Genomic DNA, 72,089 nt, shown 5'->3' on the forward strand with positions numbered 1-72,089 from the left:
GGTTCTCCAAGTCCCAGCTTGCTGGCACTTGTAGTGCCACAGTAAAAAACAATAGTTTAATCTTTTTTTTACACTTGAATCAGCCCGATGCCCACCGCCCAGGGGCATCGGGGACAGCACCAGGCTTCAGCCTGGTCAGGTAAGTCCTGGAGGGGGGGGGACCCCTTTATTGGGGGGGTCCCCACTCCCCCAGGCCAGGCTGACTAGTCGGTAGGGATGAATGCTTTGGCTGGGGGGACTTGCATAAAAAGGCTCCCCCTGGCTGTGGCATTACCCTGCTGGCTGGTTTTGCCTGGGGCTGGTTCTTAAAATACGGGGGACCCCTACTCATTTTGTCCCCCGTATTTTGGGAACCAGCCCCAGAGCAGGAGCCTGGGGCTGGTTGTTAAAAATCGGGGAACCCCTATTTGTCGGGTTCCCTGATTTTTAATTACCGGCCCCGGCTCCTTCAGCCTTGTGCTGGTTACAGCTGTGGGGGGGACCCCACACTGTTTTTTTTATTTATTTAATTTTTCTATTTTTTTTACACCTTGCAGCCTGCACGGATCTGACTGATCCGTGCAGACTGACTGTACGAATTCGTATTAGCGGCCGTATATATGGCCAGCTAATACGAATTCCTACGACATCGGTGGGTTACAAAGCAGTCGTATATGACTGCTTTGTACATTCCCCTCCGGAACACGACTTTGCATACGACTGAAACAGTCGTATGCAGTCGTAGGGGAAATACCAATACGAAAAACTAGGTTTTTCATATTGGTAAATTTCCCCCTATTTATCTAATTTCCTCGTCACAGAGAGTGCTGGGCCCCTTCCTCCAGAAATGTGCAAAGTGCATTGTAAGTGTAGAATGCATTCCTCAATATTCAATACAATATACACAATATATGATGCAGTCCTAGCTCAGTGCTAAACATACAGAATATTTCATTAATACATATACTTTGTGCCTTGTGCCCAGCAGCAGGCTTCATCTCACACTGCAGCAGGGGTCCTGTCCCAGCTCAGTGCTGCTCATACAGTTTAAACATGTCAAGTGGCCTTGTCCAAAAAGGCTTAACCCCTTCAGTGCCGTGGCAGCCATTACACATGTGCGCCAGGGTCTTTGGCCACAACCCCCTTTGTCTCTTACTGAACCAATGGGGCTGATTCAGAGTCGGACACAATATCCACCCTCCTTGAGTGCCTTTGACTTTATGCTTATGCCCCTACAATGCCCTTCCATGGTGTACCCTGAATAACAAAGGACTGCGGTGCCCGCGTCTGAGCATGCTAAGATCGCTTGGTGCATCACTACCACCATCGGCTGCACCGTCAGAACTTACGCAAGACACTGACAGTGAGCACAAGCGCATTCCTGCGACAAGCCTGCGAAGCTCCCATGAGACGCACGATCTACGCACAATGGTGACGCAGTATGTCCGTGTGACCACAACTGTAACCTGGGAGTCAGCAGCTGTGCGCACCATCCACGCACAATGCAGACGCAGTACAGTATGTCCGTGTGATCGCAACTGTAACCTGGCAGTCAGCGGCTGTGCGCACAATTGAGATGCAGTATGTCCATGTGACCGCCACTGTAACCTCGCAGTCAGCGGCTGTACGCAGAATGGAGATGCACTGCGACTAATGCTGTGTGCAATAGGCCTGTTTCAGACACGTTTGCTGGATTGCAAATTTGCAACAAGAGCGATTATGGGACTACCGTCAATGTGAAAAACTATCCAATAATTACTATATCCTCTGATCAGCGATCCCGGATGAATTAGGCTCAATTCATCACAATACTGATACAAAGATTAGGTGTCCCAATTCTACTGGTCACGTGTCCCCTGTGTGTGTAATGCGTGGCAGCGTCCCACTGCTGCTGATGACGCGTCCCCTGTGTGTGTAATGCGTGGTAGCGTCCCACTGCTGCTGATGACGCGTCCCCTGTGTGTGTAATGCGTGGTAGCGTCCCACTGCTGCTGATGACGCGTCCCCTGTGTGTGTAATGCGTGGTAGCGTCCCACTGCTGCTGATGACGTGTCCCCTGAGTGTGCAATGCGTGGCAGCGTCCCGCTGCTAATGACGTGTCCCCTGAGTGTGTAATGCATGGCAGCGTCCCACTGCTACTGATGACGTGTCCCCTGAGTGTAATGCGTGGCAGCGTCCCACTGCTGCTGATGACGCGTCCCTTGTGTGTGTAATATGTGGCAGTGTCCCACTGCTGCTGATGACGCGTCCCCTGTGTGTGTAATGCGTGGTAGCGTCCCACTGCTGCTGATGACGTGTCCCCTGAGTGTGCAATGCGTGGCAGCGTCCCGCTGCTAATGACGTGTCCCCTGAGTGTGTAATGCATGGCAGCGTCCCACTGCTGCTGATGACATGTCCCCTAAGTGTAATGCGTGGCAGCGTCCCACTGCTGCTGATGACGCGTCCCCTGTGCGTGTAATGCGTGGCAGTATCCCACTGCTGCTGATGACGTGTCCCCTGAGTGTGCAATGCGTGGCAGCATCCCGCTGCTGATGACGTGTCCCCTGAGTTTGTAATGCGTGGCAGCGTCCCACTGCTGCTGATGTTATGCCCCCTGAGTGTAATGCGTGGCAATGTCCCACTGCTACTGATGACATGTCCCCTGAGTGTAATGCGTGGCAGCGCCCCACTGCTACTGATGATGCGTCCCCTGTGTGTGTAATGCGTGGCAGCGTCCCACTGCTGCCGATGACGTGTCCCCTGTGTGTGTAATGCGTGGCAGCGTCCCACTGCTGCTGATGACGTGTCCCCTGAGTGTGTAATGCGTGGCAGCGTCCCACTGCTACTGATGACATGTCCCCTGAGTGTAATGCGTGGCAGCGTCCCGCTGCTGCTGATGACGTGTCCCCTGAGTGTGCAATGCGTGGCAGCATCCCACTGCTACTGATGACATGTCCCCTGTGTGTGTAATGCGTGGCAGCATCCCACTGCTACTGATGACGTGTCCCCTGAGTGTAATGCGTGTCAGCGTCCCACTGCTGATGATGACATGTCCCCTGAGTGTGTAATGCGTGGCAGCGTCCCACTGCTGCTGATGATGTGTCCCCTGTGTGTGTAATGCGTGGCAGCATCCCACTGCTACTGATGACGTGTCCCCTGAGTGTAATGCGTGGCAGCGTCCCACTGCTGCTGATGACGTAATCCCCTATGTGTGTAATGCGTGGCAGCCTCCCACTGCTGCTGATGATGTGTCTCGTGTGTGTAATTCATGTCAGCGTCCCACTGCTGCTTATGACATGTCCCCTGAGTGTGCAATGCGTGGCAGCGTCCCACTGCTGCTGATGACATTTCCCCTGAGTGTAATGCGTGGCAGCGTCCCACTGCTGCTGATGACGCGTCCCCTGTGCGTGTAATGCGTGGCAGCCTCCCACTGCTGCTGATGACGTGTCTCGTGTGTGTAATTCATGTCAGCGTCCCACTGCTGCTTATGACATGTCCCCTGAGTGTGCAATGCGTGGCAGCGTCCCACTGCTGCTGATGACGTGTCCCCTGTGTGTGTAATGCGTGGCAGCGTCCCACTGCTGCTGATGAGGTGTCCCCTGAGTGTAATGCGTGGCAGCGTCCCACTGCTGCTAATGACGTGTCCCCTGTGTGTAATGCGTGGCAGCGTCCCACTGCTGCTGATGACGTGTCCCCTGTGTGTGCAATGCGTGGCAGCGTCCCACTGCTGCTGCTGACATGTCTCCTGAGTGTAATGCGTGGCAGCGTCCCACTGCTGCTGATGACGTGTCTCGTGTGTGTAATTCATGTCAGCGTCCCACTGCTGCTTATGACATGTCCCCTGAGTGTGCAATGCGTGGCAGCGTCCCACTGCTGCTGATGACATTTCCCCTGAGTGTAATGCGTGGCAGCATCCCACTGCTGCTGATGACGCGTCCCCTGTGTGTGTAATGCGTGGCAGCCTCCCACTGCTGCTGATGACGTGTCTCGTGTGTGTAATTCATGTCAGCGTCCCACTGCTGCTTATGACATGTCCCCTGAGTGTGTAATGCGTGGCAGCGTCCCACTGCTGCTGATGAGGTGTCCCCTGAGTGTAATGCGTGGCAGCGTCCCACTGCTGCTGATGACGTGTCCCCTGTGTGTAATGCGTGGCAGCGTCCCACTGCTGCTGATGACGTGTCCCCTGAGTGTGCAATGCGTGGCAGCGTCCCACTGCTGCTGCTGACATGTCTCCTGAGTGTAATGCGTGGCAGCGTCCCACTGCTGCTGATGACGTGTCTCGTGTGTGTAAAGCGTGGCAGCGTCCCACTGCTACTGATGACATGTCCCCTGAGTGTAATGCGTGGCAGCGTCCCACTGCTGCTGATGACATGTCCCCTGTGTGTGTAATGCGTGGCAGCATCCCACTGCTGCTGATGACGTGTCCCCTGTGTGTGTAATTTGTGGCAGCGTCCCACTGCTACTGATGACATGCCCCCTGTGTGTAATGCGTGGCAGCGTCCCACTGCTACTGATGACGTGTCCCCTGTGTGTAATGCGTGGCAGCGTCCCACTGCTGCTGATGACGTGTCCCCTGAGTGTGCAATGCGTGGCAGCGTCCCACTGCTGCTGCTGACATGTCTCCTGAGTGTTATGCGTGGCAGCGTCCCACTGCTGCTGATGAGGTGTCTCGTGTGTGTAAAGCGTGGCAGCGTCCCACTGCTACTGATGACATGTCCCCTGAGTGTAATGCGTGGCAGCGTCCCACTGCTGCTGATGACGTGTCCCCTGTGTGTGTAATTCGTGGCAGCGTCCCACTGCTACTGATGACATGCCCCCTGTGTGTGTAATGCGTGGCAGCGTCCCACTGCTACTGATGACGTGTCCCCTGAGTGTGTAATGCGTGGCAGCATCCCACTGCTACTGATGACATGTCCCCTGAGTGTAATGCGTGGCAGCATCCCACTGCTGCTGATGACATGTCCCCTGAGTGTGTAATGCGTGGCAGTGTCCCACTGCTGATGATGATGTGTCCCTTGTGTGTGTAATGCGTGGCAGCATCCCACTGCTACTGATGACGTGTCCCCTGAGTGTAATGCGTGGCAGCATCCCACTGCTGCTGATGACGTGTCCCCTATGTGTGTAATGTGTGGCAGCCTCCCACTGCTGCTGATGATGTGTCTCGTGTGTGTAAAGCGTGGCAGCGTCCCACTGCTACTGATGACATGTCCCCTGAGTGTAATGCGTGGCAGCGTCCCACTGCTGCTGATGACGTGTCCCCTGTGTGTGTAATGCGTGGCAGCGTCCCACTGCTGCTGATGACGTGTCCCCTGTGTGTGTGTGTAATGCGTGGCAGCGTCCCACTGCTACTGATGATGTGTCCCCTGTGTGTAATGCGTGGCAGCGTCCCACTGCTGCTGATGACGTGTCCCCTGAGTGTGCAATGCGTGGCAGCGTCCCACTGCTGCTGCTGACATGTCTCCTGAGTGTAATGCGTGGCAGCGTCCCACTGCTGCTGCTGACATGTCTCGTGTGTGTAAAGCGTGGCAGCGTCCCACTGCTACTGATGACATGTCCCCTGAGTGTAATGCGTGGCAGCGTCCCACTGCTGCTGATGACGTGTCCCCTGTGTGTGTAATGCGTGGAAGCGTCCCACTGCTGCTGATGACGTGTCCCCTGTTTGTGTAATTCGTGGCAGCGTCCCACTGCTACTGATGACGTGTCCCCTGAGTGTTAATGCGTGGCAGCGTCCCACTGCTACCGATGACATGTCCCCTGAGTGTAATGCGTGGCAGCGTCCACTGCTGCTGATGACATGTCCCCTGAGTGTGTAATGCGTGGCAGTGTCCCACTGCTGATGATGATGTGTCTTCTGTGTTAGTAATGCGTGGCAGCATCCCACTGCTACTGATGACTGTCCCCTGAGTGTAATGCGTGGCAGCGTCCCACTGCTGCTGATGACGTGTCCCCTATGTGTGTAATGTGTGGCAGCCTCCCACTGCTGCTGATGACGTGTCTCGTGTGCGTAAAGCGTGGAAGCGTCCCACTGCTGCTGCTGACATGTCTCCTGAGTGTAATGCGTGGCAGCGTCCCACTGCTGCTGATGACGTGTCTCGTGTGTGTAAAGCGTGGCAGCGTCCCACTGCTGCTGATGACGTGTCCCCTGTGTGTGTAACTTGTGGCAGCGTCCCACTGCTACTGATGACATGCCCCCTGTGTGTGTAATGCATGGCAGCGTCCCACTGCTACTGATGACGTGTCCCCTGTGTGTAATGCGTGGCAGCGTCCCACTGCTGCTGATGACGTGTCCCCTGAGTGTGCAATGCGTGGCAGCGTCCCACTGCTGCTGCTGACATGTCTCCTGAGTGTAATGCGTGGCAGCGTCCCACTGCTGCTGATGACGTGTCTCGTGTGTGTAAAGCGTGGCAGCGTCCCACTGCTACTGATAACATGTCCCCTGAGTGTAATGCGTGGCAGCGTCCCACTGCTGCTGATGACGTGTCCCCTGTGTGTGTAATGCGTTGAAGCGTCCCACTGCTGCTGATGACGTGTCCCCTGTTTGTGTAATTCGTGGCAGCGTCCCACTGCTACTGATGACATGCCCCCTGTGTGTGTAATGCGTGGCAGCGTCCCACTGCTACTGAGGATGTGTCCCCTGAGTGTGTAATGTGTGGCAGCGTCCCACTGCTACTGATGACATGTCCTCTGACTGTAATGCGTGGCAGCGTCCCACTGCTGCTGATGACGCGTCCCCTGTGTGTGTAATGCGTGGCAGCGTCCCACTGCTGCTGCTGACATGTCTCGTGTGTGTAAAGCGTGGCAGCGTCCCACTGCTACTGATGACATGTCCCCTGAGTGTAATGCGTGGCAGCGTCCCACTGTTGCTGATGACGTGTCCCCTGTGTGTGTAATGCGTGGAAGCGTCCCACTGCTGCTGATGACGTGTCCCCTGTTTGTGTTATTCGTGGCAGCGTCCCACTGCTACTGATGACATGCCCCCTGTGTGTGTAATGCGTGGCAGCGTCCCACTGCTACTGATGACGTGTCCCCTGAGTGTGTAATGCGTGGCAGCGTCCCACTGCTACCGATGACATGTCCCCTGAGTGTAATGCGTGGCAGCGTCCACTGCTGCTGATGACATGTCCCCTGAGTGTGTAATGCGTGGCAGTGTCCCACTGCTGATGATGATGTGTCCCCTGTGTTAGTAATGCGTGGCAGCATCCCACTGCTACTGATGACTGTCCCCTGAGTGTAATGCGTGGCAGCGTCCCACTGCTGCTGATGACGTGTCCCCTATGTGTGTAATGTGTGGCAGCCTCCCACTGCTGCTGATGACGTGTCTCGTGTGCGTAAAGCGTGGCAGCGTCCCACTGCTGCTGCTGACATGTCTCCTGAGTGTAATGCGTGGCAGCGTCCCACTGCTGCTGATGACGTGTCTCGTGTGTGTAAAGCGTGGCAGCGTCCCACTGCTGCTGATGACGTGTCCCCTGTGTGTGTAACTTGTGGCAGCGTCCCACTGCTACTGATGACATGCCCCCTGTGTGTGTAATGCGTGGCAGCGTCCCACTGCTACTGATGACGTGTCCCCTGTGTGTAATGCGTGGCAGCGTCCCACTGCTGCTGATGACGTGTCCCCTGAGTGTGCAATGCGTGGCAGCGTCCCACTGCTGCTGCTGACATGTCTCCTGAGTGTAATGCGTGGCAGCGTCCCACTGCTGCTGATGACGTGTCTCGTGTGTGTAAAGCGTGGCAGCGTCCCACTGCTACTGATAACATGTCCCCTTAGTGTAATGCGTGGCAGCGTCCCACTGCTGCTGATGACGTGTCCCCTGTGTGTGTAATGCGTTGAAGCGTCCCACTGCTGCTGATGACGTGTCCCCTGTTTGTGTAATTCGTGGCAGCGTCCCACTGCTACTGATGACATGCCCCCTGTGTGTGTAATGCGTGGCAGCGTCCCACTGCTACTGATGATGTGTCCCCTGAGTGTGTAATGCGTGGCAGCGTCCCACTGCTACTGATGACATGTCCTCTGACTGTAATGCGTGGCAGCGTCCCACTGCTGCTGATGACGCGTCCCCTGTGTGTGTAATGCGTGGCAGCGTCCGACTGCTACTGATGACATGTCCTCTGAGTGTAATGCGTGGCAGCGTCCCACTGCTGCTGATGACGCGTCCCCTGAGTGTGTAATGCGTGGCAGTGTCCCACTGCTGCTGATGATGTGTCCCCTGTGTGTGTAATGCGTGGCAGCATCCCACTGCTACTGATGACTGGTCCCCTGAGTGTAATGCGTGGCAGCGTCCTACTGCTGCTGATGACGTCTCCCCTATGTGTGTAATGTGTGGCAGCCTCCCACTGCTGCTGATGACGTGACTCGTGTGTGTAATTCATGTCAGCGTCCCACTGCTGCTTATGACATGTCCCCTGAGTGTGCAATGCGTGGCAGCGTCCCACTGATGCTGATGACGTGTCCCCTGTGTGTGTAATGTGTGGCAGCGTCCCACTGCTGCTGATGAGGTGTCCCCTGAATGTGCAATGCGTGGCAGCGTCCCACTGCTGCTGGTGACATGTCCCCTGAGTGTAATGCGTGGCAGCGTCCCACTGCTGCTGATGACGTGTCTCGTGTGTGTAATGCGTGGCAGCGTCCCACTGCTACTGATGACATGTCCCCTGAGTGTAATGCGTGGCAGCGTCCCACTGCTGCTGATGACGTGTCCCCTGTGCGTGTAATGCGTGGCAGCGTCCCACTGCTGCTGATGATGTGTCCCATGTGTGTGTAATGCGTGGCAGCATCCCACTGCTGCTAATGATGTGTCCCCTGAGTGTAATGCGTGGCAGCATCCCACTGCTGCTGATGATGTGTCCCCTGAGTGTAATGCGTGGCAGCGTCCCACTGCTGCTGATGACGTGTCCCCTGAGTGTAATGCGTGGCAGCGTCCCAATGCTGCTGATGACGTGTCACCTGTGTGTGTAATGAGTGGCAGCGTCCCACTGCTGCTGATGACGTGTCCCCTGTGTGTGTAATTCGTGGCATCGTCCCACTGCTGCTGATGACGTGTCCCCTGTGTGTGTAATTCGTGGCAGCGTCCCACTGCTACTGATGACATGCCCCCTGTGTGTGTAATTCATGGCAGCGTCCCACTGCTACTGATGACGTGTCCCCTGTGTGTAGTGCATGGCAGCGTCCTACTGCTGCTGATGACGTGTCTCGTGTGTGTAATGCGTGGCAGCATCCCACTGCTGCTGATGAAATGTTGTGTGTGTGTAATGCGTGGCAGCGTCCCGCTGCTGCTGATGACGTGTCCCCTGAGTTTGTAATGTGTGGCAGCATCCCACTGCTACTGATGTCGTGTCCCCTGAGTGTAATGCGTGGCAGCGTCCCACTGCTGCTGATGACATGTCCCCTGTGTGTGTAATGCGTGGCAGCCTCCCACTGCTGCTGATGACGTGTCCCCTGAGTGTGTAATGCGTGGCAGCGTCCCACTGTGCTGATGACATGTCCCCTGAGTGTAAAGCATGGCAGCGTCCCACTGCTGCTGATGACATGTCCCCTGAGTGTAATGCGTGGTAGCGTCCCAATGTTGCTGATGACGTGTCCCCTGTGTGTAATGCATGGCAGCGTCCAACTGCTGCTGATGACGTGTCCCCTGAGTGTGCAATGCGTGGCAGCGTCCCACTGCTGCTGATGACGTGTCCCCTGTGTGTGTAATGCGTGGCAGCGTCCCACTGCTGCTGATGACGTGTCCCCTGAGTGTGCAATGCGTGGCAGCGTCCCACTGCTGCTGCTGACATGTCTCCTGAGTGTAATTCGTGGCAGCGTCCCACTGCTACTGATGACATGCCCCCTGTGTGTGTAATTCATGGCAGCGTCCCACTGCTACTGATGACGTGTCCCCTGAGTGTAATGCGTGGCAGCGTCCCACTGTGCTGATGACATGTCCCCTGAGTGTAAAGCGTGGCAGCGTCCCACTGCTGCTGATGACATGTCCCCTGAGTGTAATGCGTGGTAGCGTCCCAATGTTGCTGATGACGTGTCCCCTGTGTGTGTGTAATGCGTGGCAGCGTCCCACTGCTGCTGATGACGTGTCCCATGTGTGTGTAATGCGTGGCAGCATCCCACTGCTGCTGATGATGTGTCCCCTGAGTGAAATGCGTGGCAGCGTCCCACTGCTGCTGATGACGCGTCCCCTGTGTGTGTAATGCGTGGCAGCGTCCCACTGCTGCTGATGACGTGTCTCGTGTGTGTAATTCATGTCAGCGTCCCACTGCTGCTGATGACATGTCCCCTGAGTGTAATGCGTGGCAGTGTCCCACTGCTGCTGATGATGTGTCCCCTGTGTGTGTAATGCGTGGCAGCGTCCCACTGCTGCTGATGACATGTCCCCTATGTGTGTAATGCGTGGCAGCCTCCCACTGCTGCTGATGACGTGTCTCGTGTGTGTAATTCATGTCAGCGTCCCACTGCTGCTGATGACATTTCCCCTGAGTGTGCAATGCGTGGCAGCGTCCCACTGCTGCTGATGACGTGTCTCATGTGTGTAACGCGTGGCAGCGTCCCACTGCTGCTGATGACGTGTCCCCTGAGTGTGTAATGCGTGGCAGCGTCCCACTACTGCTGATGACGTGTCCCCTGTGTGTAATGCGTGGCAGCGTCCAACTGCTGCTGATGACGTGTCTTCTGAGTGTGCAATGCGTGGCAGCGTCCCACTGCTGCTGATGACGTGTCCCCTGTGTGTGTAATGCGTGGCAGCGTCCAACTGCTGCTGATGACCTGTCCCCTGAGTGTGCAATGCGTGGCAGCGTCCCACTGCTGCTGCTGACATGTCTCCTGAGTGTAATGCGTGGCAGCATCCCACTGCTGCTGATGACGTGTCCCCTTTGTGTGTAATGCGTGGCAGCGTCCCACTGCTACTGATTACATGCCCCCTGTGTGTGTAATTCGTGGCAGCGTCTCACTGCTACTGATGACGTGTCCCCTGAGTGTAATGCGTGGCAGCGTCCCACTGCTGCTGATGACATGTCCCCTGAGTGTAAAGCGTGGCAGTGTCCCACTGCTGCTGATGACATGTCCCCTGAGTGTAATGCGTGGTAGCGTCCCACTGTTGCTGATGACGTGTCCCCTGTGTGTGTAATGCGTGGCAGCGTCCCACTGCTGATGATGACGTGTCCCCTGTGTGTGTAATGCGTGGCTGCGTCCCACTGCTGCTGCTGATGTGTCCCCTGAGTGTAATGCGTGGCAGCGTCCTGCTGCTGCTGATGATGTGTCCCCTGAGTGTGCAATGCGTGGCAGCATCCCACTGCTATTGATGACATGTCCCCTGTGTGTGTAATGCGTTGCAGCGTCCCATTGCTACTGATGACATGCCCCCTGTGTGTGTAATGCGTGGCAGCGTTCCACTGCTGCTGATGACATGTCCCCTGAGTGTAATGCGTGGCAGCGTTCCACTGCTGCTGATGATGTGTCCCCTGTGTGTGTAATGCGTGGCAGCATCCCACTGCTGCTGATGATGTGTCTCGTGTGTGTAATGCGTGGCAGCGTCCCACTGCTGCTGATGAAGTGTCGTGTGTGTGTAATGCGTGGCAGCGTCCCACTGCTGCTGATGACGTGTCCCCTGAGTGTGTAATGTGTGGCAGCGTCCCACTGCTGCTGATGAAGTGTCGTGTGTGTGTAATGCGTGGCAGCGTCCCACTGCTGCTAATGACGTGTGCCCTGTGAGCGTAATGCGTGGCAGCATCCCACTGCTACTGATGACATGCACCCTGTGTGTGTAATGCGTGGCAGCGTCCCACTGCTACTGATGACGTGTCCCCTGTGTGTGTAATGCGTGGCAGTATCCCACTGCTGATGATGAAATGTTGTGTGTGTGTAATGCGTGGCAGCGTCCCGCTGCTGCTGATGACGTGTCCCCTGAGTTTGTAAAGTGTGGCAGCGTCCCACTGCTACTGATGTCGTGTCCCCTGAGTGTAATGCGTGGCAGCGTCCCACTGCTGCTGATGACATGTCCCCTGTGTGTGTAATGCGTGGCAGCCTCCCACTGCTGCTGATGACGTGTCCCCTGAGTGTGCAATGCGTGGCAGCATCCCACTGCTGCTGATGACGTGTCTCATGTGTGTAATGCGTGGCAGCGTCCCACTGCTGCTGATGACGTGTCCCCTGAGTGTGTAATGCGTGGCAGCGTCCCACTACTGCTGATGACGTGTCTCATGTGTGTAATGCGTGGCAGCGTCCCACTGCTGCTGATGACGTGTCCCCTGAGTGTGCAATGCGTGGAAGCGTCCCACTGCTGCTGATGACGTGTCCCCTGTGTGTGTAATGCGTGGCAGCGTCCCACTGCTGCTGATGACATGTCCCCTAAGTGTGCAATGCGTGGGAGCGACCCACTGCTGCTGCGGACATGTCCCCTGAGTGTAATGCGTGGCAGCGTCCCACTGCTGCTGATGACATGTCCCCTGTGTGTGTAATGCATGGCAGCCTCCCACTGCTGCTGATGACGTGTCCCCTGAGTGTGCAATGTGTGGCAGCATCCCACTGCTGCTGATGACGTGTCTCATGTGTGTAATGCGTGGCAGCGTCCCACTGCTGCTGATAACGTGTCCCCTGAGTGTGTAATGCGTGGCAGCGTCCCACTGCTGCTGATGACATGTCCCCTGAGTGTGCAATGCGTGGGAGCGTCCCACTGCTGTTGCTGACATGTCCCCTGAGTGTAATGCGTGGCAGCGTCCCACTACTGCTGATGACGTGTCTCGTGTGTGTAATGCGTGGCAGCGTCCCACTGCTGCTGATGACGTGTCCCCTGTGTGTAATGCGTGGCTGCGTTTCACTGCTGCTGATGACGTGTCCCCTGTGTGTGTAATGCGTGGCAGCGTCCCACTGCTGCTGATGACGTGTCCCCTGTGTGTAATGCGTGGCAGCGTCCCACTGCTGCTGATGACGTGTCCCCTGAGTGTGCAATGCGTGGCAGCGTCCCACTGCTACTGATGACGTGTCCCCTGTGTGTAATGCGTGGCAGCGTCCCACTGCTGCTGATGACGTGTCCCCTGTGTGTAATGCGTGGCAGCGTCCCACTGCTGCTGATGACGTGTCCCCTGTGTGCAATGCGTGGCAGCGTCCCACTGCTGCTGCTGACATGTCCCCTGAGTGTAATGCGTTGCAGCGTCACACTGCTGCTGATGACGTGTCCCCTGTGTGTGTAATGCGTGGCAGCGTCCCACTTCTGCTGATGACGTGTCCCCTGTGTGTGTAATGCGTGGCAGCGTCCCACTGCTGCTGATGACGTGTCCCCTGTGTGTAATGCGTGGCAGCGTCCCACTTCTGCTGATGACGTGTCCCCTGTGTGTGTAGTGCGTGGCAGCGTCCCACTGCTGCTGATGACGTGTCCCGTGTGTAATGCGTGGCAGCGTCCCACTGCTGCTGATGATGTGTCTCGTGTGTGTAATGCGTGACTGCGGCTGATGACGTGTCTCGTGTGTGTAATGCGTGGCAGCGTCCCACTGCTGCTGATGACATGTCCCCTGAGTGTGTAATGCGTGGCAGCGTCCCACTGCTGCTGATGACGTGTCCCCTGTGTGTAATGCGTGGCAGCGTCCCACTGCTGCTGATGAAGTGTCGTGTGTGTAATGCGTGGCAGCGTCCCACTGCTGCTGATGACGTGTCCCCTGAGTGTGTAATGCGTGGCAGCGTCCCACTGCTGCTGATGACGTGTCTCGTGTGTGTAATGCGTGGCAGCGTCCCACTGCTACTGATGACGTTTCTCGTGTGTGTAATGCGTGGCAGCGTCCCACTGCTGCTGATGACGTGTCCCCTGAGTGTAATGCGTGGCAGCGTCCTACTGCTGCTAATGACGTGTCCCCTGAGTGTAATGCGTGGCAGCATCCCACTGCTGCTGACATGTCCCCTGAGTGTAATGCGTGGCAGCGTCCCACTGCTGCTGATGACGTGTCTCGTGTGTGTAATGCGTAGCAGCGTCAAACTGCTGCTGATGACGTGTCCCCTGAGTGTAATGCGTGGCAGCGTCCCACTGCTGCTGATGACGTGTCCTGTGTGTAATGCGTGGCAGCGTCCCACTGCTGCTGATGACGTGTCCCCTGTGTGTGTAATGCGTGGCAGCGTCCCACTGCTGCTGATGACGTGTCCCCTGTGTGTGTAATGCGTGGCAGCGTCCCACTGCTGCTGATGACGTGTCCCCTGTGTGTGTAATTCGTGGCAGCGTCCCCCCGGGATTATTCCTGTCTCCGCTTTCCATGGTCTCTCATCTCTTCCTCATAAGGGGTCAGGCTCAGGATGAGCCGGGCATGTTGGGGCCAGTCCCTGGAATGTCCCCTCCCAGCCTCGTTAGCTCCCTGTTGATTAATAATCTCCTAATAACATTAATTAAGGATCAGTGACTATAGAGCTGGCAGTGCCAGCCAGGATCAGCCGTGCGTATGTCAGTCAGAGTAAGCCTGTAATAAGCGTGAGACATGCGTTGTACATATGTCAGGGAATGTGCCCGCTGAGATGCCACCCCTGGGGACGTCCACACTGTGTGACTGGGAATACGCACCTCACGCCTAAATATTTATATGCTAAGCCAATCCCCTGTGGAATCCCTCAGCTTCTGCATGTGTGTGTGTCTGCGTGGGGAGGGGGGATGGGGGGCAATGCGCTTATCCTGGGGATAACCACAGATGGAATTCCTATGTAGCTGCCACGTTTCTCTGTACAGCCAGACACACAGGAACCACGTGGCTGGTGGTTATTGCGCTGTGAGGAATGGATGCTGGTTGCAGGCGGCATTACCCAGATGCAGCTGCAATGGCGCAGGTGAAAGATGGCGGAATAGAGGCACAACCGTCGGGATCTCTGGGGGCATAGCACATATATACTCATCACAGCTATACACAGCTATATACATCTGACAGAGGGCATAGAGTACGGTCCCTAATATAATCCAGGGGATCCCCATGTTCTGGATGTTGGGGTTACACGATCCATACACAATTTTGCACAGAACATTTTTTCTTTCAGACTGGGCAGCGGCTTTCTCCCTGCAGTGCAAATCCATCCTCACACAGCCCCATACAGCCCTATACAGCCTCATATAGCCCCATACAGCCTCATATAGCCCCATACAGCCCCATACACCCTCATATAGCCCCATACACCCTCATATAGCCCCATACACCCTCATATAGCCTCATATAGCCCCATACACCCTCATATAGCCCCATACACCCTCATATAGCCCCATACACCCTCATATAGCCTCATATAGCCCCATACACCCTCATATAGCCCCATACACCCTCATATAGCCCCACACAGCCCCATACACCCTCATATAGCCCCATACACCCTCATATAGCCCCACACAGCCCCATACAGCCCTATACAGCCTCATATTGCCCCATACAGCCCCATACACCCTCATATAGCCCCATACAGCCCCATACACCCTCATATAGCCCCATACACCCTCATATAGCCCCATACACCCTCATATAGCCCCATACACCCTCATATAGCCCCACACAGCCCCATACAGCCCTATACAGCCTCATATTGCCCCATACAGCCCCATACACCCTCATATAGCCCCATACAGCCCCATACACCCTCATATAGCCCCATACACCCTCATATAGCCCCATACACCCTCATATAGCCCCACACAGCCCTATACAGCCTCATATAGCCCCATACAGCCCCATACACCCTCATATAGCCCCATACACCCTCATATAGCCCCACACAGCCCCATACACCCTCATATAGCCCCATACAGCACTGCAAACATTCACATTAGTGATCCATCCTCATACAGCCCCATACAGCTCCATACACCCTCATATAGCATGGATCGTATACAGCACTGCAGATGCCCCCTGCCTGCGTACCACCCCCTGCCTGCACACCACCCCCTGCCTGCACACCACCCCCTGCCTGCACACCACCCCCTGCCTGCACACCACCCCCTGCCTGCACACCTACCCCTGCCTGCACACCACCCCCTGCCTGCACACCACCCATGCCTGCACACCACCCCCTACCTGCACACCACCCCCTGCCTGCACACCACCCGCTGCCTGCGCACCACCCCCTGCCTGCACACCACCCATGCCTGCGTACCACCCCCTGCCTGCGCACCACCCCCTGCCTGCACACCACCCCCTGCCTGCACACCACCCATGCCTGCGTACCACCCCTTGCCTGCGCACCACCCCCTGCCTGCACACCACCCCCTGCCTGCACACCACCTCCTGCCTGCACACCACCCGCTGCCTGCACACCTCCCCCTGCCTGCACACCTACCCCTGCCTGCACACCACCCCCTGCCTGCACACCACCCCCTGCCTGCACACCACCCGCTGCCTGCGTGCCAACCCCTGCCTGCGTAACACCTCCTGCCTGCACACCACCCCCTGCCTGCGTACCACCCCTTGCCTATGTACCACCCCCTGCCTGCGTACTACCCCCTGCCTGCACACCACCCCCTGCCTGCACACCACCCCCTGCCTGCGTGCCACCCCCTGCCTGCGTGTCACCCACCTGCCTGCGCACCACCCACTGCCTGCACACCAACTGCTGCCTACGTGCCACCCGCGTACAACCCCCTGCCTGCACACCACCCGCTGCCTACGTTCCACCTGCTGACTGCACACCACCCGCTGCCTACGTACCACCCGCTGCCTATGTACCACCCGCTGCCTGCATGCCACCCGCTGCCTACGTACTACCCGCTGCCTGCGTGCCACCTGATGCCTGTGTGCCACCCCCTGCCTGCACACCACCCCCTACCTGCACACCACCCCTTGCCTGCGCACCACCCGCTGCCTGCGCACCACCCCCTGCCTGCACACCACCCATGCCTGCGTACCACCCCTTGCCTGCGCACCACCCCCTGCCTGCACACCACCCCCTGCCTGCACACCACCCATGCCTGCGTACCACCCCTTGCCTGCGCACCACCCCCTACCTGCACACCACCCCCTGCCTGCACACCACCTCCTGCCTGCACACCACCCGCTGCCTGCACACCTCCCCCTGCCTGCACACCTACCCCTGCCTGCACACCACCCCCTGCCTGCACACCACCCCCTGCCTGCACACCACCCGCTGCCTGCGTGCCAACCCCTGCCTGCGTAACACCTCCTGCCTGCACACCACCCCCTGCCTGCGTACCACCCCTTGCCTATGTACCACCCCCTGCCTGCGTACTACCCCCTGCCTGCACACCACCCCCTGCCTGCACACCACCCCCTGCCTGCGTGTCACCCACCTGCCTGCGCACCACCCACTGCCTGCACACCAACTGCTGCCTACGTGCCACCCGCGTACCACCCCCTGCCTGCACACCACCCGCTGCCTACGTTCCACCTGCTGACTGCACACCACCCGCTGCCTACGTACCACCCGCTGCCTATGTACCACCCGCTGCCTGCATGCCACCCGCTGCCTACGTACTACCCGCTGCCTGCGTGCCACCTGATGCCTGTGTGCCACCCCCTGCCTGCACGCCACCCGCTGCCTACATACCACCCGCTGCCTACGTACCACCCACTGCCTGCACACCACCCGCTGCCTACATACCACCCACTACCTATGTACCACCCGCTGCCTGCACACCTCCCCCTGCCTGCACACCTACCCCTGCCTGCACACCACCCCCTGCCTGCACACCACCCCCTGCCTGCACACCACCCGCTGCCTGCGTGCCAACCCCTGCCTGCGTAACACCTCCTGCCTGCACACCACCCCCTGCCTGCGTACCACCCCTTGCCTATGTACCACCCCCTGCCTGCGTACTACCCCCTGCCTGCACACCACCCACTGCCTGCACACCACCCCCTGCCTGCGTGCCACCCCCTGCCTGCGTGTCACCCACCTGCCTGCGCACCACCCACTGCCTGCACACCAACTGCTGCCTACGTGCCACCCGCGTACCACCCCCTGCCTGCACACCACCCGCTGCCTACGTTCCACCTGCTGACTGCACACCACCCGCTGCCTACGTACCACCCGCTGCCTATGTACCACCCGCTGCCTGCATGCCACCCGCTGCCTACGTACTACCCGCTGCCTGCGTGCCACCTGATGCCTGTGTGCCACCCCCTGCCTGCACGCCACCCGCTGCCTACATACCACCCGCTGCCTAGTACCACCCACTGCCTGCACACCACCCGCTGCCTACATACCACCCACTACCTATGTACCACCCGCTGCCTGCATGCCACCCGCTGCCTACGTTCCACCCACTGCCTACATACCACCCACTACCTATGTACCACTCGCTGCCTGCACGCCACCCGCTGCCTACGTACCACTCGCTGCCTACGTTCCACCCGCTGCCTACGTTCCACCCGCAGCCTGCACACCACCCGCTGCCTACATACCACCCACTACCTATGTACCACCCGCTGCCTGCATGCCACCCGCTGCCTACGTACCACCCGCTGCCTACATACCACCCACTGCCTGCACACCCCCCGCTGCCTACATACCACCCACTACCTATGTACCACTCACTGCCTGCACGCCACCCGCTGCCTACGTACCACCCGCTGCCTACGTTCCACCCGCTGCCTACATTCCACCCGCAGCCTGCACACCACCCGCTGCCTACATACCACCCGCTGACTGCATGCCACCCGCTGCCTGTGTGCCACCTGCTACCTGTGTGCCACCCCCTGTCTGCATGCCACCCACTGCCTATGTACCACCCTCTGCCTGCACACCACCCGCTGCCTACATACCACCCACTACCTATGTACCACCCGCTGCTTGCAAGCCACCCGCTGCCTACGTACCACCCGCTGCCTGCACACCACCCGCTGCCTACGTACCACCCGCTGCTTGCACACCGCCCGCTGCCTACATACCACCCGCTGCCTACATACCACCCGCTGCCTGCACATCACCCGCTGCCTATGTACCACCCGCTGCCTGCACACCACTCGCTGCCTGCACACCACCCGCTGCCTACGTACCACCCACTGCCTACGTACTACCCGCTGCCTGCATATCACCTCCTACCCACATACCTCCTCCTGCCTGCACACCACCTCCTACCCGCATATCCCCTGTTGCCTGAATACCCACATACCTCCTCCTGCTTGCACACCACCCCCTGCCTACGTACTACCCGCTGCCTACGTACTACCCCCTGCCAGCATATCACCTCCTACCCACATACCTCCTCCTGCCTGCACACCACCTCCTTCCCGCATACCCCCTGTTGCCTGAATACCCACATACATGCTCCTGCTTGCACACCACCCCCTGCCTGCATATCACCTCCTACCCACATACCCCCTCCTGCCTGAATACCCCCCCTGCCCAAATACCCACATACCCCCTCCTGCCTGCACACCACCCCCTTCCCTTTTATATTCCTTGGTTCCAGTCCATAGTACAGTCCTGTCCAAAGTTTGGTTCTGCTCCATAAGTCCAGCCTTGAGCTGCTGGGCATGCCCCCACAGCAGTGAAAACAGGGCATTTTCACCACACCCCCCAAAATTTTGGCATGCTCTGTCCCTCATCCAAGCACTCAATGTTGGGAGGTATGCATAGCTGTAATGGCAGGAAAATTAGGTAATTTGGAGGATTAATTACCAGCTTGTTTTGTGGGGGTCCAAACAAATCAATCATTTCAGCCACAAGTGTGTCAGTCCCCGTCGCTGAAGTGATTGGTTTGTTAAAGTGTGCTATGTCCTATTGACACAACATAAAGGTGGGTGGGAGGGCCCAAGGACAATTCCATCTTGCACCTCTTTTTTTTTGGAATAGTGATATATATATCGCTACCAGGAATCTGTAACTTCCAGGTAGCAATATACCCAGTAGAACCTCTAGCATCTATCCATCTGTCCAGTAGGACCTCTAGCATCTGTCTCCTCCAAGGTGAATAGGTTGCAGATAGAAGCGAAACGCGTAGGTGTTTCTTCTTGACAAACAGATGGCAGCTTCTTTTTCATCCATATCATCTTGACTGGAGACTTTCCAAGAACAGCCTTACACCCTAAAAGGACCAAGTGAGATACTACCAAACGGGAGGCTTCTCCATTTATTTGGAATACAACTCTGTCTAAGGATCTGGTCCCCTACACCTCTGTGGCAAAATATTCTTTTTTAACCTTACCATCTACACAACTGACCACTTATTGCATAATTTTTATAATAATTTCTATATTATGCATTATCATTATTAGAATTGTGTATGTCCTTGTAGCGCAGTCTATCCCTTCCTGTTTTTTCCACAACCTAGGAGGCCCAATTCATACAGCCAAGGGCCAATGGGGCCCAACTGCTATACCCACAGGCTGAGAGGGCCTGACTCTTTTCCTTGGGCCTAATGCCTGATCACCCAGTGGTCTAGGGAGGGGGTAGGTGGCCCAAGGCCTGCCTACTGGAGCTGGGAAAGGCTCTTTTGCATCCCACCCTACTGGCCTATTTCAGGTGGTGCCGCTACTGGGTCTGCTGGCATCTTCTGTCTTCCATGCTCCCTTTCCTCCAAAGGGCCAAGTGCAGTGCACGCTGATTGGCTCACCGTGGCTGTTTCTGATTGGCCGCCAGTTGCCAGTTTTCAAATGCCACTGATGGCATTTCTTATTGGTGGCCGTACTGGCGCCAAGTTTAAAATGTCATCCTGTCCATCCCACCTGCATCGCCACATACTCAGCTGCCACATTGCCAGCGCTGGGATTGGACCTGCTCACTCTCCTGCTGGCGCTGCTTCTGCCCTGGTGCTGGGAGCAGGGAAGCCGTCTCAGCACCAGGTCACACCTTTACATCCCCAACCACCGCTTGGGGTGCAGTGCCCTTGTTACCCAACTGCCCAGGAGGTGCCCACACATACTCAGGTGCCAATAGTTAGAGCATATGTAGAACAAGCAGCGCTGCCAAAGGTGACAAATTGCTGCTGGTGCTCAGCCCTCCTCATCCACCTTGCAGCAAACCTACATACACTAAAGTTCAAGTTTGGGGTCATCCTGACAATTTAGTGTTTTACATGAAAACTGACTTTTATTTATCAAACTAGTTACACAATGACTAGAACATACAGTCCCGACATTGGAAATATTAATGATTTTTATCTGAAATAATGATTTTGTCCTTCACACTTCGTCACAGAATGCTCCTTTTGCAGCAGTTACAGCATTGCAGACCTTTGGTGTTCTAGCTGGTGATTTGTTGAGGTAATCTGATGAATTTCACCCCACGCTTCCTGAAGCTCCTCCCACAGGTTGGATTGGCCTGATGGGCACTTCTTCCGTACCGTACGGTCACGCTGCTCCCACAACAGCTCAATGGGGGTGAGATCTGGTGACTGCACTCCCCACTCCATTCCAGACAGAATACCAGCTGCTTGTATAATTTGGAGGTTTGCGCAGGGTCATTGTCCTGTTGGAGGAGGAAATTGGTTCCAATCAAGCGATGGCCGCAGGGTATGCTATTGCGTTGCAAAATGGAGTCATAGCCTGCCTTATTCCAAATCCCTTTTCACTTTTACAAATCTCCCACTATACCAGCACCAAAGCAGCCCCAGACCATCACATTACCTCCACCATGCTGACAGATGGCGTCAGGTGCTCTTCCAGCTTCTTATCACTTTTTATTTGCCACTCTGCTTAGAAGGCCAGCATTCCAGAGCCGCCTGTTCACTGTAGATGTTGACACTGGCGTTTTGCGGGTACCATTTAATGAAGCTCAGAGGACCTGTGAGGCATCTATTTCTCAAACTTGAGACTCTAATGTACTTGTCTTCTTGCTCAGTTGTGCTACGGGCCCTCCCACTTCTCTTTCAACTCTGGTTAGAGCCTGTTTGTGCTGTTCTCTGAAGGGAGTAGTACACATTGTTGTAGGAAATGTCCAGTTTCTTGCCAATTTCTTACATGGAACTCCTTCATTTTGAAGAATAAGATTAGACTGTTGAGTGTCGCACCATTTTTGGAGTATAATTGAAACCAAAAATGTGATACTCCAGATAATGAACTAGCTCAAAAGGACGGCCAGTTGGTACTTATCTGTTAGCCGGGTGCCCGGCTACGCTACGCTGACAACGTAGCTTTGTGTACGTTGCTGACAACGTAGCTTTATAGGTGCGGGGGCAGGCGGAGGGTAGGTGCTGCGGGCTGGCGGAGGGTAGGTGCGGCCGGGCGAAGGGGGGAGATGGCAGCCACCCTGCTTTTACTTACGGGCAGAGCGGCCGCCACGGCGGTCTTGGCTGAAGGTCTGCACGGCGGGGGCTGCGTATTGGCGGCAGAGGAGGGAGATCCCGGCAGCCGCTGGGGGAGCATCACATGGTTTCCCTGCTCCCCCAGCGGCACTATGCTAATGACGTAGTAAACTTCAAGTGTCATGACGGCCGCGATGCAGGGATCCGAGTCCTGGAGGCGGCGGGGCCAGCTGGCTGGTAAGTATAATCACACACACACATACACACACACACATACACACTAGACACCCACACACAACACCTACTATGCCCACTATCCACGTCCTAACCCCAGTGTCCACGTGGGATTGGAGTTAATTTTATAAAGTGTGGCGAGCGCAGCGTGGACACTGGGGTTACGATGTGGATAGTGGCCATATGACCCTTTATAGCAGGGCTCCAGTTATGTAATTTGCGTCATTTTCGTAAGTTACATAGTTTACGTAGCCAGCATAGTGGTGTATTGGTATTCTCAATACACCCCTACGCAAACTACGTAATGGGCGCCCAACTAACATATAAGTACCGGCCAGTTTTATAGCTTCTCTAACAAGCAATCCTCTTTTCAGCTGTGCTAGCCAGGATCCGACACCCCCGCACCTGCTCCACACACACCAGCCGGGATCCGACACCCCCGCACCTGCTCCACACACACCAGCTGGGATCCAACACCCCCGCACCTGCTCCACACACACCAGCCAGGATCCGACACCCCCGCACCTGCTCCACACACACCAGCCAGGATCCGACACCCCCACACCTACTCCACACACACCAGCCGGGATCCGACACCCCCGCACCTGCTCCACACACACCAGCTGGGATCCGACACACCAGCACCTGCTCCACACACACCAGCCAGGATCCGACACCCCCGCACCTGCTCCACACACACCAGCTGGGATCCAACACCCCCGCACCTGCTCCACACACACCAGCTGGGATCCGACACCCCTGCACCTGCTCCACACACACCAGCCAGGATCCGACACCCCCGCACCTGCTCCACACACACCAGCTGGGATCCGACACACCTGCACCTGCTCCACACACACCAGCTGGGATTCAACACCCCCGCACCTGCTCCACACACACCAGCCAGGATCCGACACCCCCACACCTGCTCCACACCCCCGCACCTGCTCCACACACACCAGCTGGGATCCAACACCCCCGCACCTGCTCCACACACACCAGCCGGGATCCGACACCCCCGCACCTGCTCCACACACACCAGCCGGGATCCGACACCCCCACACCTGCTCCACACACACTATCCGGGATCCGACACCCCAACACCTGCTCCACACACACTAGCCGGGATCCGACACACCAGCATCTGCTCCACACACACCAGCCGGGATCCGACACACCAGCATCTGCTCCACACACACCAGCCGGGATCCGACACCCCCCGCACCTGCTCCACACCAGCCGGGATCCGCCAGCCCTGCACCTGCTCCACACAACAGCCGAGATCCAACACCCCAGCACCAGTTCCACACACACCAGCGGGATCTGACACCCCCGCACCTGCTCCACACACCAGCCAGGATCCTGCAACCCCGAACCTACTTACTACCCAAATCAGGGATCCTGGAGAGTGAGAGCCACGTTATGTGCCCCATATTACATGGATATAGTGACGTGGATTCACCTATGGGGGGAACGCCTTCCCCAAATCAGGGACCTGGGAGGGTGAGAGCCACGTTATGTGCCCCATATTACATGGATATAGTGACGTGGATTCACCTATGGGGGGAACGCCTTCCCCAAATCAGGGACCTGGGAGGGTGAGAGCCACGTTATGTGCCCCATATTACATGGATATAGTGACGTGGATTCACCTATGGGGGGAACGCCTTCCCCAAATCAGGGACCCGGGAGGGTGAGAGCCACGTTATGTGCCCCATATTACATAGATATAGTGACGTGGATTCTCCTATGGGGGGAACGCCTTCCCCAAATCAGGGACCCGGGAGGGTGAGAGCCACGTTCTGCATCTTCATTTGTGTCATTTAAGAGATTTGGGGGGAAATCACATATCAGGAAAATATCGGAAACGACGTTCCGACCTCGGTTACAGCTCTTGGGTGCAATAATACGAGAATATCATTTTATTCTGCAAATTGGCATTTAAAAAAGTACCTGAAAAATGCTAAAAACAGATGTGACTTGTGCAGGTCTCCCGTATTTATCTGCATGAGACAGACAATGATTGTGGTAACCAGGGAATTCTGCAGATTACTGAGATCCAGCACGCGGCTGGCAGGGGCTGCTGCACCCAGCGCACATAACATGGGGGACAGTCCGGGGCTGACATTCCTGCTCGCTGTGTTGTGTTATCAGAACCTGGGAATGTGACTTCGGGAGAGAACAATACGTGTTGTGTTTGTAATGGTTAATACGATCTCGTTGCACAGACACACCCTGCGGATTATACCCAATCTGATTAACAAGAAGGGGGGAGCCGGGGTGTGTGTGCTCGGCGGGTCAGACACACATACTAACATAGGAACATGTGTATCTATTCTCGTACCTCCCACCTGTCCCCATCCCTGGGTCGTCCTGCCCGGGGCCACTGCTACCCACTGGCCTGCCCAGCAGAACAGTGCATGCGCACACCATCTATTCCCAGAGACAAAAAGGCTGGGGGGCTCTCAGAGCGCTGGCCATGCCCCCTCAGTAGTCAAATTGGGGGTGTGGACTCGTGGGAGTGACACAACTTATAGACCACGCCAGGTGGTCGCAGGTGTAGGGAGGTATCTACAGAGGACACAGATACACAGACAGACATAGATACAGACAGGATTAGCATCCAAGCAATCCTGTAACATAACCTCTCAACTTTTCACGGCACCGAAGAGGGAAATTTGCGTGCTACTTGGATTTGGATACCCAATGGGATCCAAGGCTGGTCTGGTGATGGAGTGATGTGGGTATAAAAACCCCCCAGCCACATCACTCCATCACCTTTGATAAAGCCGCTGAGTCTGCGAAACGCGTCAGGTGTCTCTTTATTTCTCATCTTTGGACTGTTCCAGACCAGCCTTGGACCCCATTGGATTGACCTAACCGTGGACATCATAACATCACTAAGGACCCCAGAACCATCTTTGGGAGTGCCATTTCCGGGTGTCTCCCCTACTCTGGACGGTGACTCAGCCCTAACACCAACTCGGGCCTTGAGTCCCAGGGAGCACAAGTCATACCCCGGTTTGTCTACAGGTGGACGGTAACCCCTATCCAATTATTTTTGCATTTGCACAATATATGGTCTTCGGCATAATAGGAATGGACAGCCCTGCATTGTGATTTTACTATTTTCCCTTCCCCCCGTACTTTTTATCGTACCAGCATCACTTGGTCACCTTACTAATAAAATCTATTATTGTTTTTAATTGTACAATCAGTCCAATCCTTTATTTTATTGTATTTTATTTATAAAACATTTAATTAGTGTACAGCGCTGCTTTAAATCCTAAAAGTAGCTGGTATTGTTCTGCATCCCAGCAATCCTGTAATAGCTGGAAATGCTGCACATCTCAGCAGTCCTGCAGAAGGTACTTCTCAGCATCCCAGCAGTACTGCAATAGCTGGTAATGCTCTGAATCCCAGAAATCTTGCAATAGATGGTACTGCTTTGCATCCCGGTAATTATGTGATAGCTGGTAATTTTCTGCATCCCAGCAATCCTGTAATAGCTGGTACTTCTCTGGATCCAAGCAATCCTGTAATATCTGGTACCTCTCTGCATCCCAGCAATCCTGTAATAGCCGGTACTTCTCTGGATCCAAGCAATCCTGTAATATCTGGTACCTCTCTGCATCACAGCAGTCCAGTAATAGCTGGTACTTCTCTGGATCCAAGCAATCGTGTAATATCTGGTACCTCTCTGCATCCCAACAGTCCAGTAATAGCTGGTACTTCTCAACATCCCAGCAATTCGGTGATAGCTGGTACTTCTTAGTTTCCAAGAAATCCTAAAAGTAGCTGGTATTGTTCTGCATCCCAGCAATCCTGTAATAGCTGGAACTGCTCCACATCTCAGCAGTTCTGTAGCAGGTATTTCTCAGCATCCCAGCAATACTGTAATAGCTGGTAATGCTCTGAATCCCAGAAATCTTGCAATAGATGGTACTGCTTTGCATCCCGGTAATTATGTGATAGCTGGTAATTTTCTGCATCCCAGCAATCCTGTAATAGCTGGTACTTCTCTGGATCCAAGCAATCCTGTAATATCTGGTACCTCTCTGCATCCCAGAAATCCTGTAATAGCTGGTACTTCTCTGTATCCAAGCAATCCTGTAATATCTGGTACCTCTCTGCATCACAGCAGTCCAGTAATAGCTGGTACTTCTCAACATCCCAGCAATTCGGTGATAGCTGGTACTTCTTAGTTTCCAAGAAATCCTAAAAGTAGCTGGTATTGTTCTGCATCCCAGCAATCCTGTAATAGCTGGAACTGCTCCACATCTCAGCAGTCCTGTAGCAGGTACTTCTCAGCATCCCAGCAATACTGTAATAGCTGGTAATGCTCTGAATCCCAGAAATCTTGCAATAGATGGTACTGCTTTGCATCCCGGTAATTATGTGATAGCTGGTAATTTTCTGCATCCCAGCAATCCTGTAATAGCTGGTACTTCTCTGGATCCAAGCAATCCGGTAATATCTGGTACCTCTCTGCATCCCAGCAATCCTGTAATAGCTGGTACTTCTCTGGATCCAAGCAATCCTGTAATATCTGGTACCTCTCTGCATCACAGCAGTCCAGTAATAGCTGGTACTTCTCTGGATCCAAGCAATCGTGTAATATCTGGTACCTCTCTGCATCCCAACAGTCCAGTAATAGCTGGTACTTCTCAACATCCCAGCAATTCGGTGATAGCTGGTACTTCTTAGTTTCCAAGAAATCCTAAAAGTAGCTGGTATTGTTCTGCATCCCAGCAATCCTGTAATAGCTGGAAATGCTCCACATCTCAGCAGTCCTGCAGCAGGTACTTCTCAGCATCCCAGCAGTACTGTAATAGCTGGTAATGCTCTGAATCCCAGAAATCTTGCAATAGATGGTACTGCTTTGCATCCTGGTAATTATGTGATAGCTGGTTATTTTCTGCATCCCAGCAATCCTGTAATAGCTGGTACTTCTCTGGATCCAAGCAATCCTGTAATATCTGGTACCTCTCTGCATCCCAGCAATCCTGTAATAGCTGGTACTTCTCTGGATCCAAGCAATCCTGTAATATCTGGTACCTCTCTGCATCCCAACAGTCCAGTAATAGCTGGTACTTCTCAACATCCCAGCAATTCGGTGATAGCTGGTACTTCTTAGTTTCCAAGAAATCCTAAAAGTAGCTGGTATTGTTCTGCATCCCAGCAATCCTGTAATAGCTGGAACTGCTCCACATCTCAGCAGTCCTGTAGCAGGTACTTCTCAGCATCCCAGCAATACTGTAATAGCTGGTAATGCTCTGAATCCCAGAAATCTTGCAATAGATGGTACTGCTTTGCATCCCGGTAATTATGTGATAGCTGGTAATTTTCTGCATCCCAGCAATCCTGTAATAGCTGGTACTTCTCTGGATCCAAGCAATCCGGTAATATCTGGTACCTCTCTGCATCCCAGCAATCCTGTAATAGCTGTTACTTCTCTGGATCCAAGCAATCCTGTAATATCTGGTACATCTCTGCATCTCAGCAGTCCAGTAATAGCTGGTACTTCTCTGGATCCAAGCAATCGTGTAATATCTGGTACCTCTCTGCATCCCAACAGTCCAGTAATAGCTGGTACTTCTCAACATCCCAGCAATTCGGTGATAGCTGGTACTTCTTAGTTTCCAAGAAATCCTAAAAGTAGCTGGTATTGTTCTGCATCCCAGCAATCCTGTAATAGCTGGAACTGCTCCACATCTCAGCAGTCCTGTAGCAGGTACTTCTCAGCATCCCAGCAATACTGTAATAGCTGGTAATGCTCTGAATCCCAGAAATCTTGCAATAGATGGTACTGCTTTGCATCCCGGTAATTATGTGATAGCTGGTAATTTTCTGCATCCCAGCAATCCTGTAATAGCTGGTACTTCTCTGGATCCAAGCAATCCGGTAATATCTGGTACCTCTCTGCATCCCAGCAATCCTGTAATAGCTGGTACTTCTCTGGATCCAAGCAATCCTGTAATATCTGGTACCTCTCTGCATCACAGCAGTCCAGTAATAGCTGGTACTTCTCTGGATCCAAGCAATCGTGTAATATCTGGTACCTCTCTGCATCCCAACAGTCCAGTAATAGCTGGTACTTCTCAACATCCCAGCAATTCGGTGATAGCTGGTACTTCTTAGTTTCCAAGAAATCCTAAAAGTAGCTGGTATTGTTCTGCATCCCAGCAATCCTGTAATAGCTGGAAATGCTCCACATCTCAGCAGTCCTGCAGCAGGTACTTCTCAGCATCCCAGCAGTACTGTAATAGCTGGTAATGCTCTGAATCCCAGAAATCTTGCAATAGATGGTACTGCTTTGCATCCTGGTAATTATGTGATAGCTGGTTATTTTCTGCATCCCAGCAATCCTGTAATAGCTGGTACTTCTCTGGATCCAAGCAATCCTGTAATATCTGGTACCTCTCTGCATCCCAGCAATCCTGTAATAGCTGGTACTTCTCTGGATCCAAGCAATCCTGTAATATCTGGTACCTCTCTGCATCACAGCAGTCCAGTAATAGCTGGTACTTCTCTGGATCCAAGCAATCGTGTAATATCTGGTACCTCTCTGCATCCCAACAGTCCAGTAATAGCTGGTACTTCTCAACATCCCAGCAATTCGGTGATAGCTGGTACTTCTTAGTTTCCAAGAAATCCTAAAAGTAGCTGGTATTGTTCTGCATCCCAGCAATCCTGTAATAGCTGGAAATGCTCCACATCTCAGCAGTCCTGCAGCAGGTACTTCTCAGCATCCCAGCAGTACTGTAATAGCTGGTAATGCTCTGAATCCCAGAAATCTTGCAATAGATGGTACTGCTTTGCATCCTGGTAATTATGTGATAGCTGGTTATTTTCTGCATCCCAGCAATCCTGTAATAGCTGGTACTTCTCTGGATCCAAGCAATCCTGTAATATCTGGTACATCTCTGCATCTCAGCAGTCCAGTAATAGCTGGTACTTCTCTGGATCCAAGCAATCGTGTAATATCTGGTACCTCTCTGCATCCCAACAGTCCAGTAATAGCTGGTACTTCTCAACATCCCAGCAATTCGGTGATAGCTGGTACTTCTTAGTTTCCAAGAAATCCTAAAAGTAGCTGGTATTGTTCTGCATCCCAGCAATCCTGTAATAGCTGGAACTGCTCCACATCTCAGCAGTCCTGTAGCAGGTACTTCTCAGCATCCCAGCAATACTGTAATAGCTGGTAATGCTCTGAATCCCAGAAATCTTGCAATAGATGGTACTGCTTTGCATCCCGGTAATTATGTGATAGCTGGTAATTTTCTGCATCCCAGCAATCCTGTAATAGCTGGTACTTCTCTGGATCCAAGCAATCCGGTAATATCTGGTACCTCTCTGCATCCCAGCAATCCTGTAATAGCTGGTACTTCTCTGGATCCAAGCAATCCTGTAATATCTGGTACCTCTCTGCATCACAGCAGTCCAGTAATAGCTGGTACTTCTCTGGATCCAAGCAATCGTGTAATATCTGGTACCTCTCTGCATCCCAACAGTCCAGTAATAGCTGGTACTTCTCAACATCCCAGCAATTCGGTGATAGCTGGTACTTCTTAGTTTCCAAGAAATCCTAAAAGTAGCTGGTATTGTTCTGCATCCCAGCAATCCTGTAATAGCTGGAAATGCTCCACATCTCAGCAGTCCTGCAGCAGGTACTTCTCAGCATCCCAGCAGTACTGTAATAGCTGGTAATGCTCTGAATCCCAGAAATCTTGCAATAGATGGTACTGCTTTGCATCCTGGTAATTATGTGATAGCTGGTTATTTTCTGCATCCCAGCAATCCTGTAATAGCTGGTACTTCTCTGGATCCAAGCAATCCTGTAATATCTGGTACCTCTCTGCATCCCAGCAATCCTGTAATAGCTGGTACTTCTCTGGATCCAAGCAATCCTGTAATATCTGGTACCTCTCTGCATCCCAACAGTCCAGTAATAGCTGGTACTTCTCAACATCCCAGCAATTCGGTGATAGCTGGTACTTCTTAGTTTCCAAGAAATCCTAAAAGTAGCTGGTATTGTTCTGCATCCCAGCAATCCTGTAATAGCTGGAACTGCTCCACATCTCAGCAGTCCTGTAGCAGGTACTTCTCAGCATCCCAGCAATACTGTAATAGCTGGTAATGCTCTGAATCCCAGAAATCTTGCAATAGATGGTACTGCTTTGCATCCCGGTAATTATGTGATAGCTGGTAATTTTCTGCATCCCAGCAATCCTGTAATAGCTGGTACTTCTCTGGATCCAAGCAATCCGGTAATATCTGGTACCTCTCTGCATCCCAGCAATCCTGTAATAGCTGTTACTTCTCTGGATCCAAGCAATCCTGTAATATCTGGTACCTCTCTGCATCACAGCAGTCCAGTAATAGCTGGTACTTCTCTGGATCCAAGCAATCGTGTAATATCTGGTACCTCTCTGCATCCCAACAGTCCAGTAATAGCTGGTACTTCTCAACATCCCAGCAATTCGGTGATAGCTGGTACTTCTTAGTTTCCAAGAAATCCTAAAAGTAGCTGGTATTGTTCTGCATCCCAGCAATCCTGTAATAGCTGGAAATGCTCCACATCTCAGCAGTCCTGCAGCAAGTACTTCTCAGCATCCCAGCAGTACTGTAATACCTGGTAATGCTCTGAATCCCAGAAATCTTGCAATAGATGGTACTGCTTTGCATCCCGGTAATTATGTGATAGCTGGTTATTTTCTGCATCCCAGCAATCCTGTAATAGCTGGTACTTCTCTGGATCCAAGCAATCCTGTAATATCTGGTACCTCTCTGCATCCCAGCAATCCTGTAATAGCTGGTACTTCTCTGGATCCAAGCAATCCTGTAATATCTAGTACATCTCTGCATCACAGCAGTCAAGTAATAGCTGGTACTTCTCTGGATCCAAGCAATCATGTAATATCTGGTACCTCTCTGCATCCCAACAGTCCAGTAATAGCTGGTACTTCTCAACATCCCAGCAATTCGGTGATAGCTGGTACTTCTTAGTTTCCAAGAAATCCTAAAAGTAGCTGGTATTGTTCTGCATCCCAGCAATCCTGTAATAGCTGGAACTGCTCCACATCTCAGCAGTTCTGCAGCAGGTACTTCTCAGCATCCCAGCAATACTGTAATAGCTGGTAATGCTCTGAATCCCAGAAATCTTGCAATAGATGGTACTGCTTTGCATCCCGGTAATTATGTGATAGCTGGTAATTTTCTGCATCCCAGCAATCCTGTAATAGCTGGTACTTCTCTGGATCCAAGCAATCCTGTAATATCTGGTACCTCTCTGCATCCCAGCAATCCTGTAATAGCTGGTACTTTTCTGGATCCAAGCAATCCTGTAATATCTGGTACCTCTCTGCATCACAGCAGTCCAGTAATAGCTGGTACTTCTCTGGATCCAAGCAATCGTGTAATATCTGGTACCTCTCTGCATCCCAACAGTCCAGTAATAGCTAGTACTTCTCAACATCCCAGCAATTCGGTGATAGCTGGTACTTCTTAGTTTCCAAGAAATCCTAAAAGTAGCTGGTATTGTTCTGCATCCCAGCAATCCTGTAATAGCTGGAACTGCTCCACATCTCAGCAGTTCTGTAGCAGGTACTTCTCAGCATCCCAGCAATACTGTAATAGCTGGTAATGCTCTGAATCCCAGAAATCTTGCAATAGATGGTACTGCTTTGCATCCCGGTAATTATGTGATAGCTGGTAATTTTCTGCATCCCAGCAATCCTATAATAGCTGGTACTTCTCTGGATCCAAGCAATCCTGTAATATCTGGTACCTCTCTGCATCCCAGAAATCCTGTAATAGCTGGTACTTCTCTGGATCCAAGCAATCCTGTAATATCTGGTACCTCTCTGCATCACAGCAGTCCAGTAATAGCTGGTAATTCTCTGGATCCAAGCAATCGTGTAATATCTGGTACCTCTCTGCATCCCAACAGTCCAGTAATAGCTGGTACTTCTCAACATCCCAGCAATTCGGTGATAGCTGGTACTTCTTAGTTTCCAAGAAATCCTAAAAGTAGCTGGTATTGTTCTGCATCCCAGCAATCCTGTAATAGCTGGAACTGCTCCACATCTCAGCAGTCCTGTAGCAGGTACTTCTCAGCATCCCAGCAATACTGTAATAGCTGGTAATGCTCTAAATCCCAGAAATCTTGCAATAGATGGTACTGCTTTGCATCCCGGTAATTATGTGATAGCTGGTAATTTTCTGCATCCCAGCAATCCTGTAATAGCTGGTACTTCTCTGGATCCAAGCAATCCTGTAATATCTGGTACCTCTCTGCATCCCAGCAATCCTGTAATAGCTGGTACTTCTCTGGATCCAAGCAATCCTGTAATATCTGGTACCTCTCTGCATCACAGCAGTCCAGTAATAGCTGGTACTTCTCTGGATCCAAGCAATCGTGTAATATCTGGTACCTCTCTGCATCCCAACAGTCCAGTAATAGCTGGTACTTCTCAACATCCCAGCAATTCGGTGATAGCTGGTACTTCTTAGTTTCCAAGAAATCCTAAAAGTAGCTGGTATTGTTCTGCATCCCAGCAATCCTGTAATAGCTGGAACTGCTCCACATCTCAGCAGTCCTGTAGCAGGTACTTCTCAGCATCCCAGCAATACTGTAATAGCTGGTAATGCTCTGAATCCCAGAAATCTTGCAATAGATGGTACTGCTTTGCATCCCGGTAATTATGTGATAGCTGGTAATTTTCTGCATCCCAGCAATCCTGTAATAGCTGGTACTTCTCTGGATCCAAGCAATCCGGTAATATCTGGTACCTCTCTGCATCCCAGCAATCCTGTAATAGCTGGTACTTCTCTGGATCCAAGCAATCCTGTAATATCTGGTACCTCTCTGCATCACAGCAGTCCAGTAATAGCTGGTACTTCTCTGGATCCAAGCAATCGTGTAATATCTGGTACCTCTCTGCATCCCAACAGTCCAGTAATAGCTGGTACTTCTCAACATCCCAGCAATTCGGTGATAGCTGGTACTTCTTAGTTTCCAAGAAATCCTAAAAGTAGCTGGTATTGTTCTGCATCCCAGCAATCCTGTAATAGCTGGAAATGCTCCACATCTCAGCAGTCCTGCAGCAGGTACTTCTCAGCATCCCAGCAGTACTGTAATAGCTGGTAATGCTCTGAATCCCAGAAATCTTGCAATAGATGGTACTGCTTTGCATCCCGGTAATTATGTGATAGCTGGTAATTTTCTGCATCCCAGCAATCCTGTAATAGCTGGTACTTCTCTGGATCCAAGCAATCCTGTAATATCTGGTACCTCTCTGCATCCCAGCAATCCTGTAATAGCTGGTACTTCTCTGGATCCAAGCAATCCTGTAATATCTGGTACCTCTCTGCATCACAGCAGTCCAGTAATAGCTGGTACTTCTCTGGATCCAAGCAATCGTGTAATATCTGGTACCTCTCTGCATCCCAACAGTCCAGTAATAGCTGGTACTTCTCAACATCCCAGCAATTCGGTGATAGCTGGTACTTCTTAGTTTCCAAGAAATCCTAAAAGTAGCTGGTATTGTTCTGCATCCCAGCAATCCTGTAATAGCTGGAAATGCTCCACATCTCAGCAGTCCTGCAGCAGGTACTTCTCAGCATCCCAGCAGTACTGTAATAGCTGGTAATGCTCTGAATCCCAGAAATCTTGCAATAGATGGTACTGCTTTGCATCCTGGTAATTATGTGATAGCTGGTTATTTTCTGCATCCCAGCAATCCTGTAATAGCTGGTACTTCTCTGGATCCAAGCAATCCTGTAATATCTGGTACATCTCTGCATCTCAGCAGTCCAGTAATAGCTGGTACTTCTCTGGATCCAAGCAATCGTGTAATATCTGGTACCTCTCTGCATCCCAACAGTCCAGTAATAGCTGGTACTTCTCAACATCCCAGCAATTCGGTGATAGCTGGTACTTCTTAGTTTCCAAGAAATCCTAAAAGTAGCTGGTATTGTTCTGCATCCCAGCAATCCTGTAATAGCTGGAACTGCTCCACATCTCAGCAGTCCTGTAGCAGGTACTTCTCAGCATCCCAGCAATACTGTAATAGCTGGTAATGCTCTGAATCCCAGAAATCTTGCAATAGATGGTACTGCTTTGCATCCCGGTAATTATGTGATAGCTGGTAATTTTCTGCATCCCAGCAATCCTGTAATAGCTGGTACTTCTCTGGATCCAAGCAATCCGGTAATATCTGGTACCTCTCTGCATCCCAGCAATCCTGTAATAGCTGGTACTTCTCTGGATCCAAGCAATCCTGTAATATCTGGTACCTCTCTGCATCACAGCAGTCCAGTAATAGCTGGTACTTCTCTGGATCCAAGCAATCGTGTAATATCTGGTACCTCTCTGCATCCCAACAGTCCAGTAATAGCTGGTACTTCTCAACATCCCAGCAATTCGGTGATAGCTGGTACTTCTTAGTTTCCAAGAAATCCTAAAAGTAGCTGGTATTGTTCTGCATCCCAGCAATCCTGTAATAGCTGGAAATGCTCCACATCTCAGCAGTCCTGCAGCAGGTACTTCTCAGCATCCCAGCAGTACTGTAATAGCTGGTAATGCTCTGAATCCCAGAAATCTTGCAATAGATGGTACTGCTTTGCATCCTGGTAATTATGTGATAGCTGGTTATTTTCTGCATCCCAGCAATCCTGTAATAGCTGGTACTTCTCTGGATCCAAGCAATCCTGTAATATCTGGTACCTCTCTGCATCCCAGCAATCCTGTAATAGCTGGTACTTCTCTGGATCCAAGCAATCCTGTAATATCTGGTACCTCTCTGCATCCCAACAGTCCAGTAATAGCTGGTACTTCTCAACATCCCAGCAATTCGGTGATAGCTGGTACTTCTTAGTTTCCAAGAAATCCTAAAAGTAGCTGGTATTGTTCTGCATCCCAGCAATCCTGTAATAGCTGGAACTGCTCCACATCTCAGCAGTCCTGTAGCAGGTACTTCTCAGCATCCCAGCAATACTGTAATAGCTGGTAATGCTCTGAATCCCAGAAATCTTGCAATAGATGGTACTGCTTTGCATCCCGGTAATTATGTGATAGCTGGTAATTTTCTGCATCCCAGCAATCCTGTAATAGCTGGTACTTCTCTGGATCCAAGCAATCCGGTAATATCTGGTACCTCTCTGCATCCCAGCAATCCTGTAATAGCTGTTACTTCTCTGGATCCAAGCAATCCTGTAATATCTGGTACCTCTCTGCATCACAGCAGTCCAGTAATAGCTGGTACTTCTCTGGATCCAAGCAATCGTGTAATATCTGGTACCTCTCTGCATCCCAACAGTCCAGTAATAGCTGGTACTTCTCAACATCCCAGCAATTCGGTGATAGCTGGTACTTCTTAGTTTCCAAGAAATCCTAAAAGTAGCTGGTATTGTTCTGCATCCCAGCAATCCTGTAATAGCTGGAAATGCTCCACATCTCAGCAGTCCTGCAGCAAGTACTTCTCAGCATCCCAGCAGTACTGTAATACCTGGTAATGCTCTGAATCCCAGAAATCTTGCAATAGATGGTACTGCTTTGCATCCCGGTAATTATGTGATAGCTGGTTATTTTCTGCATCCCAGCAATCCTGTAATAGCTGGTACTTCTCTGGATCCAAGCAATCCTGTAATATCTGGTACCTCTCTGCATCCCAGCAATCCTGTAATAGCTGGTACTTCTCTGGATCCAAGCAATCCTGTAATATCTAGTACATCTCTGCATCACAGCAGTCAAGTAATAGCTGGTACTTCTCTGGATCCAAGCAATCATGTAATATCTGGTACCTCTCTGCATCCCAACAGTCCAGTAATAGCTGGTACTTCTCAACATCCCAGCAATTCGGTGATAGCTGGTACTTCTTAGTTTCCAAGAAATCCTAAAAGTAGCTGGTATTGTTCTGCATCCCAGCAATCCTGTAATAGCTGGAACTGCTCCACATCTCAGCAGTTCTGCAGCAGGTACTTCTCAGCATCCCAGCAATACTGTAATAGCTGGTAATGCTCTGAATCCCAGAAATCTTGCAATAGATGGTACTGCTTTGCATCCCGGTAATTATGTGATAGCTGGTAATTTTCTGCATCCCAGCAATCCTGTAATAGCTGGTACTTCTCTGGATCCAAGCAATCCTGTAATATCTGGTACCTCTCTGCATCCCAGCAATCCTGTAATAGCTGGTACTTTTCTGGATCCAAGCAATCCTGTAATATCTGGTACCTCTCTGCATCACAGCAGTCCAGTAATAGCTGGTACTTCTCTGGATCCAAGCAATCGTGTAATATCTGGTACCTCTCTGCATCCCAACAGTCCAGTAATAGCTAGTACTTCTCAACATCCCAGCAATTCGGTGATAGCTGGTACTTCTTAGTTTCCAAGAAATCCTAAAAGTAGCTGGTATTGTTCTGCATCCCAGCAATCCTGTAATAGCTGGAACTGCTCCACATCTCAGCAGTTCTGTAGCAGGTACTTCTCAGCATCCCAGCAATACTGTAATAGCTGGTAATGCTCTGAATCCCAGAAATCTTGCAATAGATGGTACTGCTTTGCATCCCGGTAATTATGTGATAGCTGGTAATTTTCTGCATCCCAGCAATCCTATAATAGCTGGTACTTCTCTGGATCCAAGCAATCCTGTAATATCTGGTACCTCTCTGCATCCCAGAAATCCTGTAATAGCTGGTACTTCTCTGGATCCAAGCAATCCTGTAATATCTGGTACCTCTCTGCATCACAGCAGTCCAGTAATAGCTGGTAATTCTCTGGATCCAAGCAATCGTGTAATATCTGGTACCTCTCTGCATCCCAACAGTCCAGTAATAGCTGGTACTTCTCAACATCCCAGCAATTCGGTAATAGCTGGTACTTCTTAGTTTCCAAGAAATCCTAAAAGTAGCTGGTATTGTTCTGCATCCCAGCAATCCTGTAATAGCTGGAACTGCTCCACATCTCAGCAGTCCTGTAGCAGGTACTTCTCAGCATCCCAGCAATACTGTAATAGCTGGTAATGCTCTAAATCCCAGAAATCTTGCAATAGATGGTACTGCTTTGCATCCCGGTAATTATGTGATAGCTGGTAATTTTCTGCATCCCAGCAATCCTGTAATAGCTGGTACTTCTCTGGATCCAAGCAATCCTGTAATATCTGGTACCTCTCTGCATCCCAGCAATCCTGTAATAGCTGGTACTTCTCTGGATCCAAGCAATCCTGTAATATCTGGTACCTCTCTGCATCACAGCAGTCCAGTAATAGCTGGTACTTCTCTGGATCCAAGCAATCGTGTAATATCTGGTACCTCTCTGCATCCCAACAGTCCAGTAATAGCTGGTACTTCTCAACATCCCAGCAATTCGGTGATAGCTGGTACTTCTTAGTTTCCAAGAAATCCTAAAAGTAGTTGGTATTGTTCTGCATCCCAGCAATCCTGTAACAGCTGGAACTGCTCCACATCTCAGCAGTTCTGCAGCAGGTACTTCTCAGCATCCCAGCAATACTGTAATAGCTGGTAATGCTCTGAATCCCAGAAATCTTGCAATAGATGGTACTGCTTTGCATCCCGGTAATTATGTGATAGCTGGTAATTTTCTGCATCCCAGCAATCCTGTAATAGCTGGTACTTCTCTGGATCCAAGCAATCCTGTAATATCTGGTACCTCTCTGCATCCCAGCAATCCTGTAATAGCTGGTACTTCTCTGGATCCAAGCAATCCTGTAATATCTGGTACCTCTCTGCATCACAGCAGTCCAGTAATAGCTGGTACTTCTCTGGATCCAAGCAATCGTGTAATATCTGGTACCTCTCTGCATCCCAACAGTCCAGTAATAGCTAGTACTTCTCAACATCCCAGCAATTCGGTGATAGCTGGTACTTCTTAGTTTCCAAGAAATCCTAAAAGTAGCTGGTATTGTTCTGCATCCCAGCAATCCTGTAATAGCTGGAACTGCTCCACATCTCAGCAGTTCTGTAGCAGGTACTTCTCAGCATCCCAGCAATACTGTAATAGCTGGTAATGCTCTGAATCCCAGAAATCTTGCAATAGATGGTACTGCTTTGCATCCCGGTAATTATGTGATAGCTGGTAATTTTCTGCATCCCAGCAATCCTGTAATAGCTGGTACTTCTCTGGATCCAAGCAATCCTGTAATATCTGGTACCTCTCTGCATCCCAGCAATCCTGTAATAGCTGGTACTTCTCTGGATCCAAGCAATCCTGTAATATCTGGTACCTCTCTGCATCACAGCAGTCCAGTAATAGCTGGTAATTCTCTGGATCCAAGCAATCGTGTAATATCTGGTACCTCTCTGCATCCCAACAGTCCAGTAATAGCTGGTACTTCTCAACATCCCAGCAATTCGGTGATAGCTGGTACTTCTTAGTTTCCAAGAAATCCTAAAAGTAGCTGGTATTGTTCTGCATCCCAGCAATTCTGTAATAGCTGGAACTGCTCCACATCTCAGCAGTTCTGTAGCAGGTACTTCTCAGCATCCCAGCAATACTGTAATAGCTGGTAATGCTCTGAATCCCAGAAATCTTGCAATAGATGGTACTGCTTTGCATCCCGGTAATTATGTGATAGCTGGTAATTTTCTGCATCCCAGCAATCCTGTAATAGCTGGTACTTCTCTGGATCCAAGCAATCCTGTAATATCTGGTACCTCTCTGCATCCCAGCAATCCTGTAATAGCTGGTACTTCTCTGGATCCAAGCAATCCTGTAATATCTGGTACCTCTCTGCATCACAGCAGTCCAGTAATAGCTGGTACTTCTCTGGATCCAAGCAATCGTGTAATATCTGGTACATCTCTGCATCCCAACAGTCCAGTAAAAGCTGGTACTTCTCAACATCCCAGCAATTCGGTGATAGCTGGTACTTCTTAGTTTCCAAGAAATCCTAAAAGTAGCTGGTATTGTTCTGCATCCCAGCAATCCTGTAATAGCTGGAAATGCTCCACATCTCAGCAGTCCTGCAGCAAGTACTTCTCAGCATCCCAGCAGTACTGTAATACCTGGTAATGCTCTGAATCCCAGAAATCTTGCAATAGATGGTACTGCTTTGCATCCCGGTAATTATGTGATAGCTGGTTATTTTCTGCATCCCAGCAATCCTGTAATAGCTGGTACTTCTCTGGATCCAAGCAATCCTGTAATATCTGGTACCTCTCTGCATCCCAGCAATCCTGTAATAGCTGGTACTTCTCTGGATCCAAGCAATCCTGTAATATCTAGTACATCTCTGCATCACAGCAGTCAAGTAATAGCTGGTACTTCTCTGGATCCAAGCAATCATGTAATATCTGGTACCTCTCTGCATCCCAACAGTCCAGTAATAGCTGGTACTTCTCAACATCCCAGCAATTCGGTGATAGCTGGTACTTCTTAGTTTCCAAGAAATCCTAAAAGTAGCTGGTATTGTTCTGCATCCCAGCAATCCTGTAATAGCTGGAACTGCTCCACATCTCAGCAGTTCTGCAGCAGGTACTTCTCAGCATCCCAGCAATACTGTAATAGCTGGTAATGCTCTGAATCCCAGAAATCTTGCAATAGATGGTACTGCTTTGCATCCCGGTAATTATGTGATAGCTGGTAATTTTCTGCATCCCAGCAATCCTGTAATAGCTGGTACTTCTCTGGATCCAAGCAATCCTGTAATATCTGGTACCTCTCTGCATCCCAGCAATCCTGTAATAGCTGGTACTTTTCTGGATCCAAGCAATCCTGTAATATCTGGTACCTCTCTGCATCACAGCAGTCCAGTAATAGCTGGTACTTCTCTGGATCCAAGCAATCGTGTAATATCTGGTACCTCTCTGCATCCCAACAGTCCAGTAATAGCTAGTACTTCTCAACATCCCAGCAATTCGGTGATAGCTGGTACTTCTTAGTTTCCAAGAAATCCTAAAAGTAGCTGGTATTGTTCTGCATCCCAGCAATCCTGTAATAGCTGAAACTGCTCCACATCTCAGCAGTTCTGTAGCAGGTACTTCTCAGCATCCCAGCAATACTGTAATAGCTGGTAATGCTCTGAATCCCAGAAATCTTGCAATAGATGGTACTGCTTTGCATCCCGGTAATTATGTGATAGCTGGTAATTTTCTGCATCCCAGCAATCCTATAATAGCTGGTACTTCTCTGGATCCAAGCAATCCTGTAATATCTGGTACCTCTCTGCATCCCAGAAATCCTGTAATAGCTGGTACTTCTCTGGATCCAAGCAATCCTGTAATATCTGGTACCTCTCTGCATCACAGCAGTCCAGTAATAGCTGGTAATTCTCTGGATCCAAGCAATCGTGTAATATCTGGTACCTCTCTGCATCCCAACAGTCCAGTAATAGCTGGTACTTCTCAACATCCCAGCAATTCGGTGATAGCTGGTACTTCTTAGTTTCCAAGAAATCCTAAAAGTAGCTGGTATTGTTCTGCATCCCAGCAATCCTGTAATAGCTGGAACTGCTCCACATCTCAGCAGTCCTGTAGCAGGTACTTCTCAGCATCCCAGCAATACTGTAATAGCTGGTAATGCTCTAAATCCCAGAAATCTTGCAATAGATGGTACTGCTTTGCATCCCGGTAATTATGTGATAGCTGGTAATTTTCTGCATCCCAGCAATCCTGTAATAGCTGGTACTTCTCTGGATCCAAGCAATCCTGTAATATCTGGTACCTCTCTGCATCCCAGCAATCCTGTAATAGCTGGTACTTCTCTGGATCCAAGCAATCCTGTAATATCTGGTACCTCTCTGCATCACAGCAGTCCAGTAATAGCTGGTACTTCTCTGGATCCAAGCAATCGTGTAATATCTGGTACCTCTCTGCATCCCAACAGTCCAGTAATAGCTGGTACTTCTCAACATCCCAGCAATTCGGTGATAGCTGGTACTTCTTAGTTTCCAAGAAATCCTAAAAGTAGTTGGTATTGTTCTGCATCCCAGCAATCCTGTAACAGCTGGAACTGCTCCACATCTCAGCAGTTCTGCAGCAGGTACTTCTCAGCATCCCAGCAATACTGTAATAGCTGGTAATGCTCTGAATCCCAGAAATCTTGCAATAGATGGTACTGCTTTGCATCCCGGTAATTATGTGATAGCTGGTAATTTTCTGCATCCCAGCAATCCTGTAATAGCTGGTACTTCTCTGGATCCAAGCAATCCTGTAATATCTGGTACCTCTCTGCATCCCAGCAATCCTGTAATAGCTGGTACTTCTCTGGATCCAAGCAATCCTGTAATATCTGGTACCTCTCTGCATCCCAGCAATCCTGTAATAGCTGGTACTTCTCTGGATCCAAGCAATCCTGTAATATCTGGTACCTCTCTGCATCCCAGCAATCCTGTAATAGCTGGTACTTCTCTGGATCCAAGCAATCCTGTAATATCTGGTACCTCTCTGCATCACAGCAGTCCAGTAATAGCTGGTACTTCTCTGGATCCAAGCAATCGTGTAATATCTGGTACCTCTCTGCATCCCAACAGTCCAGTAATAGCTAGTACTTCTCAACATCCCAGCAATTCGGTGATAGCTGGTACTTCTTAGTTTCCAAGAAATCCTAAAAGTAGCTGGTATTGTTCTGCATCCCAGCAATCCTGTAATAGCTGGAACTGCTCCACATCTCAGCAGTTCTGTAGCAGGTACTTCTCAGCATCCCAGCAATACTGTAATAGCTGGTAATGCTCTGAATCCCAGAAATCTTGCAATAGATGGTACTGCTTTGCATCCCGGTAATTATGTGATAGCTGGTAATTTTCTGCATCCCAGCAATCCTGTAATAGCTGGTACTTCTCTGGATCCAAGCAATCCTGTAATATCTGGTACCTCTCTGCATCCCAGCAATCCTGTAATAGCTGGTACTTCTCTGGATCCAAGCAATCCTGTAATATCTGGTACCTCTCTGCATCACAGCAGTCCAGTAATAGCTGGTAATTCTCTGGATCCAAGCAATCGTGTAATATCTGGTACCTCTCTGCATCCCAACAGTCCAGTAATAGCTGGTACTTCTCAACATCCCAGCAATTCGGTGATAGCTGGTACTTCTTAGTTTCCAAGAAATCCTAAAAGTAGCTGGTATTGTTCTGCATCCCAGCAATTCTGTAATAGCTGGAACTGCTCCACATCTCAGCAGTTCTGTAGCAGGTACTTCTCAGCATCCCAGCAATACTGTAATAGCTGGTAATGCTCTGAATCCCAGAAATCTTGCAATAGATGGTACTGCTTTGCATCCCGGTAATTATGTGATAGCTGGTAATTTTCTGCATCCCAGCAATCCTGTAATAGCTGGTACTTCTCTGGATCCAAGCAATCCTGTAATATCTGGTACCTCTCTGCATCCCAGCAATCCTGTAATAGCTGGTACTTCTCTGGATCCAAGCAATCCTGTAATATCTGGTACCTCTCTGCATCACAGCAGTCCAGTAATAGCTGGTACTTCTCTGGATCCAAGCAATCGTGTAATATCTGGTACCTCTCTGCATCCCAACAGTCCAGTAATAGCTGGTACTTCTCAACATCCCAGCAATTCGGTGATAGCTGGTACTTCTTAGTTTCCAAGAAATCCTAAAAGTAGCTGGTATTGTTCTGCATCCCAGCAATCCTGTAATAGCTGGAAATGCTCCACATCTCAGCAGTCCTGCAGCAAGTACTTCTCAGCATCCCAGCAGTACTGTAATACCTGGTAATGCTCTGAATCCCAGAAATCTTGCAATAGATGGTACTGCTTTGCATCCCGGTAATTATGTGATAGCTGGTTATTTTCTGCATCCCAGCAATCCTGTAATAGCTGGTACTTCTCTGGATCCAAGCAATCCTGTAATATCTGGTACCTCTCTGCATCCCAGCAATCCTGTAATAGCTGGTACTTCTCTGGATCCAAGCAATCCTGTAATATCTAGTACATCTCTGCATCACAGCAGTCAAGTAATAGCTGGTACTTCTCTGGATCCAAGCAATCATGTAATATCTGGTACCTCTCTGCATCCCAACAGTCCAGTAATAGCTGGTACTTCTCAACATCCCAGCAATTCGGTGATAGCTGGTACTTCTTAGTTTCCAAGAAATCCTAAAAGTAGCTGGTATTGTTCTGCATCCCAGCAATCCTGTAATAGCTGGAACTGCTCCACATCTCAGCAGTTCTGCAGCAGGTACTTCTCAGCATCCCAGCAATACTGTAATAGCTGGTAATGCTCTGAATCCCAGAAATCTTGCAATAGATGGTACTGCTTTGCATCCCGGTAATTATGTGATAGCTGGTAATTTTCTGCATCCCAGCAATCCTGTAATAGCTGGTACTTCTCTGGATCCAAGCAATCCTGTAATATCTGGTACCTCTCTGCATCCCAGCAATCCTGTAATAGCTGGTACTTTTCTGGATCCAAGCAATCCTGTAATATCTGGTACCTCTCTGCATCACAGCAGTCCAGTAATAGCTGGTACTTCTCTGGATCCAAGCAATCGTGTAATATCTGGTACCTCTCTGCATCCCAACAGTCCAGTAATAGCTAGTACTTCTCAACATCCCAGCAATTCGGTGATAGCTGGTACTTCTTAGTTTCCAAGAAATCCTAAAAGTAGCTGGTATTGTTCTGCATCCCAGCAATCCTGTAATAGCTGAAACTGCTCCACATCTCAGCAGTTCTGTAGCAGGTACTTCTCAGCATCCTAGCAATACTGTAATAGCTGGTAATGCTCTGAATCCCAGAAATCTTGCAATAGATGGTACTGCTTTGCATCCCGGTAATTATGTGATAGCTGGTAATTTTCTGCATCCCAGCAATCCTATAATAGCTGGTACTTCTCTGGATCCAAGCAATCCTGTAATATCTGGTACCTCTCTGCATCCCAGAAATCCTGTAATAGCTGGTACTTCTCTGGATCCAAGCAATCCTGTAATATCTGGTACCTCTCTGCATCACAGCAGTCCAGTAATAGCTGGTAATTCTCTGGATCCAAGCAATCGTGTAATATCTGGTACCTCTCTGCATCCCAACAGTCCAGTAATAGCTGGTACTTCTCAACATCCCAGCAATTCGGTGATAGCTGGTACTTCTTAGTTTCCAAGAAATCCTAAAAGTAGCTGGTATTGTTCTGCATCCCAGCAATCCTGTAATAGCTGGAACTGCTCCACATCTCAGCAGTCCTGTAGCAGGTACTTCTCAGCATCCCAGCAATACTGTAATAGCTGGTAATGCTCTAAATCCCAGAAATCTTGCAATAGATGGTACTGCTTTGCATCCCGGTAATTATGTGATAGCTGGTAATTTTCTGCATCCCAGCAATCCTGTAATAGCTGGTACTTCTCTGGATCCAAGCAATCCTGTAATATCTGGTACCTCTCTGCATCCCAGCAATCCTGTAATAGCTGGTACTTCTCTGGATCCAAGCAATCCTGTAATATCTGGTACCTCTCTGCATCACAGCAGTCCAGTAATAGCTGGTACTTCTCTGGATCCAAGCAATCGTGTAATATCTGGTACCTCTCTGCATCCCAACAGTCCAGTAATAGCTGGTACTTCTCAACATCCCAGCAATTCGGTGATAGCTGGTACTTCTTAGTTTCCAAGAAATCCTAAAAGTAGTTGGTATTGTTCTGCATCCCAGCAATCCTGTAACAGCTGGGACTGCTCCACATCTCAGCAGTTCTGCAGCAGGTACTTCTCAGCATCCCAGCAATACTGTAATAGCTGGTAATGCTCTGAATCCCAGAAATCTTGCAATAGATGGTACTGCTTTGCATCCCGGTAATTATGTGATAGCTGGTAATTTTCTGCATCCCAGCAATCCTGTAATAGCTGGTACTTCTCTGGATCCAAGCAATCCTGTAATATCTGGTACCTCTCTGCATCCCAGCAATCCTGTAATAGCTGGTACTTCTCTGGATCCAAGCAATCCTGTAATATCTGGTACCTCTCTGCATCACAGCAGTCCAGTAATAGCTGGTACTTCTCTGGATCCAAGCAATCGTGTAATATCTGGTACCTCTCTGCATCCCAACAGTCCAGTAATAGCTAGTACTTCTCAACATCCCAGCAATTCGGTGATAGCTGGTACTTCTTAGTTTCCAAGAAATCCTAAAAGTAGCTGGTATTGTTCTGCATCCCAGCAATCCTGTAATAGCTGGAACTGCTCCACATCTCAGCAGTTCTGTAGCAGGTACTTCTCAGCATCCCAGCAATACTGTAATAGCTGGTAATGCTCTGAATCCCAGAAATCTTGCAATAGATGGTACTGCTTTGCATCCCGGTAATTATGTGATAGCTGGTAATTTTCTGCATCCCAGCAATCCTGTAATAGCTGGTACTTCTCTGGATCCAAGCAATCCTGTAATATCTGGTACCTCTCTGCATCCCAGCAATCCTGTAATAGCTGGTACTTCTCTGGATCCAAGCAATCCTGTAATATCTGGTACCTCTCTGCATCACAGCAGTCCAGTAATAGCTGGTAATTCTCTGGATCCAAGCAATCGTGTAATATCTGGTACCTCTCTGCATCCCAACAGTCCAGTAATAGCTGGTACTTCTCAACATCCCAGCAATTCGGTGATAGCTGGTACTTCTTAGTTTCCAAGAAATCCTAAAAGTAGCTGGTATTGTTCTGCATCCCAGCAATTCTGTAATAGCTGGAACTGCTCCACATCTCAGCAGTTCTGTAGCAGGTACTTCTCAGCATCCCAGCAATACTGTAATAGCTGGTAATGCTCTGAATCCCAGAAATCTTGCAATAGATGGTACTGCTTTGCATCCCGGTAATTATGTGATAGCTGGTAATTTTCTGCATCCCAGCAATCCTGTAATAGCTGGTACTTCTCTGGATCCAAGCAATCCTGTAATATCTGGTACCTCTCTGCATCCCAGCAATCCTGTAATAGCTGGTACTTCTCTGGATCCAAGCAATCCTGTAATATCTGGTACCTCTCTGCATCACAGCAGTCCAGTAATAGCTGGTACTTCTCTGGATCCAAGCAATCGTGTAATATCTGGTACCTCTCTGCATCCCAACAGTCCAGTAATAGCTGGTACTTCTCAACATCCCAGCAATTCGGTGATAGCTGGTACTTCTTAGTTTCCAAGAAATCCTAAAAGTAGCTGGTATTGTTCTGCATCCCAGCAATCCTGTAATAGCTGGAACTGCTCCACATCTCAGCAGTTCTGCAGCAGGTACTTCTCAGCATCCCAGCAATACTGTAATAGCTGGTAATGCTCTGAATCCCAGAAATCTTGCAATAGATGGTACTGCTTTGCATCCCGGTAATTATGTGATAGCTGGTAATTTTCTGCATCCCATCAATCCTGTAATAGCTGGTACTTCTCTGGATCCAAGCAATCCTGTAATATCTGGTACCTCTCTGCATCCCAGCAATCCTGTAATAGCTGGTACTTCTCTGGATCCAAGCAATCCTGTAATATCTGGTACCTCTCTGCATCACAGCAGTCCAGTAATAGCTGGTACTTCTCTGGATCCAAGCAATCGTGTAATATCTGGTACCTCTCTGCATCCCAACAGTCCAGTAATAGCTAGTACTTCTCAACATCCCAGCAATTCGGTGATAGCTGGTACTTCTTAGTTTCCAAGAAATCCTAAAAGTAGCTGGTATTGTTCTGCATCCCAGCAATCCTGTAATAGCTGGAACTGCTCCACATCTCAGCAGTTCTGTAGCAGGTACTTCTCAGCATCCCAGCAATACTGTAATAGCTGGTAATGCTCTGAATCCCAGAAATCTTGCAATAGATGGTACTGCTTTGCATCCCGGTAATTATGTGATAGCTGGTAATTTTCTGCATCCCAGCAATCCTGTAATAGCTGGTACTTCTCTGGATCCAAGCAATCCTGTAATATCTGGTACCTCTCTGCATCCCAGCAATCCTGTAATAGCTGGTACTTCTCTGGATCCAAGCAATCCTGTAATATCTGGTACCTCTCTGCATCACAGCAGTCCAGTAATAGCTGGTAATTCTCTGGATCCAAGCTATCGTGTAATATCTGGTACCTCTCTGCATCCCAACAGTCCAGTAATAGCTGGTACTTCTCAACATCCCAGCAATTCGGTGATAGCTGGTACTTCTTAGTTTCCAAGAAATCCTAAAAGTAGCTGGTATTGTTCTGCATCCCAGCAATGCTGTAATAGCTGGAACTGCTCCACATCTCAGCAGTTCTGTAGCAGGTACTTCTCAGCATCCCAGCAATACTGTAATAGCTGGTAATGCTCTGAATCCCAGAAATCTTGCAATAGATGGTACTGCTTTGCATCCCGGTAATTATGTGATAGCTGGTAATTTTCTGCATCCCAGCAATCCTGTAATAGCTGGTACTTCTCTGGATCCAAGCAATCCTGTAATATCTGGTACCTCTCTGCATCCCAGCAATCCTGTAATAGCTGGTACTTCTCTGGATCCAAGCAATCCTGTAATATCTGGTACCTCTCTGCATCACAGCAGTCCAGTAATAGCTGGTAATTCTCTGGATCCAAGCAATCATGTAATATCTGGTACCTCTCTGCATCCCAACAGTCCAGTAATAGCTGGTACTTCTCAACATCCCAGCAATTCGGTTATAGCTGGTACTTCTTAGTTTCCAAGAAATCCTAAAAGTAGCTGGTATTGTTCTGCATCCCAGCAATGCTGTAATAGCTGGAACTGCTCCACATCTCAGCAGTCCTGTAGCAGGTACTTCTCAGCATCCCAGCAATACTGTAATTGTAACGTGCGTGGGTGTATGCAGCGACTGGTGGTGGGCTGAGCCCTCAGCCGGGACCGCTGTTTAGAACGGTCACGGCAAAGCCCTACACTAACTCTGTTGGCCGTCCCGGGCAAGTGACCGCAGGCTGCAAGGTGCTAGGCTTCTCCTTTAGTCGCCGCGTTCGAGGGAGCAGGTTAAGCCCACTCCAACCCCGATGCAACCAGGTTTTATGTTGGGACAAGCCCACGGCGACTGTCAGGGACCGGACCAAAAGGAGGATCTGACTACTAGGGCCCAACTGAATATAACACCCTGTCTAACGGCACCAGGCCAAGGACGGGGAATGTGGCCAAGCCACAAGCACCTGTACAATAGTAACGGGGTGCCACCAAACGCAAAATACGCTAACACAAAAATGGTACAATACGGTACCCCAAAACGAGCGTAAATCCCCTAGCGAGAGCCTCTCCGGATCCCGGAGAGCCAGGAAACACGGGAACAGAACAACTAAAGATACAGGACAGCTTGTCCAGAAAATAACGAATAAGGACCGGGCTCCACTGGAGCACTTACGTAACCGGGACAGAACCTCCAGCGGCAGAAGATGGTGCAGAGTACGTCTGGAGTGTCTTGGCAGGACCAGATGGAAGGATCGCTGACCAAGGGAAATCTGGATAAAGGCTGACCGCAGCAATATGGCAGCTGACACACAGCTGACCCTCGCTGAAAGGTGTCGGCTCAGAGACGGTGCGTGGCTGGACCGACAGCTGGAGGATAGCAACGGCACAGGCACTGTGCACGGCAGAGGAACTGCAGGGACCGGGACAACAGAGAGCAGCAGGCCCTCTGTGAGGAAACAATATCACCGGCGGGGCTGTGCTGGGCCAGCTCCCTTAAAAGGGATGTGCTGACCAATCAGCCCCCGCCGTGACACCAGCCCCCATGATAGCTTAATTAACTGCCGCCGTTGTCCGGGCGTCTCCTGGTTGCCTGGCAACCGCCGGGCGACGCAGCCAGACTACATCCAGCGTCTCCCGGCCTGGCGGAAGTGACGCGGTGGCCGGGCGGACGTCACCCCTGCTGTCCGGCGCTCGCCGGGCGGAAGTGCCCGGACCGCCCTCCTAAGGGCGCCGGGACGCTGCTGCGGTGGCACCGCAGCAGCGCTTCTGACAGTACCCCCCCCTTGAGGAGAGGTTTTGAAACCTCTACCCCCAGGCTTATGGGGAAATTCCAAAAAAGAACCTTTTCTTCAGGTTTTGAGCATGGACATCCCTATCGGGGACCCACGACCTTTCTTCTGGCCCAAACCCCTTCCAATGGACCAAAAAATTAAGGGCACCACGGGCAAATTTGGAGTCCAGGATTCATTCAATCAAGAACTCCTGCTGCCCCTGAACATCCACCGAAGGAGCTCCTCTGACGACCTTACGAGGAAACTTATGAGAAAAGAAGACAGGCTTTAACAGTGACGCATGAAAGGTGTTAGCAATCCTGAGGGATTTAGGAAGCAGTAAGCGGAAAGCAACTGGATTGACCCTCTTGATAATCTTATACGGACCTATGAACTTTGGCCCAAATCTTGCCGAAGGTTGGTGCAATTTGATATTCCGGGTTGACACCCAGACCCAATCACCAACTTTAAACGGGCAAGGACGTCTAAACCTATCTGCGACCACCTTCTCTTTGAAGGCTGTTTCCTTAAGGGCGTCATGAATCTTTCTCCATGTGGCCTTAAAACAAAAGACCCTAGATGGAACCGAGGGTGGAGACTGAGAGAACGAATTGGCCTGGGGATGGAAACCATAGACTGCGAAAAAAGGCGAAACTTTAGAGGCAGAATGTACCGCATTATTATATGCAAATTCTGCTATGGGGAGATGCTCTACCCAATCGTTCTGCAACTTTAATATGAAGCAACGCAGATACTGCTTCAAAGACTGATTCAGCCGTTCCGTCTGTCCGTTGGACTGAGGGTGGAAAGCTGAAGTCAGGCTCAGTTTGATCTTAAGAGAAGCACAGAACGACCTCCAGAACTGTGCCACAAACTGCGGACCCCTGTCGGACACAATGTCAGTAGGCAATCCATGCAGTCTGAAGACATGCCTCAAAAATAACGAGGCCAACTCTCTGGCCGAAGGCAACTGCTTAAAGGCTACAAAATGTGCCATCTTGGAAAACCTGTCAATGATAACCCAAATGGTTTGACAGTTGGCTGACAACGGCAGGCCTACCACGAAGTCCATGGCAATATGCGACCATGGCTTTGACGGGATGGATAACGGCATAAGCTCACCAAAGGGCCTAGACCGAGGCACCTTATGTCTGGCACAAACAAGACATGACCGTACAAATTCCTTGACATCCCTGGACATTCCTGGCCACCAGACCACTCGGGCCAATAGGTCTGTGGTCTTATGAATCCCGGGATGCCTGGCAGTCTTGCTATCGTGAAAGTCCGTAAGCACTTTTCGCCTAAGAGTCTCAGGGACGAATAACCGACCCCTAGGAGTCTGGGCTGGGGCCTGACCCTGAGCCTGATGAATGAGCCCTTCTAGGGTCAAACTAAGACCGGCCTGAATACAAGAGGCAGGAAGTATGGAGGTAGTCAGCTCCTGAGGGGAATGTTCCGGAACAAAGCACCGTGACAGAGCATCCGCTCGAACATTCTTAGGACCGGGTCTATAAGAAATAACAAAATTGAAGCGAGTAAAGAACAAAGCCCAGCGGGCATGCCGGGCATTAAGTCTCTTGGCCGCTTCAATGTACTGCAGATTCTTATGGTCCGTTAAAACCATTACTTGATGATTCGCACCTTCTAGCCAATGCCTCCATTCCTCGAAAGCCCACTTGATGGCTAATAATTCTCTGTCACCAACATCATAGTTGGTTTCAGCCACAGAGAATTTCCTTGACATATAAGCGCAAGGGAAAAGAATCTGACTCTTAGCGTTGGTCTGTGAGAGCACTGCTCCTGCACCTACCTCGGAGGCGTCCACTTCCACCACAAAGGGACGCTCTGGGTCAGGGTGCCTGAGGATAGGAGCAGAAATAAAGGCCTGTTTTAAGGCCTGAAAAGCCTGTTTGGCTTGTACAGACCAATTTCCAGGATCTGCCCCCTTCTTGGTAAGAGCCACCAAGGGAGCAACGATCGAGGAAAATGAATGGATGAAGCGTCGATAGTAGTTGGCAAATCCAAGGAACCTTTGGATTGCCTTCAGGTTGGTCGGCTGTACCCAATCAACTATCGCCTGAAGCTTCTTAGGATCCATGCTAAAGCCTTCAGCCGAAATAATATACCCCAAAAATGAGATTTCGGGTACCTCAAACTCACATTTTTCGAGTTTGGCAAACAAACTATTTTCCCGCAACCTTTGCAGTACTTGCCTCACCTGAGCTCTATGCGAATCAGAATCCTTGGAATAAATCAGGATATCATCCAAGTAAACGACCACGAAACTCCCAAGAAAGTCTCGTAAGACATCGTTGATAAAATCTTGAAACACGGCAGGGGCATTGGACAGCCCGAAGGACATAACTAGATACTCATATTGCCCAGAGTGCGTACTAAATGCCATCTTCCACTCATCCCCTGCTTTTATACGGATGAGGTTATACGCCCCTCTCAGGTCAATCTTAGAAAACACCGTAGCGGACCTTAATTGGTCAAAGAGAACCGAAATAAGAGGGAGCGGGTACGCATTTTTCACCGTGATCTTGTTTAAAGCCCGGAAATCAATACAAGGTCGTAAAGACCCATCTTTCTTGGCCACAAAAAAGAATCCTGCGCTTAGTGGCGACTTAGATGGGCGGATGAATCCTTTCTCTAAACTCTCTTGAATGTACTCATTCATGGCCTTGGTTTCCGGAATGGACAGAGAGTAAAGCCTTCCTTTGGGCAAAGGGGCGTCGGATACAAGCTGAATGGCACAGTCGTATGGACGATGGGGCGGAAGCTTATCCGCTTTACCCTTGGAGAATACATCCAAGAAATCAGAGTATGCCGTCGGGACAGCTGACAGTGACACCGAGGCTTGAAGAAAAGAGGTGTTAATGCAAGACCCAAAACAAGTAGAATTCCACTGAACAACGTCCCCCATCATCCAATCAATGTGCGGGCTATGGAGGACCAACCAAGGGTGGCCCAAGACCAGCGGGACTGCTGGACAAGTAACCAAAAAAAAAGAGATTTCCTCTTTATGCAGAGAACCAATAATGAGCTGTATTTTAGGGGTACGAAAAGAAATCTCCCCATTGGGCAAACGACTACCATCTAATCCCCTCATGGTAATCCGTTGACCTAACCGAATAGTGGGGATACCAAGTCTCTCGGCTAAAGCAGCATCCAAAAAGTTACCGGCTGCACCACTATCAACAAAAGCTGAACAATCAAAACAAATCTCTCCATAGGTTAGAGTGGCAGGAATCAATAGGGAGTTACAGGAGGAGAACAGCCCCAGGCCCAAGTGAATCCCCTCCTCACTCACTTGGCCTGACCTTTTACCGCTTTGTTCGGACAGGAGCGATACTGGTGACCTCTACGCCCACAGTAGAGGCATAGACCAGCACTGATCCTGCGAGCTCGCTCCTCGGGGGTTATCCGCATGGACCCCAACTGCATGGGTTCTTCTGCATCCTCCGAGGAATCCACAACGTATGGGATGGGATGAGAGAGTGAAGCTCTCTCGGCTCTACTTTGCGAAGTCGGCGGTCTATTTTGATAGACAACTCCATGAGTTTATCTAGCGAGCCAGGCACCGGATATTGGATCAAACTATCTTTAATGGTATCCGACAATCCACACCGGAACTGGCTACGCAGAGCTGGATCGTTCCACCCACAGTCATTCGCCCAGCGGCGGAACTCGGTGCAATACACTTCCACAGGATCTTTTCCCTGCTTTAATGCCCGTAAGTGAGATTCTGCAGATGCCTCTCTATCAGGGTCATCATAAAGCAAACCCAGGGATTTAAAGAAATTATCCACTGAGGCCAACACAGGACTATCCGAGGGCAAACCAAAAGCCCACGTCTGCGGGTCACCCTGCAACCAGGAGATAACCAAGCTCACCCTTTGAGCCTCCGACCCAGAAGATTTAGGTCGGAGTCGAAAATATAACCTACAACTTTCTCTGAAGTTAAAAAACTCCTTTCTATTACCAGAGAACCGGTCAGGCATATTCATCTTAGGTTCAGGTGTTACTACCGGGGGAGAACGAGACCCTCTCTCCTGATTAGTTACCCGGAGCGACAATTCCTGTACCATTTGCGTTAGACCCGCAACCTGGGCGTCTAACGAAGGGGAGGTAGGATTCATAATGAGGACTCGGCACAACCACTAACACCCACGGACAAAACAGGTATATTATATAAATGAGATTTATATAATCTGTTTGGCCGGTGATAATGTAACGTGTGTGGGTGTATGCAGCGACTGGTGGTGGGCTGAGCCCTCAGCCGGGACCGCTGTTTAGAACCGTCACGGCAAAGCCCTACACTAACTCTGTTGGCCGTCCCGGGCAAGTGACCGCAGGCTGCAAGGTGCTAGGCTTCTCCTTTAGTCGCCGCGTTCGAGGGAGCAGGTTAAGCCCGCTCCAACCCCGATGCAATCAGGTTTTATGTTGGGACAAGCCCACGGCGACTGTCAGGGACCGGACCAAAAGGAGGATCTGACTACTAGGGCCTAACTGAATATAACACCCTGTCTAACGGCACCAGGCCAAGGACGGGGAATGTGGCCAAGCCACAAGCACCTGTACAATAGTAACGGGGTGCCACCAAACGCAAAATACGCCAACACAAAAATGGTACAATACGGTACCCCAAAACGGGCGTAAATCCCCTAGCGGGAGCCTCTCCGGATCCCGGAGAGATCGGGAGACACGAGAACAGAACAACTAAAGATACAGGACAGCTTGTCCAGAAAATAACGAATAAGGACCGGGCTCCACTTACGTAACCGGGACAGAACCTCCAGCGGCAGAAGATGGTGCAGAGTACGTCTGGAGTGTCTTGGCAGGACCAGATGGAAGGATCGCTGACCAAGGGAAATCCGGATAAAGGCTGACCGCAGCAATATGGCAGCTGAAACACAGCTGACCCTCGCTGAAAGGTGCGTGGCTGGACCGACAGCTGGAGGATAGCAACGGCACAGGCACGGTGCACGGCAGAGGAACTGCAGGGACCGGGACAACAGAGAGCAGCAGGCCCTCTGTGAGGAAACAATATCACCGGCGGGGCTGTGCTGGGCCAGCTCCCTTAAAAGGGATGTGCTGACCAATCAGCCCCCGCCGTGACACCAGCCCCCATGATAGCTTAATTAACTGCCGCCGTTGTCCGGGCGCGCGCCGCCCGGCGTCTCCTGGTTGCCTGGCAACCGCCGGGCGACGCAGCCAGACTACATCCAGCGTCGCCTGGCGGAAGTGACGCGCCGCGGCCGGGCGGACGTCACCCCTGCTGTCCGGTGCTCGCCGGGCGGAAGTGCCCGGACCGCCCTTCTAAGGGCGCCGGGACGCTGCTGCGGTGGCACCGCAGCAGCGCTTCTGACAGTAATAGCTGGTAATGCTCTGAATCCCACAAATCTTGCAATAGATGGTACTTCTTTGCATCCCGGTAATTATGTGATAGCTGGTAATTTTCTGCATCCCAGCAATCCTGTAATAGCTGGTACTTCTCTGGATCCAAGCAATCCTGTAATATCTGGTACCTCTCTGCATCCCAGCAATCCTGTAATAGCTGGTACTTCTCTGGATCCAAGCAATCCTGTAATATCTGGTACCTCTCTGCATCACAGCAGTCCAGTAATAGCTGGTACTTCTCTGGATCCAAGCAATCGTGTAATATCTGGTACCTCTCTGCATCCCAACAGTCCAGTAATAGCTGGTACTTCTCAACATCCCAGCAATTCGATGATAGCTGGTACTTCTTAGTTTCCAAGAAATCCTAAAAGTAGCTGGTATTGTTCTGCATCCCAGCAATCCTGTAATAGCTGGAACTGCTCCACATCTCAGCAGTTCTGTAGCAGGTACTTCTCAGCATCCCAGCAATACTGTAATAGCTGGTAATGCTCTGAATCCCAGAAATCTTGCAATAGATGGTACTGCTTTGCATCCCGGTAATTATGTGATAGCTGGTAATTTTCTGCATCCCAGCAATCCTGTAATAGCTGGTACTTCTCTGGATCCAAGCAATCCTGTAATATCTGGTACCTCTCTGCATCCCAGCAATCCTGTAATAGCTGGTACTTCTCTGGATCCAAGCAATCCTGTAATATCTGGTACCTCTCTGCATCACAGCAGTCCAGTAATAGCTGGTAATTCTCTGGATCCAAGCAATCGTGTAATATCTGGTACCTCTCTGCATCCCAACAGTCCAGTAATAGCTAGTACTTCTCAACATCCCAGCAATTCGGTGATAGCTGGTACTTCTTAGTTTCCAAGAAATCCTAAAAGTAGCTGGTATTGTTCTGCATCCCATCAATCCTGTAATAGTGTGAACTGCTCCACATCTCAGCAGTCCTGTAGCAGGTACTTCTCAGCATCCCAGCAATACTGTAATAGCTGGTAATGCTCTGAATCTCTGCATCACAGCAGTCCAGTACTGCTCTGCATCCCGGCAATCCTGTAATACCTGGTAATTATCTGCATCCCAACAATCCTGTAATAGCTGGTAATTATCTGCATCCCAGCAATTCTGTAATACCTGGTACTTCTCTGCATCCCAGCAATCATGTAATAGATGGTAATTCTCTGCATCACAACAGTCCAGTAATAGCTGGTACTTCTCAACATCCCAGCAATTCGGTGATAGCTGGTACTTCTTAGTTTCCAAGAAATCCTAAAAGTAGCTGGTATTGTTCTGCATCCCAGCAATCCTGTAATAGCTGGAACTGCTCCACATCTCAGCAGTCCTGTAGAAGATACTTCTCAGCATCCCAGAAATCCTGTAACAGTTGGTACTGCTCTGCATCCCAGCAATCTTGAAAAAGCTGATACTTTTCAACATCCCAGCAATCCTGTAATAGCTGGTACCTCTCTGCATCCCAGCAGATGGTACTTATCCACATACTAGCAATAATGTAATAGCTGGGAGATCTCTGCATCACAGCAGTCCAGTAATAGCTGGTAATTCTCATCGTCCCAGCAATTCAGTGATAGCTGGTACTTCTCAGTATCCAATAAAACCTAAAAGTAGCTGGTATTGTTCTGCATCCCATCAATCCTGTAATAGTGTGAACTGCTCCACATCTCAGCAGTCCTGTAGCAGGTACTTCTCAGCATCCCAGCAATACTGTAATAGCTGGTAATGCTCTGAATCTCTGCATCACAGCAGTCCAGTACTGCTCTGCATCCCGGCAATCCTGTAATACCTGGTAATTATCTGCATCCCAACAATCCTGTAATAGCTGGTAATTATCTGCATCCCAGCAATTCTGTAATACCTGGTACTTCTCTGCATCCCAGCAATCATGTAATAGATGGTAATTCTCTGCATCACAACAGTCCAGTAATAGCTGGTACTTCTCAACATCCCAGCAATTCGGTGATAGCTGGTACTTCTTAGTTTCCAAGAAATCCTAAAAGTAGCTGGTATTGTTCTGCATCCCAGCAATCCTGTAATAGCTGGAACTGCTCCACATCTCAGCAGTCCTGTAGAAGATACTTCTCAGCATCCCAGAAATCCTGTAACAGTTGGTACTGCTCTGCATCCCAGCAATCTTGAAAAAGCTGATACTTTTCAACATCCCAGCAATCCTGTAATAGCTGGTACCTCTCTGCATCCCAGCAGATGGTACTTATCCACATACTAGCAATAATGTAATAGCTGGGAGATCTCTGCATCACAGCAGTCCAGTAATAGCTGGTAATTCTCATCGTCCCAGCAATTCAGTGATAGCTGGTACTTCTCAGTATCCAATAAAACCTAAAAGTAGCTGATATTGTTCTGCATCCCAGCAATCCCGTAATAGCTGGAAATGCTCCACATCTCAGCAGTCCTGCAGCAGGTACTTCTCAGCAGCCCAACAGTACTGTAATAGTTGGTACTGCTCTGCATCTCACCAATCCTGTAATTTCTGGTACTTCTCCATATCTAGAGTCTCTGTATAAAAGAACTGTACTATACAGTATAGAAGAGGGCCCCTGTGTATAACACTGTACCATACCTCCCAGCATTCAATGGTGAAGAAGAGGGACGTTTGTGCAGGCCCAAAAATTGTGTGTGGGGGGGGGCGACCTTCAAATTGTGACACTCATGTCAGGACACATCCCAGTTTTGCCACTGCTGCCCCTCTATCTGCAGGGAATAGACGCTGTGCGCATGCACACAGCATCTATTCACTGCTGACCAGCGGGTTGCAGCGGGGACACCCAAGTGCCCCCTCCTACCATGGGAACGTCTCCAGGAAATGGTTCCTCTCTACATCCCAGCAATCCTGTAATAGCTGGTACTGCTCCACATCTCAGCAGTCCTGTAGAAGATACATCTCAGCATCCCAGCAATCCTGTAACAGTTGGTACTGCTCTGCATCCCAGCAATCTTGGAATATCTGGTAGATCTCTGCATCACAGCAGTCCAGTACTGCTCTGCATCCCAGCAATCCTGTAATAGCTGGTACTTCTCAGCATCCCAGCAATCTTGGAATAGCTGATACTTCTCTGCATCCCAGCAGTCCAGTAATAGCTGGTAGATCTCTGCATCACAGCAGTCCAGTACTGCTCTGCATCCTGGCAATTATGTGACAGCTGATATTGTTCTGCATCCCAGCAATCCTGTAACAGCTGGTACCTCTCTGCATCCCAGCAATCCTGTAATAGCTGGTACTTCTCTGGATCCAAGCAATCGTGTAATAGATGGTAATTCTCTACATCCCAACAGTCCAGTAATAGCTGGTACTTCTCAACATCCCAGCAATTCGGTGATAGCTGGTACTTCTTAGTTTCCAAGAAATCCTAAAAGTAGCTGGTATTGTTCTGCATCCCAGCAATCCTGTAATAGCTGGTAATGCTCTGAATCTCTGCATCACAGCAGTCCAGTACTGCTCTGCATCCCGGCAATTATGTGATAGCTGGTAATTTTCTGCATCCCAGCAATCCTGTAATAGCTGGTACTACACAGCATATTAGCAATCCTGTAATAGCTGGTAATTATCTGCATCCCAGCAATCCTGTAATACCTGGTAATTATCTGCATCCCAGCAATCCTGTAATAGCTGGTACTTCACAGCATATTAGCAATCTGCATCCCCGCAATCCTGTAATATCTGTTACCTCTCTGCATCCCAGCAATCCTGTATAAACTGGTACTTCTCTGCATCTCAGCAATCCTGTAGTAGCTGGTACTTCTCTGGATCCAAGCAATCGTGTAATGTAATTCTCTACATCCCAACAGTCCAGTAATAGCTGGTACTTCTCAACATCCCAGCAATTCGGTGATAGCTGGTACTTCTTAGTTTCCAAGAAGTCCTAAAAGTAGCTGGTATTGTTCTGCATCCCAGCAATCCTGTAATAGCTGGTAATGCTCTGAATCTCTGCATCACAGCAGTCCAGTACTGCTCTGCATCCCGGCAATTATGTGATAGCTGGTAATTTTCTGCATCCCAGCAATCCTGTAATAGCTGGTACTACACAGCATATTAGCAATCCTGTAATAGCTGGTAATTATCTGCATCCCAGCAATCCTGTAATACCTGGTAATTATCTGCATCCCAGCAATCCTGTAATAGCTGGTACTTCACAGCATATTAGCAATCTGCATCCCCGCAATCCTGTAATATCTGTTACCTCTCTGCATCCCAGCAATCCTGTATAAACTGGTACTTCTCTGCATCTCAGCAATCCTGTAGTAGCTGGTACTTCTCTGGATCCAAGCAATCGTGTAATGTAATTCTCTACATCCCAACAGTCCAGTAATAGCTGGTACTTCTCAACATCCCAGCAATTCGGTGATAGCTGGTACTTCTTAGTTTCCAAGAAGTCCTAAAAGTAGCTGGTATTGTTCTGCATCCCAGCAATCCTGTAATAGCTGGTAATGCTCTGAATCTCTGCATCACAGCAGTCCAGTACTGCTCTGCATCCCGGCAATTATGTGATAGCTGGTAATTTTCTGCATCCCAGCAATCCTGTAATAGCTGGTACTACACAGCATATTAGCAATCCTGTAATAGCTGGTAATTATCTGCATCCCAGCAATCCTGTAATACCTGGTAATTATCTGCATCCCAGCAATCCTGTAATAGCTGGTACTTCACAGCATATTAGCAATCTGCATCCACGCAATTCTGTAATATCTGTTACCTCTCTGCATCCCAGCAATCCTGTATAAACTGGTACTTCTCTGCATCTCAGCAATCCTGTAACCAGTGCCAGATTAAGGTATAAATGGGCCTGGAGCTGAAAATTATCAAGGGCCTATTATGCGCAATAATAGGGGTTGTGGCCAGCACCTAATAATGTCGGTGGCGTGACCAGTGATCTGGTTGGGTGGTCTGCTCATGGGTGTGTCTCTAATTTGTGTAAATACTTTCAACTAATTATATATACCTGGAAAAGGCATGGGGCTGGCATAGGAAAAATGCAGGGAGATATATTGGCGGTTGCCCTCCAAAGGTGCACCCGCAGGATGCCGATGTCCTAAGATACTTGCGGAGTGAGGCGGCACTCCAGTTATGAATAAAATACTGAAAGTCGAAACTTGGTAGACAACATTTCAGCACCTTTTATGTGGTCACCTAAGTTTACCACACCATATACCCCTTATACAAATCATGCAACACAATAGTAACCCCCTTATACTGTACTTGCCTCTTACACATTATGCCACATGGAATTCACACTGACTGAGCCAAAATTCACGTTATGCCACACAGATTAAGGCAACATTCACATTTTGCCACATGGATTGAGCCAAGATACACACTATACCAAACGGATTGAGCAATAATGCACATTATGCCTCATAGAGAGGGGCATTTTGCGCCTAGGGCACGCATTAAAGATTTACACCAGGGGTGGCCAAGCCGGTCCTCGAGATCTGCCTACACTCCATGTTTTCCAGGTTACCTAGCTGGTGCACAGCTGCAGTCATTACTAACTGTCACATTTTAAATCCTGCTGCATTCATTCCTATTATAGATTCACAGGTTGCCTGGAAAACATGCACCGCTGGTAGATCTTGAGGACAGGTTTGGCCACACTTGATTTACACCATAATGTCCATTACATGTTAAGCCACACACCATAATGCCTATTAAAATTCATGCTACATACAGATGGAACCGGGCACCCTCTTGCTGGCGAATCGCCAGAACGTCACCGCTGGCGATCCGCCAGCAGCCCGGCGTCCATCTGATTGTTAATCTGGCCCTGAGTATACAGTACAGAAGAGGGTCCCTGTATATAACATCGTAGTATACAGTACAGAGGAGGGTCCCTGTATATAACATCATACTATACAGTACAGAGGAGGGTCCCTGTATATAACACTGTAGTATACAGTACAGAGGAGGGTCCCTGTATATAACACCGTTGTATACAGTACAGAGGAGGGCCCCTGTATATAACACTGTAGTATACAGTACAGAGGAGGGCCCCTGTATATAACACTGTAGTATACAGTACAGAAGAGGGTCCCTGTATATAACGCCATAGTATACAGTACAGAAGAGGGTCCCTGTATATAACATCGTAGTATACAGTACAGAGGAGGGTCCCTGTATATAACATCATACTATACAGTACAGAGGAGGGTCCCTGTATATAACACTGTAGTATACAGTACAGAGGAGGGTCCCTGTATATAACACCGTTGTATACAGTACAGAGGAGGGCCCCTGTATATAACACTGTAGTATACAGTACAGAGGAGGGCCCCTGTATATAACACTGTAGTATACAGTACAGAAGAGGGTCCCTGTATATAACGCCATAGTATACAGTACAGAGGAGGGTCCCTGTATATAACGCCATAGTATACAGTACAGAGGAGGGCCCCTGTATATAACACCTTAGTATACAGTACAGAGGAGGGTCCCTGTATATAACACTGTAGTATACAGTACAGAGGAGGGCCCCCGTATATAACACTGTAGTATACAGTACAGAGGAGGGTCCCTGTATATAACACTGTAGTATACAGTACAGAGGAGGGTCCCTGTATATAACACTGTAGTATACAGTACAGAGGAGGGTCCCTGTATATAACACCGTAGTATACAGTACAGAGGAGGGTCCCTGTATATAACGCCGTAGTATACAGTACAGAGGAGGGCCCCTGTATATAACGCCGTAGTATACAGTACAGAGGAGGGTCCCTGTATATAACGCCGTAGTATACAGTACAGAGGAGGGTCCCTGTATATAACGCCGTAGTATACAGTACAGGGGGGGCGCTGGGATCTTGTCCTCTGGTATAATTGCTGCGCTCGGTGCATTGTGTAATACAGCTGTATGTAATGTTCCTGTACAAGTGTTGCACACATGTTATTACCCCGCACTAATGTGTATGATTACAGGCAGCAATGTGATGTTTGTATAATAGTGTTGTGTGTAATTACACAGTCTGCCAGGTCACATATGATACACACGCCCGCCAGTCGCACTGTATAATCCCTCTGATTAATTCTCAGCTGCTGATTGAGGAACTCAGGAATTCCAGACTTTCCTCCCCCCTCACATTACTCACAGTCCCCTGATATGTGCTGCTGCAGTCTCATAGCGGTGACACAGGTGCGTCATGTGCTGCTGCAGTCTCATAGCGGTGACACAGGTGCGTCATGTGCGCTGTCTCATAGCGGTGACACAGGTGCGTCATGTGCGCTGTCTCATAGCGGTGACACAGGAGCGTCATGTGCGCTGTCTCATAGCGGTGACACAGGAGCGTCATGTGCGCAGTCTCATAGCGGTGACACAGGTGCGTCAGGTGCGCAGTCTCATAGCGGTGACACAGGTGCGTCATGTGCGCTGTCTCATAGCGGTGACACAGGAGCGTCATGTGCGCTGTCTCATAGCGGTGACACAGGAGCGTCATGTGCGCTGTCTCATAGCGGTGACACAGGAGCGTCATGTGCGCTGTCTCATAGCGGTGACACAGGTGCGTCATGTGCGCTGTCTCATAGCGGTGACACAGGTGCGTCATGTGCGCTGTCTCATAGCGGTGACACAGGTGCGTCATGTGCGCTGTCTCATAGCGGTGGCACAGGGGTGTCATGTGCGCAGTCTCATAGCGGTGGCACAGGGGCGTCATGTGCGCTGTCTCATAGCGGTGACACAGGTGCGTCATGTGCGCTGTCTCATAGCGGTGACACAGGTGCGTCATGTGCGCTGTCTCATAGCGGTGACACAGGAGCGTCATGTGCGCTGTCTCATAGCGGTGGCACAGGGGTGTCATGTGCGCAGTCTCATAGCGGTGACAGGTGCGTCATGTGCGCAGTCTCATAGCGGTGACACAGGAGCGTCATGTGCGCTGTCTCATAGCGGTGACAGGTGCGTCATGTGCGCTGTCTCATAGCGGTGACAGGTGCGTCATGTGCGCAGTCTCATAGCGGTGACACAGGAGCGTCATGTGCGCTGTCTAATAACGGTGACAGGTGCGTCATGTGTGCTGTCTTATAGCGGTGACACAGGTGCGTCATGTGCGCTGTCTCATAGCGGTGACACAGGTGCGTCATGTGCGCTGTCTCATAGCGGTGACACAGGAGCGTCATGTGCGCTGTCTCATAGCGGTGACACAGGAGCGTCATGTGCGCTGTCTCATAGCGGTGACACAGGTGCGTCATGTGCGCTGTCTCATAGCGGTGACACAGGTGCGTCATGTGCGCTGTCTCATAGCGGTGACACAGGAGCGTCATGTGCGCTGTCTCATAGCGGTGGCACAGGGGTGTCATGTGCGCAGTCTCATAGCGGTGGCACAGGGGCGTCATGTGCGCAGTCTCATAGCGGTGACACAGGAGCGTCATGTGCGCTGTCTCATAGCGGTGGCACAGGGGCGTCATGTGAGCTGTCTCATAGCGGTGACAGGTGCATCATGTGCTGCTGCAGTCTCATAGCGGTGACACAGGTGCGTCATGTGCGCAGTCTCATAGCGGTGACACAGGTGCGTCATGTGCGCAGCCTCATAGCGGTGGCACAGGGGCGTCATGTGCGCAGTCTCATAGCGGTGACACAGGAGCGTCATGTGCGCTGTCTCATAGCGGTGACAGGCGCGTCATGTGCGCAGTCTCATAGCGGTGACAGGTGCGTCATGTGCGCTGTCTCATAGCGGTGACAGGTGCGTCATGTGCGCAGTCTCATAGCGGTGACACAGGAGCGTCATGTGCGCTGTCTCATAGCGGTGACACAGGTGCGTCATGTGTGCAGTCTCATAGCGGTGGCACAGGGGCGTCATGTGCGCTGTCTCATATCGGTGGCACAGGGGCGTCATGTGCGCAGTCTCATAGCGGTGACAGGTGCATCATGTGCTGCTGCAGTCTCATAGCGGTGACACAGGTGCGTCATGTGCGCAGTCTCATAGCGGTGACACAGGAGCGTCATGTGCGCAGTCTCATAGCGGTGGCACAGGGGCGTCATGTGCGCAGTCTCATAGCGGTGACACAGGAGCGTCATGTGCGCTGTCTCATAGCGGTGGCACAGGAGCGTCATGTGCGCTGTCTCATAGCGGTGACACAGGTGCGTCATATGCGCTGTCTCATAGCGGTGGCACAGGAGCATCATGTGCGCTGTCTCATAGCGGTGGCACAGGGGCGTCATGTGCGCTGTCTCAGCGGTGACACAGGAGCGTCATGTGCGCTGTCTCATAGCGGTGACACAGGTGCGTCATGTGCGCTGTCTAATAGCGGTGACAGGTGCGTCATGTGCGCTGTCTAATAACGGTGACAGGTGCGTCATGTGTGCTGTCTTATAGCGGTGACACAGGTGTGTCATGTGCGCTGTCTTATAACGGTGACACATGTGCGTCATGTGAGCTGTCTCATAGCGGTGACACAGGTGCGTCATGGGCGCGGTCTTATAGCGGTGATACAGTTGTGTCATGTGTGCTAACACTTAGCAGTGATACAGGTGCATCATGTGCGCTGTCTCATAGCGGTGACACAGGTGCGTCATGGTACGACTTTCTCGGCTCCTGATTGGCCAGAAATTATTCTGAGCAGAGACGCCGAGGAAGAAGGATCTCTGCGTCTCTAGTGTACAGCGGAGGCGGAGCGGGTACCACTGCAGCCGGGAGCAGCGCGACTTCAACAGAAGATGCCGGGGTGGTCGCCACAGGACAGGTGAGTAGGATTTCCTTCCCCAGGTACCCCTTTGGATTACTACGGATCCAGGACCCCGGACTCTTCAGCCCTGGAGCCCCAGACCCGGACCAGCCCCGGAACCAAGCCACCGGACCGGACCCTGGGACCTACCTACGGGATCAAGATAGGTAAGTATCAGTGTGTTTGTGTAATGTATGTATTAAACTTTTATTTTTCTAATGTGTCAGTGTGTATTTATTTAACTATTTTTTTTACTGTGGAACTACAAGACCCAGCGGGCCCTTTAATGCCCTGCAGGCTGGGACTTGTAGTTCTCCAAGTCCCAGCTTGCGGGGGAGGCTTGCTGGGACTCATAGTTCCACAGGAAAAAACAATAGTTTTTATTCTATTTTTTTTACACAATGATCAGCCGGTGGCCACTGCACAGGGCCACCGGGGACAGCACCAGGCTTCAGCCTGGTCAGGTAAGTCCTGGAGGGGGGGGACCCCTTAATTGGGGGGGTCCCCACTCCCCCAGGACCCCTGGCCAGGCTGACCGGTCAGAGGGCTGAATGCTTTGGCTGGGGGGACTTGTATAAAAAGTCTCCCCCCGGCTGTGGCATTACCCTGCTGGCTGGTTTGACCTGGGGCTGGTTCTTAAAATACGGGGGACCCCTAGTCATTTTGTCCCCCGTATTTTGGGAACCAGCCCCGGACCTGTAAGCAGGGACACAGACACGGCTCCCCTGCCCCTGTTACCACGTTAACACTTTGGTTCTACTATCGCTGTTTATTGCTGCATTGCTGTACTGCCTTGAGAATGGTCCTAAGGGACCGAAACGTCGGCAGGCCTTTTTCTTTTGACCAAATAAACCGATTGGGACACTGATCCCGGGTGACTACATCCTACGAAGTCTGGTGAGTGCTGTTTTCCCCATTGGGGAGTTTTCTGTATTTATATAGCAGTGTGAGTCTTGGTTACACCGCTATTTATACGGCACCCCAGCGGCTACCTGATATGTGAGGGTGAGAGTGCAGGTCCTGTATATATGTGTGTGTATGTATATATATATATATATATATAGAGAGAGAGAGAGAGAGAGAGAGAGAGAGAGAGAGAGAGAGAGAGATCAGGAGGGCGTCACTGATCCGAAGCGGCACCTCAGTCTGTAGCCAGACGCCGTCGGGTGGATGGTAACTCCGTCCTCCATGACGGTTGCCATGGCAGCCTGAGACGCCGCTTGTGAAACGCTTAGTAGCGTATACCCAGGAAGTATGATAATAGGATGTGACGTGTGCGGTTCAGTGACGCACTTCCGCCTATACAGACAGCCGGAGGGGGAACTGTGTGATGGAAGCGGCATGTGATTGGTGCAATACAGGTAAGACACAGGTGTGTGGTTAGTTTGGCGGGCGCCCTGTTCCCTATATTAATTGCAAGTGTAGCTATTATACTTTGTGCCCTTGATGAAGGAGATGTACTCCGAAACGGCCGTCGGGCAGCACAGTGTTATGGAAGGGATACGCTGGCACTTCTACACATGTAGCTCCCTCTGAACGTTCTGATAAGTATCCATGACGCTTGAAATCTACTTGATTGGATTAAACTTGTGATATTTTTTATTCACTAAAGACTTTTTTTGCATTCTAAAAACGGTGGTGTGCTGGTCCTTGTGTTTCATTCAGTTTTGGATGGGCTCCTTTGGATATATTATTGGTATGCTCCAGCAACTACAAAAGATGAATCATTAAGTGTGCGGTTTTTCTACCTGGTTATATATATATATATATATATATATACATACACACACACACACACACAGAGGACCTGCACTCTCGCCCTCACATTAGATAGCCGCTGGGGTGCCGTATATATATATATATATATATATATATATATTTTGGAAGAACCGCACTCAGTCCATAGGAAGGAGATACAGGGCGGTGCTCCACTTTAGAGGATTTTTGGATCCCAAACATAGAATTTGTAGAGAGGCAGGCACTCACCAACACTGAGAATTTGTGCAAAAGCAAAGTAGTATTTATTCGTCACATCATAGGGACATCAAATAGGCATCGACGTTTCGACCCACAGCAGGGGTCTTTGTCAAGATCATCAACATGGGTACACCAGACAAGATCTTGTCTGGTGTACCCATGTTGATGATCTTGACAAAGACCCCTGCTGTGGGTCGAAACGTCGATGCCTATTTGATGTCCCTATGATGTGACGAATAAATACTACTTTGCTTTTGCACAAATTCTCAGTGTTGGTGAGTGCCTGCCTCTCTACAAATTCTATATATATATATATATTATATATATATATATATATATATATATATATATATATATATATATATACAGGATTGGTTGGGGGTCCGGCTCTCCCTGTAGATTTTCAGCTGCGCTGGGTGCCCGCTCTGTGTATGAACAATACAAACGATAGTGGGTGGGAGTAGCACTCCATGCGACTTGAATAAATACACTCTTATACGACTGCGTGTAGACAACGTTTCATCGATCTTTAATGATCAATTTCCTCAGGTCTAATAATGTTACATAAAAACGCTTACCTTTATACACCCTAGTGCAGTGGCGTCTTCCGGGAACGGGACCGCTCCCCCGGCCGGCTGGCGCTGCAAACTGACGTCACAATGAGTGAGTCATACAATGTGCTCCCATCACCGTGGTAACATGTAAATAACAAGCAGAACTCCGGTAGCTTGTGCCGGAGATACAACTCAGCGGCATATACATAAGCATCCATCTGTTCGCGGTGTATGGAGACCGCTGCTAAAGCATGATTAACTCACAGTAATATACACAACCATGTCCGTCCCTGCTAGTACCCTCAAGTTGGACTATAACAACATATAGCAGAATGATATATTTAGCAGAGCAGTGGTTAGTTAGAAAAGCACATTAACACACGGACATCTCATGCATACTGCAGGCTAGAAATTTATTAGCAGTGAAGATATTAGATAAGAAACCATAACATACAAGAAATCGCATACAAACTCAGTCAGAAAAATGTAGAAAGCAGGAGAAGGTGGGTGAAGAACACAGAGACATGGACAGAGGTACTGCCGGGATCATTACGGACATATCAGTAAAACCATCATAATAAAATACATAATGAACGAACCAGTTCAAATCTAAGCAGAATACATAATGAACACTGCACACCAGTCCATCATGCCACCAACATCATAAACATCTGCTCATGGATGGACCCTCAAGAGTTTGGAGAAAACTACTGTAAGTAGGATATATTTAGCAGAGAAGATGCAAGTAAAGAAACAACACAGAAACAAGGACAACCCATTCTCACTAAAAGATGATATATTTAGCAGACTAGACAAAGGGATGAAAAACTACAAGAATTGTCCATTCATACTAGATGACGAAAAATTTAGCAGAAAGATAAAGTTTGGTGAACAACATACATACAAAGACTAGGGTACTCCAAGGCTGTTATGTCCTTGCTCAGGTGCTGTAAGTACAGCTGTATCCAGGTACATAGTAATTGCTTCTATTTGCTCATTATATCAACAACAGAAATAAAGCGATAGTTAAGAATCGAAAGGGAGATATATTTAGCAGAGCAGATTTAGGTGGGTGAAACAGGAAACACATAAACACCAAGACAACGCATTTATTCAGATAAGTAAGAAACGTTCAGCAGAAAAGAAGAGATGGAGTCAAAGAGGGTTGTCACATTCATTCGAGTCAGAAGAATTTAGTAAGAAGACATCGGTTGGTGAAACACACTTAAACGCAGACAAGATATAAGGAGAGAGCATCGATCAATTTTTCAAGGTGTCCAACCAGGTGGCCAGTCCAGATTCATCATCAAAGAAAGTAGTTTAAGCTCATGTGGTCATTCAGTCCTCTTGGGGTAAGGGTCCCTTACTTATAAATCCATCGAGCTTCCAATTGCATGAGTTGGGTCGACCTATCACCTCCTCTGATATTGGGGGGAACGTGGTCTATCATCCTATATCTCAAGGAATTCAGACTATGTTTCATCTGGCAAAAGTGTCGTGACACTGGTTGCTCGCTATCCCCTTTCTGCAGTGCGATCCTGATGGCCGAGCGGTGAGCTGTCATCCGCTCCTTAAACATCCTTTCTGTCTTCCCCACGTATGATTTACCACAGGGACAAATCAGTTGGTAGATTACGAACTTAGACACAATGTTTCAGAAGAAACAAGAGAAAAAAAATTGTCCCTGGTGTGGTGCACCTATTACAAAAATGATACAATAATATTTAACTTTTAATTCATCATTTAAAATTTTTTTTTGCGAAATATAAAACACAGAGAACACTAAATAGAAGTGATAGACAAAAAGATAGAATAAGTGTGTTTAAAAATAAGGTGGCTGGGTGGCGACGCACTGTCAAATGTTCTGTTTTAATTCTTATAGGGATATGTCCTCACAGGTTTCTAGTGTTGTCACTCCCCAGGGAGAGAGATGCTCGTATCTGGCTATCTGAATAGTGAGTCAATCTGCCTAGGCACTGTGTGTTCTGCGTATCCTATTCGTCAGGGTGGATGCTATGTTGCTTATTACTATCCTGACATAGGGATCTCACGCAACCAGTGTCAAATTATGGCAAGAAATGACAGTCTAGGGTTTGAAGGAGCTAAAGTCATCAAATCTACAAGTCAAATGTAGAGTACTCTAAATGTGTGAATATGGTAAGCTGCAAATATATTTTGAAGCAGCCACCTATTATTCACAAAACTGTGCCCGTATGTCTGTGCCGCGTCCAAGATTATATGTGTGTCGCCAAAATAACTGTGTCAGTAAGACCCTTAGTTCATAGGGTCACTCCAGCATTAGCAGTGTATGGATATCGCTGTGTCAAAAGGTGGTTATAATTCCACATTGGAAGAGCCCTGGTTCATAGGTTCACTCCAGCGTTATTAATGTGCGGGTATCGCTATATCAAGAGGTGGTTATAATTCCACACATAAGGGGCGATTATTGCGCTAATACACAGTCTGCAATGTTAACTGAGAAATTGGTCAGCTCTTTCCCTCAAGGGTAATCGTGACCAATTTCTCAGTTAACATTGCAGACTGTGTATTAGCGCAATAATCGCCCCTTATGTGTGGAATTATAACCACCTTTTGACACAGCGATATCCATACACTGCTAATGCTGGAGTGACCCTATGAACTAAGGGTCTTACTGACACAGTTATTTTGGCGACACACATATAATCTTGGACGCGGCACAGACATACGGGCACAGTTTTGTGAATAATAGGTGGCTGCTTCAAAATATATTTGCAGCTTACCATATTCACACATTTAGAGTACTCTACATTTGACTTGTAGATTTGATGACTTTAGCTCCTTCAAACCCTAGACTGTCATTTCTTGCCATAATTTGACACTGGTTGCGTGAGATCCCTATGTCAGGATAGTAATAAGCAACATAGCATCCACCCTGACGAATAGGATACGCAGAACACACAGTGCCTAGGCAGATTGACTCACTATTCAGATAGCCAGATACGAGCATCTCTCTCCCTGGGGAGTGACAACACTAGAAACCTGTGAGGACATATCCCTATAAGAATTAAAACAGAACATTTGACAGTGCGTCGCCACCCAGCCACCTTATTTTTAAACACACTTATTCTATCTTTTTGTCTATCACTTCTATTTAGTGTTCTCTGTGTTTTATATTTCGCAAAAAAATTTTTTAAATGATGAATTAAAAGTTAAATATTATTGTATCATTTTTGTAATAGGTGCACCACACCAGGGACAATTATTTTTTTTCTCTTGTTTCTTCTGAAACATTGTGTCCATGTATATATTGTTGTCCAGTGGTAGCACACCTCCGAAGTCTACACTATAGACACAGTACTTTACCAATTACGTACGGGGGTCCTAATAGTGTCCCTTTAATATTAGAGGACAGTCTTGTGCGAGTGACAAACAACCCTGTCTCTAGATTACGAACTTAGTGTTGCACGTCAGGGTATGTTTAATGTAGATCTTCTTGCCCATTAGTGGGTGAGGGAATTGGTTACCTGAAATTAAATATTGGCATGTTGTGCAAATGCACTTAACACATCCCTTCGGTCTTGCACCACCAGGATCATTCGTGTCTTGGTGGGTGATGTTGGTTTTCACCAATATGTCCCGGAGATTGCGTCCTCTTTGGTAACACAACATCAATCTGGTTTCCCTGAGTTTAAGTTCATTATCTGTTTGCACAATGGGCCACAATTGTTTAGAGATGTCGTTCATGCCCTTAAAACCAACATCACCCACCAAGACACGAATGATCCTGGTGGTGGCCGACTTTCTTGGCTCCTGATTGGCCGCTAGGCGGCCAATAGAATTCATTCTGAGGAGAGGCGCCGAGTATGAAATATCTCAGCATCTCTCCTCAGTGCGATGCGGAGAGTGCGGGGAGCGCCGACAGCTTGAACATTACCTGGACTACGGCGGACCAAGAGAAGACTTCTTCACCATAGGACCAGGTGAGTAGGATTTCCTTCCACAGCTCCAACATGGATTTCTTCGGACCCGGACACCGCCATGGACCTGGAGGACGACACGGACCGCCGACATGGACCTGGAGGACGACACGGACCGCTGACATGGACCTGGAGGACGACACAGGACATCAGGACCAGGGCTACCTACGGGATCAAGAAAGGTAAGTATCAGCATGTATGTAATGTATGTATTAAACTTTTATTTTCATTGTGTCAGTGTGTGTTTATTGTACTATTTTTTTAACTGTGGAACTACAAGAGCGAGCGGGCCCTTTAATGCCCAGCAGGCTGGGACTTGTGGTTCTCCAAGTCCCAGCTTGCTGGCACTTGTAGTGCCACAGTAAAAAACAATAGTTTCATCTTTTTTTTTACACTTGAATCAGCCCGATGCCCACCGCCTAGGGGCATCGGGGACAGTACCAGGCTTCAGCCTGGTCAGGTAAGTAAGTCCTGGAGGGGGGGGACCCCTTCATTCCCCAGGGCCCCTGGCCAGGCTCACTGGTCGGTAGGGATGAATGCTTTGGCCGGGGGGACTTGTATAAAAAGTCTCCCCCCGGCTGTGGCATTACCCTGCTGGCTGGTTTTGCCTGGGGCTGGTTCTTAAAATACGGGGGACCCCTAGTCATTTTGTCCCCCGTATTTTGGGAACCAGCCCCAGAGCAGGAGCCTGGGGCTGGTTGTTAAAAATCGGGGAACCCCTATTTGTCGGGTTCCCTGATTTTTAATTACCGGCTCCAGGCTCCGTCAGCCTGGTGCTGGTTTTGGCTGTGGGGGGGACCCCACGCCGGTTTTTTTTTTAAATTTATTTAATTTTTCAATTTTTTTACACTGAAGCCTGCACGGATCTGACTGATCCGTACAGGCTTAAAGCAAATATGACAGGTAAAGCAAGGTGTATTTTCCTGTCGTATTTGCGTGGGTGTTTTACACCAATTAGCAGCCGTATTATCAGTATTATCATTCTTTTGAATGGTGATTTCTGTCGTATCCTATCGATGGTGTAGACATTCGTATTTGTAAATACAAATGTTCCATCTTTAGGAATACGAATTGTTGTATTTTCGGGATTGTAAATCCCGAAAATACAATTTCGTAAAAAAAAGGTGTATTTCTGCCTACGAATACACCTTTTTTCTACGAATCCATTTTGGTAAATGTCCCCCTTAATCTTTAATAAGTCAATTTCTCTACGTACGTGCTATGCTTTGAATGTGCTATTCACCACAGTGATTTGTGGCTGCATCGGTTGTATATGGTCAGATTCAACTTAATGTGTCTGCAATGTTTTTAATATTTGTTTTTATGTTGTTTTTATTTTTACTAATAAAGTT

Source organism: Crinia signifera, chromosome 5 (genome assembly GCF_055691185.1).
Source record: "Crinia signifera chromosome 5, ASM5569118v1, whole genome shotgun sequence".
Classification (NCBI taxonomy): Eukaryota; Metazoa; Chordata; class Amphibia; order Anura; family Myobatrachidae; genus Crinia; species Crinia signifera.